Source organism: Uranotaenia lowii, chromosome 3 (assembly GCF_029784155.1).
Source record: "Uranotaenia lowii strain MFRU-FL chromosome 3, ASM2978415v1, whole genome shotgun sequence".
Classification (NCBI taxonomy): Eukaryota; Metazoa; Arthropoda; class Insecta; order Diptera; family Culicidae; genus Uranotaenia; species Uranotaenia lowii.
This window is the reverse complement of record NC_073693.1, coordinates 360,948,553-361,020,641: the sequence shown is the minus strand read 5'-3', so window position 1 is coordinate 361,020,641 and position 72,089 is coordinate 360,948,553. Positions and strand designations below refer to the sequence as shown.

Below are 72,089 nucleotides of genomic sequence, written 5' to 3'. Positions count from 1 at the left end.
TGAGAGTTTTGCGGTGATATTAAAATATTGTAGATACCTAACTTGAGATTTTATTCACATGTGTGTATTTTTTCATTTGTAAAATTACATTTATATCGGAAGGTTCTTTAAAGAGTTCTTAAATTGATAATTTTCAAACTGCTGAATATACAAATGACGAAAATTATCTTTTTGTCAACAATTGTTCGCAGTGAATATTAAAGATTCGCAGATTGTTTTATAAAAGGATGTATATGCTGTTTAAAAGGATATCAAAATAACCCAGTGAACATTTTGGTCTGTATATTTCAGTTGTTTCTGAGATATACGCACTTTTGTACAATCTGAAAAAGTTGTATAGAATATTCTATATGAGCCTGTACGTACCAAAGTGGAGGCAATATACGGACCAAATTTTGCTCACCTTGAAAATATAAAACTTTGTATTGCATTTTCAACAATTTGATAGCAACTTTGCTTAGCACAAAATCTTAGGATTGTACAACTTACAACTTTCTCTTGCCTGTCTTACAATTTGATTACAATTTCCTTTTGCAGGTAGCCTGAGGTTTGTACAACTTCCTTCGCCATTTAATACAATTTATTGTTACTGTATTCCAAAGCAATTATATTTTTCCCTTATAACGATTCTACTATGAAACGCCGCGAACATAAATACAATAGAATTTAATGTTTACTGCGAAAAAAAATTTAACCATATACAACTTTTTGTGTCTTTGATTAAATTGATGAACACCGTGTTAAAAAAAAAACTGAATGCCAATTTTCAAATACTGCGTTTGCATATTGTCATCCTGTGAACGTCCTTAACATTAACTGTTGGTTTGATAATGCATATGTTTTTGATCAATCTTCCCTCAGTCTCGAACTCACAACGTTCCGATCCCTATCCTTCGATGCTTCCTCGGTGCCATTTCATGTTGATACCAACAAGCAAATTTGTTCATGTACAGTCGAGAGCTCCGTTTAAAAATCAGTTGATCGTATAAAATACCACTGACTGCATCATTTCGGAATCCAAATCTATTTATAGATGCCGTTTTTTTAAATATAACTTTATCTTATCTCATTGACGATTCTATTACAATCAATAATAGTATTCAGCGCTGTGCGATCTTAGCTTGCTATTTACTGTACGGTTAAACAATTCGACAATCTGCAAAACATAGATGATGTCAGTGTTGTCAGTATATCTGCAAGACGTGCCGTCTTTTGCAATTCATTTCTTTTAAATATATTAATCCAATATTTCTGACAAAGCTGCGTGCAAATTTTTTTATTATTTTATCTGCGTACACCTATATTTTTTAAGCGCGGTGGTTACATAAGTTGTTGAACATGTAATTGATTCAACTTTGTTTAAGAAAATTCACTGAAAAACGCTACATTGAAAGTCCAAGTAAGAAAACCGCGATAAAACCAGTAATAAAAAGAGACCACAGCACCAGTAACGTCGAGTAAAAGATTGCACCCTGGTGCGGAAGTCGACCAATCTGCACTCCGTAAAGCAGGCCACTCTGCACCCCAAGGATCAGTAAAAAATCCACGTTGGAAAAATAAGTGTAAAATTTAATAAGCAAATAAAAGAAGTCTATGTATATGCAATTCAAAAAATTTAACACACATATAGCAAAAACTTTAATCGCAGAAACCATGCAATCAAAGCATATCTGGCAGCACTGCATAAATGTAAACAATCATTGCCAAAACAAGAAATCTAGTGTTCAACTTTTAAGTTGTCTCCGTGATCTTTGCTGTTTTAACCGTAAGTATTTGATACAATTCAACTGTTTTATGTAAATTATAAATAATACTTGCATTTCAGATGTTCAGTGTCGTACAATTTGTTGAAAACAACAAATTCAAGGTACTGGCGGTCCCATCATCATGGGTGAAGCAAAACAAATTGCTCTGGCCGAAACATTTGTCTTGTGAAAAGATAGAGCAGATGCGTGAAAGTGGAACCGAGTACCATGGATCGACAAAACGCATTCCAGCTATTTTGTTCAAAAAGTTTCGCAGTTTTGCTGCAGCGGAAGCAGCTGTAACGACGATGGAGAACAAAGAGGTTTCGGACATAGAGGGAAAGAAAAAGCTTCTCAAATCTGCTGCTAAGCGACAAAAAGTGCATCCTCAGACCAATTACGATGCTATGTGTCAAGGTACAGTTAAAAGTAATTCAAACGGATTTAAATAATTGAATTTATGACCTTTTTTAATTTTCAGTTCTGACCCAGCAAGCTTCGTCATCAGCATCATCCTATCCGGCTCCTCCAAAGACCCAGCCAGCTTCCTCATCTACATCAGCGTCTTATCCGGCTCATCCAAAGACCCAGCAAGCATCGTCATCCCAGCCATCTCAACCGGCTCCTCCAAACTTCCAAAATACACAGCAAGTAGTGACAGGTTTTGCATCACATCAATCCCAGATGAATGCTCCGAAAGGCCCTAAGATGGAAATTCCTACTGTACCTGAAGATTTTTTGTACTCCACTGAGCTGGTCCAGTATCCTGACGCAGTTGGTAATCTTTCGCTACATTCCAGTAACAACGTATACTACATTGAAACACCTCCCATTGCGAATGAAGAAATTATCGAGACAGCTAACATCACAGGTGAGTTTTACAAGACGTGAAAAGACAAGACACTCTTATCATAGTTTCACTATTAACTTCTAGATAATTCTAATGTTCATACTCAAGCATCGTTGAATGAGGAATTAAAGCGGTTTATTGCGACAACCGTGAAGGGAACGGTTTCTGAATCCATTCACAAAGCTGTTCAGACTACTATTCCAGCAATTGTTCAGGCTACTGTGGATCGTTGCATGAAAGAGGGCTTTCAGGAAGGATTTTCCCGGATGGCAGTTCTGATGGAAATGCAAAAGCCAACGTCAAGTGTCAATTCCGTCCAGAACAGTGTGCTTGATTGTGCGGAAAAACATGTTCTGATTAAAGATGAGGAGGACCTCGCCGAGTGGAACATCAGACTGGCGAATAGAGAGGTCTTCACATGTTACGTAAGTTTAATTTGAATATTCTCTCTATTTCTACACCCCTCCCCCACTCCTCTCACTCTGTCTCTCTCTCTTTCTCCCTCTCATTTATCCAAGTTCTTTCTTAATAATTGAATGAGCCGATTCAAATTTGCTACAAATTCCGTGAAAAGCTATGCCACAGACAAACGAACTCAACTCCTAGAACATTTTTTTAAGTTTTAAGTAATGATTGCTTACAACTATCCTTACACATTTTATCATTGCAGGTTGATTATTTTGCAAAAATCGTTATTCCCAATGCTTATTACGGTCGAGGTGACAATGCATTCTACGCTTTAGTGGACTGTCTTTTTACACGCGATTTTTGGAAGCAATTTACATGGACGGGAATAAGTCGCGGTGATAAATGCAAGCGAGGATTTCGCGAATACGGGAACGTAACACAGTTACTGTTACACATCATCCAAGTTGGCGATCCAACTTACAATGCTAACATGATCGAAGCTTTCTGTAAAACTAAACTCTTCCGACATTGTAAGCAACGGTCCGAGAGCCGTCTGCTTCGAAAGTCTACGGTTCGTCCGGGACGGATTCGCAAAGACGTTAACGAGAGTAACGGAAAAGCTCGTGTAGTCAAAGAGCAGACTACCATGAAAGAAGGAACTGAAGAAGAACAGTCGGAAGAAGAGACGGAGATAGAGATTGACGATGGTGGTATTCTTGAAGAGGAGAATTACAATGAACCACAGATTGATAATGATTAGTTTGAATTTTCGCGTTAATTTTGATTTTTTCGTAAGTTTAAAATTTAAAATAGAAAAACAAAGAAAGAGAAATTAATTTTGATTTTGTCCTAAGTTTGAGATTTAAAAAAGAAAAACAAAGAAAGAGAAAAATTAAATAAACACATACTGTATCAATTGTTTTATTTTCAGAACATGTGACAAGAATACAATCTGTTTAATTCAAAGTATGTATGAGTGGTATAAATACAGTTCCATCTGCACAAGAAATAGCTACAAGTTTACACATTATCGCACTGCATTCGTACAAATTATTTTTTGATCGGTTTTTAAGGTTTTGATTTGCAACATAAATATGTATAACAGATGATTTAAATGGTTTTGAGAAAAAATCTGCTTGGTTTAGCAGATGCTGCCCTTCAATCTTCCAGTCATTTTTACTTTCGATTATGTTTACGACGCAAACAATTTTCAATGATTTTGATAAAAACCATCTATCTTTACAGGCAGTGCTCAATATAAAACTTGGGAAAGTGATTTTACAAATCTTTTTGGTTTTCTCAACTGATATTGGAGATTTACTTATGATCTGCTCTTCAAAGGAAAATGACTCTCCTGCATTCATATTCTCTGAAATACGATTCGCCACCTGCGCTAGTGGATTTGGCCCTGCTTTAAGCAATTTTTTTAATGTGTGCAAATAATTTTCGAATGGATATGCGCTGAGTGTTGACAAATCCCCGAACCTTTCGACCTCATCAACAACATGACACAGATTATGGATGTTACTGGTAACATATTCTACACCATATAAAGACTTAAAACTATTTATAAAATCATTGAATAGGCATCGCGCTACTGGGAGTAGATGTTTATACTTATTAGCTGAACAAATTCTAATGGCACAGTACAAATAAACGAAATTGTCATAGTATTTCTCTGGTAAATAACTTTTCAATATGACTATTCCAACATAGTTCAAAAAACTGCGGTATTCTAATCCTTTCCATAACGATACAAATTCAAGAGACCGCATGCGACGATGGATTTCAGAAGGAAACCTGACATTCACGAGAAATTCGGAAATTTTAGCTTTTTCAAAAGTACTCCATTTAGCTTTGTTGGTCATTTTTCCAGTACGCCAGCTGGTTAGTAATTTTTTCATTACTCCCAATTCCAACAGGTGAAGAGAATCGCTTACAATGACGTCTTCAATCAGATCTATTGGGAGTTTAGTTAGAGGAGTATCCCGTCGTTGATGATCTAAATATTTCTTTTCACGGAAGTCTTCATCGGTACGCTTTGTAGCATTTATATCGGGGTACACCATAGTATTTGTGATATGCAAATATTGCCCTTTCGTAGTACATTTTAGGCAACCAAATTTACCATTAAAGCTTGTTACGCCTTTTATGAAAGCACGCGCCGGGCTATCGCAGATGAAGCAACGTATTTTAACAGTAATCAAATAACCGTTTACTGTCATCCCAGCTTCCAATATAGGCAGCAGCTCGTCGATGAAAGGTGTAAGAAACTCTGATGCATCTTTCGGCTTAGCGGTCCCGTAGTAAATACCTACAGCGAATGGAGGCATTTCCGGAAACTCCTGAACAGAGCAAAGAATTGGCCAAAAATTTTTGAGAGAGCTTTTAAAAATCGGCAAGCCGTCAACATTGATGTTAATAGAAATAGATATGGATCTATCGAGCTTATCGAATAAATTTCGAAGGCAAAACTCGAACCCATGATGCCAATATTGTCCATTGTCGGCCATACTGATGAACGTCGTGTTTCTTGGAGTTTTCATTAGTGTTCTTGGGTCAGCAGGAAGATTCACATCCAGATTCTGGTTCAATATCGCGAGTAATGATTTCAGTGCTAACTGCGAAACATGAAACTCTGAAGCCCATTTTTGAAGTTCAGTTTTAAGAGGACTTGGGTCTAAAAATAATTTGATAAGTATTAAGTTAAAGCTATTTTATTTTTAAAAGGTACCAGAATTATCGAGTTTTATGGATTCACTATAATCAAGCTGATTTTCACTGGTTCGGAATTCTTCAGTGTCAAGCGAAGGATTTGCTGCTAAAATTAAATTAGGATGTATTATTTATCATTCATACACAGCTTTCACATCAAACATTACCCGGAATATTAAATTCGCTGGATTCTAAAGAATCGAACATTTCTTGACTTCCATGGGACACTTCGTGGGACAACACTGAATCTTTTTCTGTCGGAGATGTCTTAGAAGCAGCATCTGATTCTATGGAATCGTTTATCACAGAACCGGATTGTTTGAAGCGTCGCCTGTGTTTTTGCAAACCCCGACTGTATGTGCCACTTTTTTTCATTTTTATAATTTTTCTCTTAATTAAAACTGACTTCATTTTTGCAACAAAATTTGTAAAGGATTTCCAATTTTTGCAATTGTTGACATAAGATGATTACGATACTTCTTAGCATAGGAATTGCATTATTAATAATTATTAATGGATCAAGTTTATTTCAATAAGAAACTTTGAATGACAAGTACGAACAGATTGTTCAAATTCCATTATACGATGTTCTCACAATTACTGTACGACTTTTCATGGAAATAATACGTCATCAAAGATCGCAAGCAAGAAAGATTGCTTAATTGTACAGTGGGATTTAATATTGAGCTTTACACAATTCTACTGCGTTTCAAAACAACTTTATTGATCTTTCTATACGATTAACAAAATGTTATCGTAAATAATGAACTATACAAACCATAAACGATAAAATATAACTTGGTTAAGCCACAACATGATGTTTATACAATTCCAATCTAAACTGAATGCTTAAACAATCTACAATGAACACTTCTTTACGATTTCTGGTTATCTGGGAAGTAAGTAAGAAAGTTTGTTAAACTTCTCTAATTTCTAACTTTTTTTTAAATATCAACCTCTTATTAATTTAAATGAAATTAATAAGGGAAGAGGAGAAGCAGTGTGCATCATGGTCGTGAAATATGTTTTTTTAAGAAGTATATCTAATCAAATTCATCCATTACTTTGATGATTTATCACTTAAATCCAAAAAATTGTTTGAATCATTACAAATTGTATGCTGATATGAAATATTTTTTCAAGAACCCAATTTACGCCTGTATTTTTTATCTAAATGTTCAACTCCAATTCAAAAGGGTTTTTTTTTTATAAATTCACATGGCCACAGAATTAAAACTTTTTTAGATGAAAAGAATTTAAGAGCTAATTTTAATTTATGTTGGTGCCCTAAATTGTTTTCAAGTAGGTTAAAAATTATTCAAGAAAATTCTGCACTTTTCTGACAAAACTTTTAAACATTATAATAAAAATTCGAAAGAAGGGTTCATATCACATTTCTTTCCACAAAAACGCTAGTAATGTTGACTTCTGTGAAATTATAATAATTTAAGTTTTCTGTTTATTTACTGTTCCCAATTTTGTAAAATAATAGACTTTTAACGAATGTTTAAAGAAGTAATGACTACATAGGATTTAAGATATTTCTCAAAGCAGAAACCAATTCGTTTACCAGAATTTAGCATTTTTTTTTAAATTAAATAAAATCTTTGTTTTTAAAAACTTTCTTAAGTAATGTCAGAAATTCTTGTGTTTTAGAATTATTAAACACTGTAGATTTTTTCAAGATCATTCATCATCATGAAAGTAGTATTCCCTTATTGAATAAAATATAATAAACAAGTTCAGAATCGGCTTTTTTTTCATGTTAACTTGTAAGTTCATCAGTTATCGATGATTGATTTTACTCAAAACTGATTCTTTTTAAAACTCCATATAAACTCCATATCATCAAAACGAGAGGTGATAAACAAAATCTAGTTGAAGTACGAGTTATACTAAATCAATAATTAAAACATAGACACCAAAATGCTATCTCTTGCATTATTTTGGAAAGACGTTTTTATTAGAAAAAATCATTTTCAAATGTTAAAAACTATTTTTTTTTTCATCTTCATATTATATTTAAATTTATGAAGAGTTAATCACCGTGATTTTGTTGTTAATTTTATTTATCGACGTTATCGATGAAAATTAAAAGAACATAATTAAGAACATTTCAACATTATGAAGATTCTTGTCAAATAGAAAGTTAGAAATGTATGGATATTGAAAATGAGAAAGTAGAATTTTATAAGAAGCATTTTAATCACATGTCATCAATTCATTCCTCATAGATAAAAATATAAACAAATGAATAAATGAATGAATAAAAGGGATCAGTTTCGTGTTTGAACATTCAAGAACTCCTCCAATTCCCGAATTGCACTTTGTCAGTGATGATGAATTGTTGTTGTATTTTAAATACACAAAGTTATAAACTTGAGAACTTGATAGAATTACTTATTTTCATTTTTAAATTAATCATTTACTAATTTCGAATAAATTCTCTGTAGTTCACAATGGATATAATTTCCTCATCGGTTATTCACAATTCAAATTGTGATTGAATAGTATTTCAAATGGATGACATATCAGAGGAATTCTTCAACCGAATCTAAAATTGAAATTGAAGAAAAGAAATGTATGTATGTATGTATGAGAACCCACCAGTGGCTGATAGGTCTTTCGACCCGAGGCGGTACGGGAAGTCTCGATCGCACATTCAAATATTGTTAATACTTAACTTACAACAATAATTGCAGCACAACCAAGGGGTCCGTTACCACTGGCTTGGGACAGGTTTGACTCATCTCACTCCCTTCCAACTGTTCGAAACAAATAAAGAATCCTGAAAAGGTACCTATTTAAGTAACCTACTCATGATTCCCAATTTGCCGAGATACTCCGGCTGGCTTGAACCCACAATCCATTGTATATCAGTCTTCCGATCGTTTGATGTCCTGTCCGATCCCCCCACTAAACCCCATAATAGAGTTAAGCTATTTTAATATACAATCAAAAAAAATATTTACATGTTTCAACTCAGGTTTTATCTCTTACCTTGTTACAATTTGCCATTCCCTTGCATCGTTGTACTTACCACTGTACCCCTATAATGGAAGCATTCTTATTATTATATCAAAAAACAGTGCTTCAAAACTACTTATCGCAGCATGCCGAGTTTTCTGACACTGATTTGAGATCAGAGAAATTCACTTTGCCACCCCAGCACACCATAACATTGCTTTAAAAAATCATTAATTGAAATTGAAGAAAAGAAATGTAAATTAATATGGTTGATAATTTACATTATTATCAATTATTCTGACCTGATCTGATTTTTTGTAAGAATTCGAGTTTAATTTCTTATCAAATATGGTGTTATATTTGATCTATTCTTCTTCTGTCCACTGATTTTTATGACCGAAGCTTCAAATTCTGGCTTTATTCCAATTTTCAATTCGCATTCCGTATGTTTTGAAAATACTTGCTTGATTTTTTTTTTGTTCAGAATAAGTATCAACATTTCAAATGATTTATTAATGACTAATCGTAAATAAAATTGATTTGAATTTTGATTCTGATTTATTCTGATTCGTATCAGTATCTTTTTTTCGAGTTTGTGTGATTATTATGGGTTTCAATATGGCTTTAAAAATCAATTTGCTTATTTATGGTCCTTTTTTTTTGGTATTTTTATAATTTCCAAAAAAATTTGAAATACGAAATCTCCCACCCATGGACGTGTCCATCGCACGGGTCTGGTGTGCAGCAAATATTAAAGTCTCATTTGAAACTGCACACAGACCCCTCACAGAATTCAGCTACAGTATTTGAAAGACCCAAATACTAGTATTTTACTAGCTACTTGCTAGCATCCTCAGTGGGTTATCGACTGAAGAAAGTGTATCATTTCCCTCCCTTAAATTGTCCAAGCTAGGTAGCTCTGAATTATTTGTAGGTAAAAAGAACCTTCGAATGCCCGGCAAATGTGCCGTTGTCAGTTTCTTGGGCCTACCTACCCTTTTCTGGGTGTTGTCAGGTAGATTATTATTGTTACCCGCCCTGTTTTGGGCGTTGTCAGGTAAATTATATTTTTTTTTACCTAAGAACTTGAACAGCCAACTATGACCTGGTCCGTTGTCTCCGTTCAACAGATTAGCTGAATTTTGATTGAAAATTTCAATACTTTCCGCTACATCTAACTTCAGCGAATTACTGTTCAACGATCGAAGTAAAGAAATATTTTCTTGATCGATCAAATGACCTGTTTCACAGATGTGTAATGCTACTGAAGATCTAGGATTCTGTGAAGGAAGAACTTTTTTCTTCGAATCTGATTCGGCAATTGCCAAATGTTCTTCGAATCTATCTATTAACTTCCTTTTTGTTTGTCCAATGTATACCTTATCACAGTCAGAACAACTGATCTTGTACACACCGGATCTATGCAGAAGTTCCACCGCATCTTTTGTTGATCCTAAAATGGATTTCAATTGATTATTGGAACTACTAAAAACAAATTCAATATCAAATTTTGTTAACTTGGATCGTAATTCAAGAGCATTGAAGCTATTAAATTCCATCGATCTCCGTTGAAACTCGTTTTGAATTGGAGTTAAAGTAGTGAAGGATTTTCTCTGAAGAATTTTTTGTTTTTTGTTGATGATGGCTTGAATAGAACTGGATTGATATCCATTCTTATTAGCCGTTTGGAAGATATATTGAAGCTCCTTTTCTTCCCCTTCTTTTGAGAGAGGAATCGAATTCATTCTGTGGATCATATGATGGAAAGCGGCCATCTTATGTCCGAATGAATTATTAGAGGTGTTCGGCATAACCCTCATAGTATTGGTTGGTTTCCTGTAAATCTCAAAATTGAAAAGATTTTCTTCTCTCTTTATAAGAACGTCCAGGAAAGGGATTTTCTTATCCTCTTCCACTTCACAAGTGAACTTGATATTCTTATGTAAACCATTTATGGCTGTCAGAAGTTCCTCAAGAAAATCTTTGTTTACTACACAGAAAACATCGTCGACGTATCTCCACCATTTTTCGGGTAATAAATCCTGCTTTTCAAGAGTTTTTTCCAAATGAGCCATAAACAGTTCACAAAGAAACGGAGACAACGGGTTTCCCATTGGAGCCCCTTTTGTCTGTCTGTAGAACAGATCCCTAAACTTGAAATATGTCTGTCCCATACACAAGTCAACAAGTTTCTTGTAGTTTCGCACTTTGAGTCTCCAAGCGCTGCCACTATGTTGTTGAAGCAACCAATCCTCTAACAGGTTAGAAGCTTCTTTAACTGGGACGGTTGGAAATAGTGCTGAAACATCAAATGAAACCATGATGTCATCCTCATCTATGTTGCCTGAGGCTTGAAGTCTCTTGACAAATTCCAGAGTGTTGGTTACCGATCTAGTTCTAAAAGGTTTTGGCATCCTTTTGAACTCTTCTAGTAACCATTTTGCCACTTTTTCTGTGGGTGCGTTTACACCTGAAATTATCTTCCTCATTTCATTCCCCGGTTTGTGAATCTTGGGTAAACCTTTGATTCTGGGGACGATAGGGGCTGATACTTTCAATGCGATCGGCGCAAACCCCAGGATAGGCCCACACTCTTTTAGTGTTTTTTCTACTTCCTTCACCATTTCTGGCAAAGGATCCTCTCTGCGAATTCGATAGGGGCCCTCATCGATCTTACTTTGAATTAACTGATTGTAATTAGTTTTATTCAGGTCTAGCAAGTTGTCCTCAACCCAAAAGGACTGTGCGAGGACAGAAGTAGCAGAAGTCCTGAGGAAAGGTATCAAAGGACACTCGAATAAGGATGAGCTTGATGTGGTTAAAGAGCTCAAAAAGAAACCGGTGTTTTTTGTGAAAGCAAATAAGGGTAACTCAGTAGTTATTATTAACTTCTCGGATCACGTCTAAACTGCTTAACTACGCGCTTGTGATCTTTTTCACTGACGGAGCATCCATTTTTGCCGTTCTTCACTTTCCGGTCGATGGTGGGGGTTGTATGGTCAGTTGCAATTGAGTCTACAACAGTGTTCTAAAATTCACTCATTTTCAATGAATGTTCCTGATTGCACTTCGCAACTGAACGTACAGCGATCGAGTTTTGTTATTGATTGCTACTGGACCTATCCGATCATCGTTCGTTCTATTCATCACTAAAATATAGATCACCTCGAACGATGCTTGCTGTCAAAACAATGCAGCACCATCATCAAATTGGAATCTTACCAATGAGCGATGCATACGGCGAATCGTGTTTGTCTAGGATCAGGAGTGAATGGTTCAGGCAGTGAGTGAGTGATACATGAAACCGATCATAAGTAAATGTTGTTTGATTTTTAACATAGCCAATCAATAAATTTATTTGATTTTACAGTATTTTTTTACACCAGTAAAAATAAAATCAAATTGAGGTTGTGTTTGTGAGCGAAGGACGTTCACTTCCACCGTTTTTTCAATTTCAAATAAACCAGGCGGATATTGAGTGAGGGACATTCAAAATGGATCAGTTTGTATCTCACTCATCTCCGATATGCGATAGTTGCAAAACCAATGATTCTGAATCATGCGACTCGGTTGGCATTGCTGAGTGGAGCACTGGTCGCGATTGCATACCAGTCGGGCGAAGCAGTTGCGAGAGGCGCTTTCCCATTATACAGTCAGAATGTTTCAAATAAGAATCGTATCCTGAGTGTTTATTTTGAATGATTTTCGGAACCCTGGTCTACAATATAAGCTGCACACTGTTCCTCCGTCCCCCAGGAATTTCACTGAACAACATGTATTTAAAAAAAGTATGAAACAAGAGATGAATAATGAAAACTTAATCAAAATTTCTTTATAAAGGAGAGAATGAAGATACTTGATCCCCTTTTCTTATTTTCATCATATCTTCTTGAGAAAATTTAGCAACTCACCGTCTGACAGCGTGTAATTTCAAATTAATATGCTCCAAAAGTTAGAACGATACATGAACTCGTAATGAACTAGAAGCATTTTCGCGGGACTAAAAAAATTGTGATATTTTTTTAAGTTACAGGAAATTTGATCCTTTGTTAAAAGAGACTTGATCCCTAATTCAGGGTGCCCTGATCCTAAGTGAAAATCTAGTGAAATCCGAAGATATAAGTCCCGTTCTAAAGAGTTCTTAAAGTTCTAGAAAGAGATCTAAAAGTTTGTCTACAACCCTACACTGTAAATTTTTGCCTCGATTTCCAGCAAAAAAAAAAAATTGCTGGAAAAGTTCAGCAATCCAAATTTTTGCTGGAAACCAGCAATAAGTTTTCGAATTGCTGGATTTTTCAGCATTCGGTTGTGTTCTTGTCATTTTTGCTGAAAAATCCAGCAATCGGTTTGCAAATTGCTGGACTTTCCAGCAATTGATCTAGTTTGCTGGAAAATCAGCAATCGAGTTGTCAATTTGGAATTTGTTTTTGTTTCGTACGCTGAAGCAAGGTGAGATTCTATTTTACGAACTTTGGTTAAATTGATATAATTATTTTATTTTCCTCTATATTCTAGCAACCAGATAAAAAGTCAAGGGTGACTTTATCTTGGACAGATAGATATTCTCTAAAATATTCTAATCAAAGCTATTTTTACAGGTGGCGGATGATCAACACTTTGGCACAAAGCTGCCAGCCCAGAGCCGGTGTTTAGAATATTGAAAAAAAAATATCGGTTTCTGGAAATAAATATATCCCTTTATTGAAAAAGGGAGGAAATAATTGTTTTATTGCTTATTATATGCACAGCCAAATCAAAATTTAATTTTGAATTAAAATATAAATTTGATACTAAATACAGCCGGTTGTGTAGAAAGAAATAGCTGGTTTCCAGCAATCTGGATTGCTGATTTTCCAGCAATTTGAATTGCTGGAAACCAGCATTAACGCTTGCTGTTCAAATTGCTGGAAAATTTAATTTTAAATTGCTGGAAAGTCAGCGGGAAAAAAACCAGCAAAATTTTACTGATATCCAGCAAAAAAAAATTGCTCTGTAGAGTCATTGCATACTTTAAGGAGCAATTTTCTAGTTTTTAGATAAATACAGTATTTTTTGTACTTTTTAACAGATAATTACTAGATAAACATAAGTTATTGGACAGATATTAGTAATTTCATGATAACCAATGATCACTATCCATTTAGAGGAAAAATATATCTTTTTTGACTCTAGGGATCAATTTAACCCATAACATACATTTTAGAAAACTTCTTCTCAAAAAAATTGAGAATTCACTATTGCTTTGAAAATATAGCAGCGTGAAGTTAATATTATGCTCTAACGATAGACATATTGTAATAAATATTTTTATTATGATTTTTTTCATGTGAGAATCATTTTAATGTGATATAAAGAGATCTTAAAATCACATTTTGTTAAATTTTTCAAACAAAGTTCAATAACTCGAAAAATAAAATTTAATAAATTTTTTGAGATAACAGCATTGTTGTTTTGTGCTATTTGGCACATTTTTCTAGAACATTTGATATTTGTAAGACATTCCTGTTGTTCCAGATATGACGAAGGAATCAAGTATCCCCAAAGAACAAGTATCCTCTCTCCCCAACTCATTTCAATAGCCTTCTACACAACTTACACATCCTTTTATAAAACAACCAGCGAATCTATAATATCCACTGCGAAGTAATATTGATAATTTTTCGGAAGTATTTTACTTTTCACCGATAAGGCCGATAAACTAATTAACATCGGGCATTAAACTGTTCATTGGGGTATTTTACTGAATCGTGATTTGGAAATATAGTATTATTATTTTCAAATTTGGATACACAATATATAAAATCAACACTTTAAATATAAATTAAATAGAAAATACGATTATCAAAATCAGTTTCTGAATATGAAGCTTCTGGAACCTAATTTCATTTGATTGGCTCTTGAATTTAAAGTTACCATTCAAAATTTTCAATTTTAATTGTACTACAACAAATAAATTATATAAAAGTGATTATCTTTTTTATTGTGCTTCTGGAATCCATACAGAAATGACAATTTAAGGATATAACTTTAAGGGCTATGAATGTACAATGGGAAATTTTATGTCATGTAGACAAAGTATCTCCAACTGTAACAATTTTTAACTAGTCACGTTTAAAATCGCTGAACACCACACTGAATCTTAAGCTGTTTTCCTTTAAGACAGAAGGTTGAAGGTTAGAGAAATCATAATTTATTTATTCTGAATGTCAGTGGAAACTACAATCGTCTTTCTCCGAACATATTGTTGTGGAATTTGTTATTCAAATGAGCATTTTTTTAAAGGTTTCCATGATTCTATTGCTTGCAATAATCTACTGCAAATTTATTTTCGTATTCTCATAGTTCATAGTCCTCAAAAGAGAAAAATTCGCCGCCTGGTCACCTGGTATTCAGTGATTCCTATTTTTGCGTATCGCAGAAGGAGGCGCCACGCGTTCAAATCCGGTAGTGATCTCGTAGACTGATCGATGGAAGATTAGCGAATCAATGTGTGGGGAAAAATTTATTCAAATGCCCGAAAGAAGGGGAGAGATGATACCGAAATCAAAACTGATGATCTGTGAAATATCTCTTACCAGTTTAGCAGATGACAAATGGTGCATAAAAAAAGACATCCGATACTCAAGAGCTGTCGCAACACGCTACTTGATGATCGACCGTTAAAAATAACGAAGAGAAATGTGAAGAGCATCGATTCCACTTGGGAGGGGAACCTCCTCATTGAGAGTTGGTTTTTGAGGCTTTTTTTTTATTGTCAGTAGAAGATTCAGCTTTGGAAAGAATCTTTATTAGGTGGCGCCGAAAGAATTTGGCTATCCGCCAGAGTCCGAGATATAAATGGAATATGATGGGTAACATGGGGTAAGACTCCCTGGCTGAATGTTGAGTTATATGTGTCAATATGACACTATTAGAAGTTTGGCGGCTTGTAACTTTTTTCGGGTGCATCCAAATATAAAACAGTGGTGTCATTTTCCGAAGAATATTTTTCGATTTTTTTTCTTAGACTTTTAATAACGGAAACATCAACAGTTGTAGCTGAATATTGTCTGAGAAACATATTCTGAGATTTTCAAAACTATAAATTTTGTTCAAATCGGTTGAGAAGCAAGAGAGATAAGACGATTTTAAGCGAGGAGTGTCAAATTGACACTCAAGTTCTGAGTAGGGAGTTTTTTGCCTTGGAATTCCAGGGAACTACCTTTGAAAATATTAAAAAAAAATTTATGTTTCGTATTTCGAAAATCTAAAAATTCGAAAATGTGTCAAATTTCATCACTTTTCCAATACACTTTTAAAAAATTTTATACTGTGACTGAAACAATATTGACGGTTCACTGATGGAAAAGGCTGATCTTTTTGGCAGTACGATTGATTTTGAATGTCAAAGCTTCATACCCATGAGAGGGTGTTTTACACTGTGCCACCCTGTAGCAGTAGTGGAAGCTGGCTGTGATGCGGCGCACGCCACCCTGATTCAAAATTGATGTTTCGATTGATTAATTTTTATTTAATGCGTTTTTTCTAAACTGAATGAAATATAGAATGTCATCCTGGGGAGGAATGCGGAGAGCGGAGAATGATGGTGATCGAGAAAGAACCAAAAAAAAAAACTACTCAGGGACGATCATTAACGATGATTGAAGAATTCCAAAGCTGCGATTTTACTTTTCTTGAACTTCTTGACTTCAGATGATTCTGTGCTGAGACACAGTGTCCACCGCAAATCCTGTTTTCTAAAAGGCATCCTCGAAAGTGCTCCGTCACCGGCTCATTTTTCAATATTTTTCTACGAAAAAATTACTAAATGTTCTTTTAACAATGCTTTGTATAATGCAAAAAAAATTGAATTCATTTGTTTGAACGTTAGCTCTAAAAAAAAATCGTGAAAATGGTGTTTTTTTTTACCCGTTAGACCCTACCCCCCCCCCCCCCCCCCCCCCCCCTTAAGCAATTATTTTGAAAATTCTGAAAAGCTATTTTAGGTTAAACGAAGAGAGCATTAATTGAAATAAAAAAAAACATTGATAGTCACTTTAGCGAATAGTATCTTTTTAGATAAATGACATTATGACATAATGACATAATGAAAAATTTTGCAGTGTTGTACAACATGACGTATTCAATAGGTGGAAGGCCTGATTCATCCATAATACTTTTGATTGGGCTAGATCAAAAGGCTCCTATAGCAAGTCTAACAACTTTATTGTAGATTACTTCGAGCTTTTTTAAAAGAGTTTTGTTACAGAAAATTAATACAGGAATAGCAAAGAAAAGTCTGCTAAAAACAATACTTTTCCCTATGTAAAGAATTACATTAGATTGACCTCCAGATTTTATATTTGATATTGCTTTCAGTATATTGCATCATTTAGAACATGTCATTACAGTTTGTTTTATAAATGGTAAAAAGCTCAAATTGGGTACTAAAACCACTCCGAGCCATTTAACTTCTTCTACATTGTTCAGTAGGGATCCGTTCAATTCTAAGATTTTTGGAATGACAGTAGTTCTTTTCTTTGTGAAACGCATAACAACCGTTTTTTCTGGAGAAATCCTAAAACCTGAGCGATAAGACCAGTTTCCTATTTTTGTAAGAGCTTTTTGCAATTTATTCCGCAATAAATTTCCATTTTTTTCCGGATACATACAAAACGATATCGTCTGCAAAAACTGGAACCTTAACATCACGTGGAATGTAACTAAATACAGAATTGATTGCTATCAAAAACAGATAAACACTTAAAACCGACCCTTGAGGAACACCATTTTCTAATGATTTGGTATCCGACGTGCAATTACCAACAACAACTTTAAAAGTACGCTCTTGAAGGAAATTTTTAATGAATCGAAACATTTCCACCAATTCTCCAATCTTTTAATTGCTTGAGTATCAGGAAAACAGCATCGGTAAAATGTTTTTTTCCTAAACGACTCTTTGATATCACCTGTCAATGTTATTACATGCTCGTCCATTGATCTTCCCTTCTGGAAAGCTATTTGTCGTGGATCTATCAAAATTCTTTTGTGTAACTCTGATGCAAGTCGGGAAGAAACCATCCTTTCCATTACTTTGGAAGGGCAGGCAATCAAAGAAATCGGACGTATATTTCTAGGATCAGTATTAGTCTTGTTTGGTTTCGGGATAGGTACAACGAGTGACTCTCTCCATATTTGAGGAAAAATATTTTCTGTCCAAAGACGGTAGTATTCTTTAAGGAGTGTATGTTTTGCATGAAAAGGAAGATGTTGCAGCATGGAGTAATTTATGTTGTCAGGCCCACAACTTTTACCTTTTCCCTTGTCAAGAGCTATCATTAATTCTTCGATAGAGAAAGGATTGTTATATAATTCTTTTTCAGAAAAATTGCAAGAAATTGGTTGCTCTTTACTATTTTTGTAAACTAAAAATTCGGATCCATAAGAAGTACTGCTAGAGTTCTCAGCAAAACATTCAGCAAGCGATTGGCTATTTTTAAAGGATCATCAGTTAGTCCTTCAGTGGTTTCTATGAACGTTATTTTGGATGTTTTATTGATTCTCCGAAGCGCTCGAATACGCCCCCACATTTCGCAAGGCGATGTGTCAGAAAGATGGAAAGATGAAGTATAAGTATCCCATGATTCTTTTTTTGCGTTCCAAACTATTTTCCGGGACTCGGATCTAGCTTTTTTAAATTCTTCGAGAAAACTAGCATATTCAGGATGATCTTTTCCAATATTCCTAAGAGCCCGAAGAGCTTTTCTTCTTCGTTTAATAGCGGAGTAAACTGTTTCTGACCACCAAGGAACCCTTTTCTTAAGAGGGATTTCTGAAGTTCGAGGAATAGACTGTTGGGCTGCATCAAAAATAATACTAATTATTTCCTCTATTCTCGCTGAGCCCCCTGCTGGAAGATTTTCGTCAACTATTCTTTCAAAAGTATTCCAATCTGCTGCTTTTGTAATTTAATGAGTACGTCTATTTTTACTGTTTATATTTTCATTATCAATCGAGATTATTATAGGAAAATGATCACTTTCATATAGATCGTCTAAAACTTTCCATGAAAAATCACTTATTTTTTCTCCTTTGCCTGTTGACAAGTCTATATTAGAAATATTTCCTGAGTTTATACAGAAGTGAGTTCCAGAGCCATTATTTAATAAAATCAGATCGTTTTCGCCAATTATTTCTGAAATAATATTTCCAGATCTGTTTGCTTCAGAGCTTCCCCCATCAGGATGACAAGCATTGAAATCTCCCAATATCAAAAAAGGTGGTGATAAAGATTTAACTAGATTCGAAATTTCAGATTTGTTCCAATGTCAATTTCGGAGGTAGAGGGATACTATATTTAATTTACAAGGATACAAAATTTGGATTGCAACAGCTTGTAGTTGTGTATCTAAGGGCAATTGAGTATGCGGGATATTTTCTAAAATTGCAATAGAGACTCCACCCCAAGTTGAGTTGTAGTCAACACCTTTTTTGTCGTAAACGAAAAAGTTTTTTAATTCGAAGGATTTCTTATGATGAGTTTCTTGTAGGGCTATGATATTTGGGTTATGATTAGAGTGTCCATTTCCCGGCCATTTTTCCATTCCCGGGAATCGGGAAATCTGTTGGCTTATTTCCCGGGAATTCCCGGGAACCCGGGAAATATTCAAAAACATGTAAAATATATGCACTTCGATTCAAACCTGTAGTGCACACAAGCCCATAATTTTTTAAAAATGAAGAGTACACTTTGTAACCATGTGTAGTTTACTAGTCAACATTATTAGAATTCGTCGCGTCAGATTAAATGCCGAAGGAGTGCTGTTGGCTCAGTGGAGAGTGAAACGGACTGACCTTTAAACCCCAAAGTAAAGGAAACAACCCGGACGCAGCCAGTCAACTTAAGTTAGGATGAATGTTGGCAGAAAACAACAGATGGCAGCACTTGACATGATCCTTGAAGTCAGGGTTGTACACAGCGAATGTCTGGGAAAACTGGGTTGCTGAAGGGAAAGAAGACGAAAGGGATATAGGGGGAGGGAAGGTCAATGGTCGGGTACGAGAATTGGAAAATTGTAAATGAAACGGCCATTGGATGTTTAGTCGTCAAGCGAGTACTATACGTAGCCACAAAATCACCGCGCAATTGGGCTAACATTCGTATTCTTTAATCCTGAGTATTATTCCGTACGTAGAGACCCGTGATAGTACGGTGAATTGCGTCTCAAACAACCGAGTTTGTGTATAGAGAACTACCAGGTAACAAAACACCCTAAATCAAGGCCGAGTACCCGACTAGATACCATATCGCTATTTTGTTCCCTCTATTGTAACCAGGACCCCGAGATTTGGTTATGAACTTCCGGTGAGAATCTCTGAAGACGGAAGATTCATGTATGCTCGAATTTCCGTATTTCCAATCCCCTGAATATCCCGATTCGACCAGAATACCGGAGTACGCATTCCGCCGATCCGCAGCAGCCACGTGTCTACATCGTGCATCCAGCACAAAAGAGGTCAGCAGGTAAGCCGAGGGCCTGAGTAAACTTTTCAAATAAGGTACACCGGGGTAAGTGTGGACGGGTTTTCGTATAGTTCAACTTTAAAAATTCATTAAAAAATCAGCATTGGAGCAATTTGAATAAAATTACGTTCAATGTAATGCAGAACATGTTCTTTACAAAAGCTGAAGAGATGAGCTCGATAGAAGCAAAGCGAAAAAAATTATCACGTAAATTGTTAAGGACTGCTGGTGTCTTCACTTACCCCGCTTTATGGGGTAAGTGTGGACGGTAGATTTTCCCTTTGATTTCTCAGGAAATTTTCAAAAAATTTGTGTTTTCTTGGTAGCATACGTTACTTTATTGCTCGAACCGTCCAAAATTTTGAAAAAAGTTCATGATACTAAATTATTGTGTAATTTATGTTACAACACACAAGATCCAATTTTATCAAAAGCACAGAACAAACAAGTACTTTAACCAAATTTTCATGATCCGAATGCTAAATATAGCTAAATAATACAACTCATGAAGGATGAAGGACAGAAAATTGAAAAAATGTGTAAACATCATAAAGCCGTCCACACTTACCCCAGGTAGGGATTGGAGACAAAATTTTAGTTTTTTGTAAATAAACTCTTTTTTCTTAATTTTTAACCGCCGTTTCTTTTCCCAACTGGTTGTTTGGAATTTAAGGATTGTTTCAATGTAGAGTTTTTCATCGAGAGCCAGCTAGTTTAGGAGAAATTTGCAATTGAGAAAGATGCACATCAACTCGACATCGTAGTTGAAAATAGAAAATTCCGAAAAAGTCGCTGTAAACATTCGTTATTGTCTGAATCGTATCTTTTTCACAGTTATTGGATAGATTACAAGTAAATTGAACATTCTGCATCTAAAGTTTGAAAAAATAGTGCACAGTATTGTTTTAATAGCCATCGTCCACACTTACCCAGCGTCCACACTTACCCCGGTGTACCTTACCTACTTTTTTTTGGTGAAAAGACAAGTTAGTAAATGTGTTGTAAACAACTAATTCGATGTTTTCAGGTTTTAAACCAATTCAGTAATTATAAATAACGCTTTTGTTTTCAGGTGATTAACGCCAGAAAACACCTTTGAACAGAACAAACATGGCAGACATGAATTGCTTAGTATTTCCGAAGATCCGTCATCCTGCAGCTCTCGAATACAGCTTCGAATTTTTGTAGTTTTTTAACTAAGCTTTTATCATTGGATAATGTGAATTCTTTTGGAGCTGCCGGATAACGGATCAGAGAAAAATTTATTCGTTGAGGAAATCGCCTTTCTGCCCAGCAAACATGAAATTGTATCAGAAATGATAACTCAAGTCGTTTACGAATCGCTATTGCAACTGCATCGTGAAAAGTTCATATAAAATGTCGTCTGAAGACAGTTTCAGTCAGATATTATAGAAAGTCCACCATTTTTTGTAAATTTTGAAATGGTTTTGCTCTTCCGCAGACCTCAAGTGAGGAAATCATCATCATGTTCTCTCTGCAACCAGCAGTGCATTCAGATAGCTAAGATAGGAGTTGAGTAATATTGATCAATGAGAAAACTGGAAAATATTGTCGCTGGCAACGATTTGAAGGCCGCTCCAATGAGAGCAATATCTTCTCTTTTGCATTCTTGCGATAGGTACGAATAAGGTGTCGGATAACGCCCAATTGGTGTAGTCTTCGTCGTTTTAGAAATAAACGGAATTTATGTAGGTATGTATGTATATTGCCACCATTTTGGTTGGTAAATGCTGTTTTCTCAACTTTCATACGATCATTCTATAATGTATTTGGAACATATATAAAAAGAGCATAAAAATATAGCTACAAAAATGTTTGCTGGGCGGAAGCTCAGACAATAGCTAATGAAATAAATCACGAAAATCAACAAAAATTTTATTAGCGACAATCATGAGGAAACCAGACAAAAATGAGAATTATTCCAAAAATTGTTTAAAAAAATGGTGAAAAGAGAAATGAAATTAAATAGTACATTGATTAAATTTTTTTCCACTAAAATCATCTTAATTAAAAAAAAAATGAATCTCTCACCTTTTTTTAAACGACTCAATTATAATTTTTTTAAAAATTATAATAATGACAAAAATACAAACGGGTGTTATCTAAAAAAAACAAATTTGGCCAAAAGTCGACTTTCTGGGACTAGGTCATTTCGAGAACGTAGAATCTCAATTTTTCCTATTTACTTTGGTCCCCCCACCATAGGAGATTTTCAAAATGTATATGGTCGGTTTTCAAAACTGGGTTCATGAAATTTTCCCCATACATCCATTGCCACCCTATTATTTTGTGATATTAAATTTTTGCTATTTTATTCTCTGTGTTAAATATTATTTCAAAATTGTAATTGGTCATCGCGTTATGGAATCTCCTACTTAGAATGAATTTGTTATTTTTTTCTGTTTTAATTCTTTTAAAGAAGACCGTAGACACCTCTCAATCCAATTTACTTAATTCAAAATTAAGTTTCCCGATAAAATGTTCCAACTTTGATGTTAATTTTGAATATTGTTTGTGAATTTTGTTTTCTGGAATCTGTTTAAAAATTACAAAAAAAATCGGATGACTTAATTTAATCCTGCTAGGGGAACGAGCCGCTGCCGATTGCAAATGTTTGCTAAAATTACGCAGGCGCCAGACGGATTTGTCTTGTACCGCGTTCCGATGGGACATATTTTTTCGCAATTCTACACTAAATACCACAGTCTGCCTGCGATAAGTAACTCGATATCTCCCGACGACGACAACATTGGTTTCGTTTATCGAAATCGTTTTTATTGTCACATTTTCGTGCCTCATCACAACAAAAAAGAAGGAAAAAAAATTTGTCGGAGAAAAATGGGCGATGAGTGTCGTCGCCGTCTAAATGGCCAGCCAATCGCGATACTTGGCCACATCCGTGTAGACAGCATAGTTTCGGGTGTCACATTTGCCCGTATCCGGGTCAAGGAGCGCGTGCGAAACGATCCCTCGCAGCACCCAACGGTTGCCGGATCGCTTCAGGAATAGGCCACTTCCGGAATCGCCCTGGCATGGTCCCACGTCTTGACCCCCGGCGCAGAATGTCCTGTTGGAAGTGGTCAGCTGGAGCCCGATGTCGGATCGAATGCAGTCCACTTCCGATACTATGGGTACCTGGACACTCCGGGGAATCTCCGAAATGGCACCATGCTCGGAAAATCCCCACCCGGTGACGAATCCTAGTTGTCCGACTACCACGGATTCTTCCAGCGACTCGTCCCACAAACAAATGGGCAGAATGGCTGCCGTGAAGGAAACCGATTTGGCGAGTAAAATTTTTCCAATGTCATAGTCAAAGTTATCGCTCTTGAATTGGGGATGAACCGTTATAGATTCCGGGGAAAAGTTCATTGCTTCAGTTTCAGTCCAGTCCATGATGTTGTATCGACCAAGGGACACGACAAAATCCTGTGCTTGAATTTGACTGGTTACTTCCGCTTTCAGTAAGAGGCAGTGAGCGGCTGTCAGTAGTAGCTTGTCCGTAATCAAGGTAGCAGCACATCGGAACTCCACGGATCCAGTTTCACGGTTTTTGAGATACAAAACACCCAGCCATGGCCATTCGTGGCGCTTTGTTGGCTTTCCTCGGAACAGGAGACCTATGGCAGGTTTAACTGGCTTACCGCAAACCGCGCTGTAATGAAGCCGTTTGTCGAATTCTCTTGTATTTTCTTTTTCCTGCATTTGTTTAAGAAAATGGTGGCTCCTATCAAGGGAAACGCTCGGAAAGGTTTCTTCACTGCTCTCTGAGCTGCTGTCAGCAATTAACTCGTTGGGAAGTTCGACAAAATATTTCAATTTGACTGTCGTTACCCGTGATCCTTGGACAGGTTGACCGCGGCAAAGCGTATGTCCGTTGAAGCTGATGGAGTTTAAATTCGGAATCATTTTTCCGTTGGATGGAAAATGAACGATGAAGCGGGCTGGATTTTGGGGCAGTTCGTTGATATTCAGCAGCTCCAGCGAACCAATAGAGGGCTGTAAAATGGGGAACCGTTAGAAATACTATTTTTTTTTTACATAGCCGTAGAAAAGGGTTGTTAAACCTCCTAAAGAATACTGTGGCCAAACATCACAAACTTTGGAAAAACGGATTAAAAACCACAAAACAAGCCTCAAACAAAGCGCCAGAGCCACAGGACTAACATGCCCTAGAACAAAATCACAAGTTTAACTTCGAGAAAGCTTATATATTAGAGAGCGTAAATCAGGAAGGAAAAAGGAAAACAGCTGAAACATTACACATTAAACTTAAGAAAGGAAATGCAGTAAATATCAAACAAGACTCCATTGAAATCTCTAAAATATATAGCTCAATAATAAAAAAAAACTAAGAGAGACGCCTCAACTCAAAATCCAAACTAATTCAAACACGACGACCTCAAACACGAGGACACCAGCCGACATCACGACGACGCCGACACCGACGCCGACACCGACGCCGAGAATGCTGGACACCAGCGGTTAGAAGCAGTTAAGAGTTTGGATTCAAATTAAATAAGACAGCCGTAACGGAAGCACGCGGCGACACAATTTGTAAGTGCGAAAAAGTAAAATAATTTCAAGTCATAAAGTGTGTTAATTTAAAGTTTTCATATTTTTATCTAAATACAGTTTTTCTGAAGATGGCTGAAATTATTCAGTAGGCCGAAACGTTAAAGAATTGTTATTATTTGATTCGACAATCACCGAAAAATATCAACTTAAAAAGATAACAACAACTGGCGGTGATCAAAACCCGTAAACATCAAATTAATTGATCAAGAAAAGAACATCCAATAAATATGTTCATAATCAACGAAATCGTAAACCTCCCCATGTGGGTAGATAAGTCAGATAATTTCCAGTAGATCGCCGATATATGAATATAAAGAATTTTGAGTTTGATCAGATTCCTGATTTAATCTGGATAATCAGCTTTCAATATTCATGAGTAGGCGTTGTCTTTATGGCAATGTTTGTGTTTTTTCGAATCTGTATTTTTTTTATTTATTTGGTTAAATTTAATAGTAATTTTGTGATTAATTATTCGAAAATATGTTCAAGGAGCGACCGGAAGTTTTTCGAACAAACTTGTGGATGGTTCGTGCGTTCAAAAAGTTTGCTTTGGCAAGTGTTTTTTTTTTTTGAGCAACTGATGGTGACTATCACTGGTTCGTGACTATCGTGGTTTGAAATAGTTTTCACCCCAAAAACTAAACCAAGCTTACGAAAAAGTTGTCTCATAATGCCGATGAGGTGTAACCACTTCAAGATCTCGCAAGCTCTAACGTGATAGTTGAGGTTATGTGTACCGAAAATGGTCCGTTTCAACAGTAACCTTTTGGTGTAAACATGGGTTGCGGCTGCAGTTCTTGGATATTTAGTAAAGTGTTTGTTGTTTTAAGTCCTCGGACGCTTCTTACTGAAGGGACATAATAATCAAGTTTGAAAAAAAGGCACCAATTTCCAATTACCAACTCCAAGGAATTTGAAAGTTATTTTCAAAAACTGGTGATCAGATTGTGATCAGTAGTCATATCATGCTGGTGTGAAAAAACAATTTTTTTTGGTTCGAGCGATCGCTATTAGGATATATTGACAGTTCTTTATGAACAATTCCTTACAGAAAGGCCTCAGTCCAAACCTCTAAACAAGAATGAAACGATTACTTTTATCAAAAGGACGTACCCAAAATACGATTTTCATAAGACATAATTGCCGTTTTCGCCCCTTCGAGAAACCGTTTTGAATACTACCCAGTGGAGTCAGGTCAAATAATTTTTCAATATTCGCACTGATTTTTTTTAAAGCTCATCTGAAAATCATAAGTTAAAGCAATTTTAGCAATGTTTTGAAAAGTGCTTTTCATATCTCAGTTGAAGTAATAAATGTAACGCAAAATTCATAACGTATTCAATTTGTTTAGGTTTATAATTGTACTTGTTTGAAAACAACCTGCAGTAATTAAATTAAAATAAGCACATACTTCTTGTAATGTCTAGTGATTGAAACGTATTAAGAAACATTTTCAGCAAGTGGGGAAAGCTACATTGCCGGGCGTAGCCAACGACGAAGAAGAGCCACCCCCAACGATGAATGTCAGCTGAACAGCAACAAATCGGCTGGGGAGGACGGCATCGCAGCTGAACTTATCAAAATGGGTCCGGACAAGTTGGCCGATTGCCTATACCGGTTGATGGTCCGGAACAGCTACCGGAGGAGTGAAAGGATTGGGTAATATGTCCCATCTATAAGAAGGGTGACAAATCCGACTGTGAGAACTACCGAGCGATCACTGTCTTCAATGCCGCCTACAAAGTGTTGTCCCGAATACTACTCTGCCGCCGAACGCCACAAGCAAACATATTCGTGGGAAGTCATCAGGCTGGCTTCATGGTCTACGACGAACCAGATCTTCACACTACGGCAAAATGTCGTGAATACCAAGTCCCTACGCACCATTTATTCATCGACTTCAAAGCCGCACACGACACGATCGACCGTGACGAGCTATGGAAAATCATAGACGAGAACGGCTTTTCCGGGAAGCTGACCAGACTGTTCAAGGCGACCGTGGGCGGAATGCAGTGCTGTGTGCGGATTTCGAGTGAATTGGTGAGTTCATTTGAATCGCGCAGATGGCTGCGACAATGCGATGGTCTATCCTGCATGACGTTTAACGTGGCACTAGAAGGTGTTATTCGATGAGCGGTGGACGAAATGCGGGACACGATTTTCAGGAGATCCAGTCAACTTATCTGCTTTGCCGAAGACATTGATATAGTTGGCGGATCATCTGCGGCGGTGGAGGAGATCTACCGCAAACTGAAACGCGAAGCAGAAAGGATTAGGTTAACGATTAATACGTTCGAGACGGAGCCTTCGGTTCCAACACCAACCGAATCCGCTTGTCCAGTAATTATTATGGTTATGGTCACGATCGACGGCGACGAGCTGCCAATCCTCGGCTCACTGGTGATCGCAGACAATGACACTAGCCATGAGATCCGGCGGCAAATGATCAGCGGAAATCGTGCCTATTATGGACTCCACAAGCAACTGGGGTCGAGAAGACTTAGCTCCCGCACAAAGTGTTACCTGTACACAACGCTCATTAGACCGGTTGTTCTCTACGGGCACTAGAGAATATTTCGAGGAAAACCTGCGAACGCGACGAATGTCAAGAACCATCTTTGGCGGCGGCGTGCGAAGAACGGAGTGTGGAGGCGAAGGATGAACAACGAGCTCGTGCGACTCTACGACGAACTCAGTATCCAGAAGGTGACGAAGACTGGACGGATACGCTGGCCAGGACCAAGGTTTCCGAAATCACAGAAAAATCTTTAATTTCACAGAATTTTGAGCAAATTTTCATCACAGTATCTGCCACAGAACACAGTCGAAATTCAAAACCGACCATATAAATTCGGTAGACTGACCTGTGCAAAATTTTAGCTCAATTGGACTTGATTTAGGGTCGCCTCGGGTGAATTGTCGAGTTCATTCGAATCACGCAGGGGGCTTCGACAAGGTGATGGTCTATCCTGCATGATGTTTAACGTGGCGCTAGAAGGTGTTATTCGACGAGCGGTGGGCGAAATGCGGGGCACGATTTTCAACAGATCCAGTCAACTTATCTGCTTTGCCGATGACATTGATATAGTCGGCAGATCATCTGCGGCGGTGGAGGAGATCTACCGCAAACTGAAACGCGAAGCAGGAAGGATTGGGTTGATGATTAATTCGTCCAAGACGAAGTACATGCTGGCCTGCGGATCCGAGACCGACCGAACCCGCTTGTCCAGTAATAACAAGGTCACGATCGACGGCGACGAGCTGGAGATAGTCGAAGACTTTGTCTATCTCGGCTCCCTGGTGACCGCAGACAATGACACCAGCCGTGAGATCCGGAGGCGAATTATCAGCGGAAGTCGTGCCTACTATGGACTCCACAAGCAACTGCGGTCGAGAAGACTTAGCCCTCGCACGAAGTGTAACCTGTATATGACGCTCATTAGGTTGTTCTCTACGGGCACGAGACATGGATATTGTTCGAGGAGGACCTGCGTACACTCGGGGTATTCGAGCGACGAGTGTTAAGAACCATCTTTGGCGGCGTACAGGAGAACGGAGTGTGGAGGCGAAGGATGAACCACGAGCTCGCGCGACTCTACGGCGAACCCAGTATCCAGAAGGTGGTGAAAGCTGGCCGGATACGCTGGGCGGGACATGTTGCGAGAATGCCGGATGACTGTCCTGCAAAACAGGTGTTCGCTACGAATCCGGTAGGAACAAGACGAGCGGGGGCGCAATGAGCGAGGTGGTTAGACCAAGTGGAGCGTGATCTGGCGAACGTGGGGTGCCCGAGGAATTGGAGAACGGTTGCCATGGACCGAGTGAATTATAGGAATTATGTTCGTCAAGTTATGTATGTCGTGAGACGGTATACTATGTAAATAAAAAAATAAAAAATTAAAGTCGCCTCAAAGCACTCAAAGTTTCGGTTTTTGTTGGCCCTCAACAATCATTAAAGATGGGACCAAAGGAAATCGGGAAGGTCAAAGTTTTAATTTTGATGCCAAATGACTTAGAAATGCAAATTTTTTGTCAAAAATCAACTTAAAAATTTGAATTATCATCAAAGGGGAACCAAAAGGATTTTGTTCTTTAACGTAATGGAATAAAGAGATTTTTTTTAAGTTAGCTACGCAGTGTTATAATATATGAGGTCCTTGGAGCCAAAGGGGTATAAGTGCATAAAAGCTTATTTCGAGAAAACACGCTTTTAAATTGGTGTGTTTGGCCTTTTTCCATATATTTTTCGAGAATTTTTATTTTTTCTATCGAATGTAAAAGAGCGTAAAATAAACTCAAAAAATCCGAAAAAATCATAAAATATAGTTTTAAATGTGAAGAATCGTTTTGCATCATTAACTCAAAATCGACCATTTTGTCACTTATACCCCTTTGGTTCTGAGAGCCTCATATTAAAATGGAAATTCAAACTTTTGAAGCCTCGTTCACTGCTTTTTACGGAATTAAAATTGGGTAGAATAAAGAAATTGCATCATGCTGAAAAGTCGCATGATGTGACGCAACGAAAGAAATACCCTTTATCTTGAAAAACAAACCCTTAGAATAAACTTTTGTTGGTTGAAAACTGTAGGTTTCCTTGTTACGTGTACGGCGATGTATAGTGTGTGTAGTAAAATTCTAAAACCCAAAACTACATGTAATTAATATTAATTCAAATTTTTAAGTTCAAATCTTAGGATTAAGAATTCAAAATTCAAACTCAAAGTGTGAATTGGCAATTAAAATTCGAAAATAATATCGACATTTATGGATCAGAATTTCAATACCAGAACTTGAGTTCAACTTTTCAAGTCCGAGTTTAAAAGTAATCACTAATCACTAATCGTACTTCCGCAGCCAGAACTTATGTCCCAAAGAATAATAAGAGTACGTTATTATTCTTTTTTTCTATGTTTATGCTCTCGATTATGTTAACATAAAAATATTAAAATAATCAAAAACATAAAATGGTTGGGCCTTCCATGGAACTGAGAACGCAGAGACATCTGGAACACAGGAACAGGAAGAAACGTGGACCATCAGTACCATACGTTTTAAATGAGCAGTATCGTTGGAAGCATGCTAAGAAAAATGCTCCTTGATGAAGAAACCATGCGCAACGTGAAACAATTTCGCCAATCACTAGGACCTTTCTTCAGCGGCTGAAAATGATTTATTTTGGTCACAGAAATCACAAAACTTACGAATAGAAGCATTTTGAAGAATATGATGTGATAAATTAAAACATTTTGCAATTCTAAGATTTAGTTTCCTTCGTTATTTTGTTTTGGATTTCAGTTAACAATCATTTTTGGTCATTGACCAAGGATAAAGCGCCTTTGCTCGCTCTTGAAAATAAATAAGAACGAAAAGAACATTAGTAGAACACAGAACCTTTCGAGGTCTTTAAGAGTCCTCGGGTCATCTTTTGTATAAAACATAAACTACTAAATTTTTATATGAATTTGAATAATTCTAGAGTCAGCCCAATTGAAACGTTGAGAAAGGATACTTATCGTAGAGCCATCGGAAGGCTACAGCAATCTTTCAGCGGTCCATCAGCAGAGAGCGAAAAACTTTTATGATCGTAGCATGCATTGAAATAATTGTTTTCGATGATCCGGAAAGTTTTTTTTTCCCACAGTGGCACTATGAGTTTTTCTCAAGTCCGAGTTTAAAAGTAAACACATTAACAGTACAAAATAAGCTGGTTTATTTATCTGAGTATGCTGATTTATAAGGTCAGTATTTAAATTTTTTAAATTTGATTCATTCTTATTTGATTCATGTTTATAATTTTTTTTTTTTTAAGATTTTTGAGATTGATGAACTGTTAGCATTGCAATTTTACTAGATTTTGAAATATAAAATAGTAAACTTCTACATGATAAATCTAAAAAATATCATCACCTGTATCATCAAATATTCGGCAAAATATATCATTTTTCAGCCCTTTTAACGTTGCACCTTCCATTTTGAGACACTTTCGTTCCTTTTAGAGTTATGTCAGAAGTAATGACAATAAATTTCTATTTTGCGTCCAATTATAACAAATATAACAAGATTTTCCGAAGAATTCATAATTTTTTTTTAATAAAATACCTTAATCTGCTTACCCTCAGTTTAAAAATGACAAATCATTTGCATTTCATGTACTGTTTAATTATTTTCACGAAAAAATCTATCCTTAAATGTTTCGGAAAACATATTTGCCTCACAATCGTTTTAAAGATTTAAGAAACCTCTGAACCCCAAAATTGTTTTATTGACAAATGGAAGTTTCGAACGAACTTTGAAATCTTCCAGAGAATTTTAGATCCAGAACTTCAACTTAGATGTACCACATAATATCATAATTTGGTTTTAAAATTATGCAATACGGTGCTTCAAGATTCCAAGATGACGCCCAAAAAATTTAAATTATAAAAATAAAGAAGTTTTATCAAAGTTTTAAAAAGTTGAAGGTGAACAATTTTCGTTAAACAAATTGAATACAGGAATTATTTTCTCACCCTTTTACATTTCAACATTTAAATACTTTATTATCGGTAGGAAATCCATCAAGTCTCACCGCGATTTTTGCAGATGTGAATAACTTTCGAGTTGCAAAATTGATTTACTGAAAAGTTTTCACACATTTTCACTTACAAATATTATAAAATGCCCATTTGTTCGGTCAATAAATCTTGCAAAAGGTATTCTAAACCCGTGAAAAACATAAAATCTCACAAAGGAAACCGGGAAATCGAAATTTTTTAAATGGAAACTTGCTGGCAACCCTGGGTATAGCGAGACTCAATTGCTTGCATCCTTTTGTTCGACGTAATGTCTTAGTTACTTGAGATGAAAAGGAAGGTTTCTGGTAGAAAATTTCTCCGAATCGGTTATTTGAAAGTTATTTTTAGATGATTTAATTTTTTTAGTTCAGGTCAACTATTCAACTTGATGTGAAAATTATACTCTCAAAGTCTTAAAAATGTTGAATGAAAAGCAGTTTTTCAAAGCTTCATTTCAGAACCAAGACCTTTTTATATTATTTTGGGATTTTTTGAAAACAATTTTTCTTTACTTACACCAAGATCACCGGCCACGGAGAGCACCACATTCAGTGTATTGTTCCATCCTGGAACCATCCCTTCCAACCGGAGCAACCCGATATTGGCCTCTCGCTGCCCACCACTACCAACAAATCGAGGATCCCGCACGTACTGGAACATTTCCGGACATGGCGAAACCTTCCGAATGCCTCCGTAATCCGTGGTTCCCGTTTCACCGGTAGATGTAAATAGATTAAAATTGGTCCAAAGTGATAACCACCAGGCGAGTTTCATCACATAACCGTACATTACAATAGAACCTTTTGATATCTAAGACGTTTCCCCCCAGTTACTACTCGCTAAAAACAAATAGATTTTATAGCAGCTTATCTATTATAGCGGCACCATTGTTTGTACTGATAGATTTTCGATATTTTTGAAGTTCTCTTAGATGATCGAACGATTCTTTACCGTAAAATAGTTTAAGTTGAAACCTTTGGCTCATGACATGTATTTACCAGCATTGAATAACAAAAACTGTCACACTTAAAGAATTCAGATTGTGGTTCATCACCAGCAAACAGGGATTTAGATTTTTCACTCCCGAAGAAATAGTATGTAATATTTGGGTTAAATAGAATCGGTCAAAAGGAATAGGCTGTTTTCAAGGAAGTTTGATGTTCCTAGAATTTTCCGATAAATATACGTTTGAAATACATGGTAAATTATTAAGTAAATTTGGTTATATTTGGGATTATTATCTCTTTGAAGACTTTTAGAATGCAAAAAATTGTAAATGTTTTAATGTTCTAATGAACTAAACAAAAACATTATAAACTCAAATTCAATAAGCAAATTTGAAAACTTGAAATTGTAGAAAAATATAAATGCAGTCCCCCCGCAATCTTGGGTTACAAACAATTATTAGTCACCGATCATTAGAACTGCTGGTATCTTCTGAACTAATAGAAATTATTTCATACTATTATTTTTAGTTAATCGACAGTATCAGCAAAAATCCACTAAAAATATTATTTGTGCGTTTGATAAGAGTAAAATTGTTGTTCCAATGTTATAAGGTTGACATCTTAAACCGTTAAGCCCCTTGCGGGTATTTCAAAGATTCCAACAAAATGATTTGGTCTCATATAAGCACAAAGGACGAGTTTACATTTTCCAAATAAAACTGAGCGAATAAAACGCGAAAATTCAGTAATATTTTGCAAGATAAAAGTAACCCATAATTGTTACAGCATCCATTAAATTTGTGACCCATTTTGGGTAACAATAATAATAAAAATTTAATTAGCTTTTGGAAACCCATCCCAAGTTTATTTAATCAAATTATAATAATTTTAAAAGGCTCTTTTCTTTTGCAAATATAAGCCAGCATTATGAAAAAAAGTTGTTTTGTCCGCTAGGATGAGAAATTAGGGTCATTCATCCGAGTATCGTACGGAAGACAACCTGTCCAGGGTGTTCTAGAGCGCGATGCCCTGGAACACACTCCACCTGGACCGGTTACGTGCTTCCGTGCTCGTGAGCGATGCTGAGATGAATGGCTGCGTCCGTTGTTATCCCTAAGTCCCATCTCATCCCTGTATCATCGATGAGTGCTGAACGATAAAACAACGCGTCAACAAGGTAAATACATGCGTTTACTGGTTGATTTCCGGAGCAGAGAAGAGCGAACTTCTGGAAGAGAGGGCGAAGCCGATGGAGTGACTCGAGCAAGAGGATACGGGACAGTGGAGTTTTGGCATCGAAAGTGAGCACATCGTTAAAAAGAGTGTTCGAGAACCGTGTGTGTTCCTTTTTAAAAAATTAATTGCTCAATCATCGCAATTGGAGCATTTATTCGTCAGTCCCAAAGAAACGGACAAAACGAAACGGTCATAAAAGTGAAATATCGAATATCATCCTTCCCCTGAAGTTATCAGCAGGTGATCGCCATTTTGCCATCTCCACGAGGCGACGAAATCTAGCGGTTCTATCCGTTTGTTGAGCTACGTTGAAGGTTTACTGTTCACCGTGATCGAAGGCCAATCCGAGATCCGGTGATTTCGAACTAAACAATTGAAGAAACCCGCCGAGCATCGGAAGCATAATCCGAAACTCGGTGCTGCGTCCCATACAAATCATTTTAATAAGCCCACCGGTTATCGGGAGCCTATCTGGTATCCGGTGCCGTATCTCGTCCAAGAAAACCGCCGGGGACCGGAAGCTTGTTCCAAAACCTGGTGCTGTGCTACCCAAAACCATCGTCCAAGAAACCCACCGTGGTATCGGCCACGAAGTCCGAGACCCGGTGCTGTGCCCCAGAAAAGTAATCGCGGAAGCCCACCGGATATTGGTAGCTCAATCCAAGTTCCGGTGCCGTGCTCTTCCAGAACCTACGCCCAAGAAAACCACCAGGGGATTGGAAGCCGAATCCGAGACCCGGTGCTCTGCCCTAAATCAGTCGCCCAAGAAACCCACCGTAAACCGGTGCTGTGCCAATTATCTACAGCAATCGCCCAAGAAAACCACCAGGGTTGCGGAAGCCGGATCCGAGACCCGGTGCTCTGCCGCAGGCCAAGGTCGAGAAAGGCTGGTGTTCGAACGAGCAGATGCCACGTGGCTCGCCGAACACCGCCTCCACGGCTGTAAACTATCGGTAGGCCTGCCGACGACAGGTAAAACCATGAACCCCGAATTAAAACCATCTCAAGCCGATCCAGCTGTCCAGAACGGCCGCAACATATCCCCTCCTTAAATGTTGTCTGTTTGATGATAAAAAAATTATAAAAAGTTAAAAATGTAACTTCTGCTTCTAACTAAATTTATTGAACGAGCCGATATTCTTCGGACGGGTAAGGTACATTTGGTGATTTGGTCCTCCTCTTTGTACTCCGCATTCGTGATTTTACCCTAAAGCATAGCCGACCCTGAGGTTACGGTACCTCTGAGCTAGCCGTTCGTAACAAATTCTACACAATCATGGGTCACTTTTTGCAAGCAAAACAAAACATTTCTTAGTTGATAGCTGAACCCAATCGCCCCTTGAATGTATACATACTAGCAAAGAATGCCCCCAAAAGTTTGCTAGAAACTTGTTGATTTCTGTGTCGATATTCGAGTGTTGCCATGGACTTCTACGTGACTTATGATTGTGGGCAATTTGACTAATAATTGTTACGGGCTACAATTTTGACCCATAATGGTTTTGACAAACGTCGATTGTTTCGGTAAATTATGATATTTTTTAACAAAATTGAACATATTTGAACTCAAATTGGAAGTTTTTATTGACAGAAATTCATGCAAAGATTGATATTTGGTAAACTAACACCCGAATAAACGAACATTTGTGGTGAAAGGATATGTTAATTGACTAATGATTGTGATGGAAAGTGTAACAGCTTTTAGAAGGAATTTGATGTTATTAGTATCATGTTAACTAGACTAGGGAAAGTGATACAGGTTGAATTCTATACATTTTGGAAAATATTTTACACATTAATATGATCATTAATCTAACCAAACTTTACATTTACAGCAAGTTCAACAGGTAATTGATTTAATCTTTGTAATCATTAACCTAAAATGTGATCTGGAGTATGGGGGCGGGGATTCCATTCGGGCACCCAATTGAAACAATTCTTGGGCTTCCTCACCAGCAAGGGATCGTGGATAGAGGGCGGGTCCGTCTTCCCACCCAGTGGAGCGCTCTGCTTTTTAACGGCTTGAATCAAACGCTAAATAAATTTACGATGTTCTTTTGATGGAAACAATTTCTTCCTATCTCTACTTAGAATAAGGTTGCCAGAATTTTTTCAGCACGTATCCGGGCCGGACAAACCAGGCATTTTTTATATAAAAATCTGGCAAAATCCGGGCATTCGATTTCAAGTTGACAGCCATAAATCCGGGCAATATCCGGGCAAATTTTGTCAAAACTCAGAAATTCCTCAACAAAAATCAAGAAAAAAAAATTTGTTTTCATCAAAACTCATCGATCGATTTTAAACCGTATTTTAGGCTTCCAAAAAACCCTTCATGATTATTTTTATAAAACTTGCTAAAAAAATGCTGTTTTTATTTTGTTTAATTTGCCAAATAAAGTGAAAAAATCCGGGCAAAACCCGGGCAGTTTTCAATTAAATCCGGGCAACCGGGTTGGGCCGGACTGTTCCTAAATTTAGTATTAAATATCCGGGCAAACCCGGATAAAACCGGGCAATCTGGCAACCTTAACTTAGAAATGTATGTGTCTGCTTACTTTTCTTGTCCCTTATAATAAAGTCTGCTTCATTTAATATTGGAACAAATTCTTTTGCTCATTGTGGCGCACCTAGTGGACGGATTTGGAAACTTTTTTCACCCACGTGTCGGGAAATTCATTACCTTTCACCATGTATTTATGTCATAACACCAAACGATAGCATTTTGTAAACAACCGCCATGGAAGCCGAACGGAGAGATCAAATTGTCGAAACCGACCGAATCTTTTTCCTTCTCGCTACGCACAAATCGAACCTCTCTTCATGAAATTCGTCTTTAAACTGACTCGTTTTATTTTTCATTCCACTCGTGTTCGTTACTTTTACGCAAGCATTCCTTGCCGTATAACGCCTATTAACAACGGGTCCTGTCAATCGAAGGGTTGATCAATTTGCTATAGGCAATATCAAATAGGGATGCCTATAATTGTATTCATTCAAGTATTTTATTCAGATTATTTACTCATCCTCATCTTATTTCCTACACACAGTTTTCTTGAAAATCCATTGTTGTCGGCATCGAAGCTAGCTAAACAGCTTAAAGTGCCCAGAAATACCGTATGGCGTGTTATCAAGCAGTACAAGGAAACATTGACGACGGCTCGGAAGCCGCATTCGAAGCGTCGGAGTGGAACTGTCGACCGGAAACTACGTGGGAAAGTCATCAAGGCCGTCAAGAGGAATCCCAATCTTTCAGACCGCGATTTGGCCAATAAGTTCCAGGCCGCTCACAGTACGGTGCGACGAATTCGTCTCCGGGAAGGAATAAGGTCATTCCGAGCCAGCAAACAGCAAAATCGGACGCTGAAGCAGAACAATGTGGCCAGAATCCGTGCTCGAAAGCTGTACGACCAAGTGCTGACCAAGTTCGACGGATGTATTCTGATGGACGATGAGACCTACGTGAAGGCGGACTTTGGGCAAATCCCAGGTCAAAAATTTTATTTGGCGACGGCTCGGGGGGATGTACCTGCAAAATTTAAGTTCGTGTTTGCGGATAAATTCGCCCGCAAGTACATGATTTGGCAGGGGATATGCAGTTGTGGACAGAAAACCAAAGTCTTTCTCACTGACAAGACAATGACATCAGAAGTCTACAAAAAAGACTGCCTACAGAAACGGATTCTGCCGTTTATTCGTGCCCACGACCGTCCAGTAATGTTTTGGCCGGACCTCGCAAGCTGCCATTACAGCAAAACGGTTATGGAATGGTACGCAACGAACGGGGTCAGCGTAATACCGAAGGACCTCAACCCCCCAAACTGCCCCCAGTTCCGGCCGATAGAGAAATACTGGGCAATCACGAAGCGGAGGCTTTAGGCAAAGGGAAAACTTGTTAGGAACATGACTCAAATGAAGAACTGGTGGAATCAAATCGCCAAAACGGTGGACGAAAAGGGTGTGCGCCGCCTAATGTGCCGTATTACGGGAAAAGTACAAGAATTTCTTCGAAACAGCAATGAATAATTTTTTTATTTTTTTTTATGAAAGAGTAAAGAAAATGCTACATTTGTATGAAAAACAAATTATGAATTCGTTAATAAACGACTGAACTACACGCAATTGTTTGTGTTCCAATATTAAATGAAGCAGACTTTACTTACTTACTTACTTAATGATCCCGCGCCGATCCTCCGGTGCATAGGGCCGTGGTAAAAGACCTCCACTGTTGACGATCCGGAGCCAGCGTCTTCACCTGGTCCCAGTCAAGATTTTCGTCGACAGTGGAAAAATGAAGTATTTCACTCTGCTATTGAATATTCCTTTTTCATTCATGACAACGCCACAATGTCGGATGACAATTTATCTGAACCTTATTTTGACTTCAAACATGCAAACTACGAACTAATTAAAAACAAATTAAACTCGATTGATTGGCAAAGTAGTATTCGTAGTTTATCAACACATCAGGCTGTAACTTTTTTCTACCAAAACATATTCGATATATTAGAGTCTGCAGTACCCAAAAAACGTAGAAAAAAGCCGAATAGAAATCCGAAGTGGTATAGTAAGAAGATACTTAATCTTAAAAATAGAAAGCAGAAAGCCCATAAAAACTATAAAAAAGATGCAAATGATATGAACCTCACAATATATTTGACTATCTGTGATCAACTAAATATGGAAATGAAAATCGCACACGAGGAGTATAATAGAGGAATAGAAAGTAATATCAAATCAGACCCAAAATCATTTTTCAGCCTAGTTAAAGATATACAGAAGTCTAGCAATTTTCCGACAAAAATGCAGTTCAACGACAAAATCGGTAAAAATCCTGCGGAAATCAGTAACTTATTTGCTAATTTTTTTCAAGATGTTTACACAACCCGTAACGAAGAGGATCGAGATTATGATTATTTCTCGTATCTTCCTGAATCTTCATTAAATATCACTGTTGATAATGTATCACCCAACGAAATTTTGAATGCTTTAAACACCTTAGACGCCTCTAAAGGGGCAGGTCCTGATGGATTGTCGCCAGTATTTTTGAAATCATTATCAAATGAGTTAGTGAAACCCTTGTTCTGGTTGTTCAATTCATCTTTAAAAAGCGGCATACTACCCCCCATTTGGAAAGAATCGTATTTGGTTCCGATTTTCAAAACCGGCAAAAAGTCAGATGTTAAAAATTATCGTGGAATTGCTATATTATCTTGCATCCCTAAGTTATTTGAATCAATAATTAATCAACACATTTTTTCTCAAGTTAAAAATGCAATCACTACTAAACAACATGGTTTTATTAGAGGACGTTCTACTTCCACCAATTTACTAAATTTTGTAAATTTCTCGATAAATGCCATAGATGAAGGGAATTATGTTGAAACATTATATACTGATTTTAGCAAAGCATTTGATAGAGTTGATATTCCTTTATTGCTTTTCAAATTATCTAAAATAGGTTTCAATCATAAATTATTAAAGTGGGTTCAGTCATACCTGCACGGAAGAACGCAACAAGTAAGATTTGAAGGAAATTTGTCGTCTGTTGTGCATGTTACATCAGGAGTGCCACAGGGATCCCATCTGGGTCCTTTACTATTTATTTTATTTGTCAATGATGTTGAACACATTTGAAATCATTTAAATGTTTTAATATATGCAGACGACATGAAACTTTTCATGGAAATACGTAAACCATCTGATATTGAATCCTTCCAAAGAGAAGTTGATAATTTTTATGTATGGTGTACAAAAAGCTTGCTAGAGATAAACGTAAAAAAATGCATCTCAATCTCATTTACCAAAAAGCGAAATGTAAGACAGGACACCATCACCATTGGTCAAAAATCTGTAGAAACATGCAATCAAGTCAGAGACTTAGGAGTCATACTAGATTCTGAACTGACCTTTGTAGAACACTACAATAACATAATTTACAAGGCAAGTAATATGCTCGGGTTTATAAAAAGGTTTAGTTTTCAATTCAATGATCCCTATACCATCAAAACACTGTATGTAACATATGTTAGGCCCCTTCTTGAGTACTGCAGTGTTGTCTGGGCTCCATATCAAGGTACACATAAAGACCGCATTGAGTCAGTACAAAAACAGTTTTTATTATATGCTTTACGCAGGTTAGGTTGGAGCTCGTATCAGCTACCTTCGTATGAATCTCGATGTATGTTAATTAAAATAGATAGTCTTGATAAACGACGTGAGTTTGCAATGTTAGCTTTTATAAATGATGTTATTGGGCAAAGAGTAAATGATGCAAACATTTTAGAAAAACTTAACTTTTATTCTCCCACTCGGTATTTAAGAAACAGGAATCTTTTCTACATAAATAAACAAAGAACAAACTATGCCCAAAATGGACCTATAAATAAGATCATGATCTGCTATAACAAATACTGCACCATAATTGATATAACAATGAACAAAAATGAACTGAAGAGAGTGCTTCTATCATAACATTATACTTATATAGATTTAAGGCAAACATGTAAAACGGTCTACGCAAATGATTGACGTCAAATAAATAAGTTCGGATTTCAGCGGCTAGGCTTCGCCGCCACGAGTTTCTGGGCCTGCCTCTTCTTCGATGACCTTCTGGATTCCAATCTAGCGCCTCTCTGCAAATCTCGTTTTCATCTTTTCGCAGCGTGTGCCCAATCCATCTCCACTTACGTTCCCGAATCTCGATTTCTAGCGCCCTTTGATGACACCGGCGATGTAGTTCCTCATTCGAGATCCAGTTGCCAGGCCACCAAGCGCGGATGATAATCCGCAGGCAGCGGTTTACAAATACTTGCAGTTTTCGCGTCGTCACCGCATATGTGCACCAAGTTTCGCACCCGTACAGCAATACGGATTTGACGTTTGAGTTGAAGATTCGGATTTTTGTTCGTAGAGAGATCTGGCGTGACCGCCAGATGTTTCGGAGACTCGCAAACGCAAATCGGGCCTTTCTGATCCGGGTTTCGATGTCTTTCCTGGTACCACCATCAGGCGTTATCTGGCTACCAAGATACTGGAAGCACTCCACTGTCTCAACTTGTTGCCCAGCTACCATGAAACTAGAGGGATTTCCTGTGTTGATCTCCATCGACTTGGTCTTTCCGACATTGACTTTGAGACCTGCTGCCTTGGAACTTTCGGTGAGGTCGTCGAGTTTGCTCTGCATATCCGGTTGCATTTGGGCGAGCAAAACAATATCGTCAGCCAGGTCAAGGTCGTTCAGATGCTCCATACTGAAGCAGACTTTAGTCCACTCAAAGGCATTTGGTTTCACTTAGATGATGAATCTTGGACAAGTTACAAAGTAAAAGTTGCTCGCAGCTAGCTGGGTGGTAGCAATACATACAAACATACATACATACATACGTACATACATATTGGGACAGTCGATGGAATTGAGGGAATGATTATCTGCACAATTTGCACACTTAAAGAATTCAGATTGTGGTTAATCGCCACCAAAAAGGCATTTAGATTTTTCATGATCTTCATCATTTAACTTGACAATGAAACATGAGACGAGCCTTTTCAAGAATTTGAAAATTATTAACCTGATCTTTTTTTAAATGGATTGATTAAAGCTCAGGAGCAAAACCAACACTACTGGTATTATTCGTGTTGGTCCTTTTCCTCATTTGAATTACTGAAAAATAAATAAATAAAATTCTCATTTTGAGGAGTATAAGAAGAAGAAGATTTCTTATTACTCTTATCAGAATTCAATATGAATATTTTCTTATCACCGATGGTATGAAGGACATCGAAAGAATTGTAAATTTCAACTCTTTTGGCGGATGGACCTGAATTAGGTTCGGCAATTCTTTTTCTTCCGGCTTTCGCGCCGGCCGATGACTTCACCATGCCGTGCAAAGGAAAAGGAAAAATATGAATATAAGCAAATGGAAATAATTGAAAAACATGTAAGAAAAAAATAAATAATGTAAAAAGTTCCTGCAGGTACACAGCAACGACCTTCAAATTTGGTATCTTCTTATACACTCTAAATCTCAGGAGCTCAACCCACATTAGAAACTTAGGGATGCCACAGAAACTAATTGAAAAAAATATTGAGCATTTTGTAGCTGATCTACAATTTTTTTCCGAGGCATGTTTTTCGGATTTATTTTTTCTAAGACTTTGAATAACGTGAAACTGAAGTGTAGTAGCTGAATGTTATAAATTTTGTACAAATCGGTTGAAAAACAAGAGAGATATAAGGTATAAGAGGGAAAAGGGGTGGTGTACAGGAAGTTTTTTTTGTCTGGGCTTTCAAGGTGCCTTTATTAAAAAAAAACATGATGTAAAATCAAGATATCATAAATTTATTGGGGGCCCCAAAAGAATTTTTTTCTCGATGCGCCTGAATAAAGATACAAGCCGCCGGACTTCCAATAGTGTCATATTGACACTCAAGAGCGGACTAAGGTTTAAGTCAAAATGATGATTTTGATCAATTCGCTACCACAAATCGAGTTAAATTCCCATAGGCAACTCCTAAGAGGTTATCTAGGTTATTCTTGTGTTACTTTTTTAAATTCGGATTTTCTGTTCTCATTTTTTATCTAGAAAAGCTCTTGAAGAGGCCTTTTTCACACATTTAAGTGATTTATAGATGTTTTCGAAACACATCGTTTTAGACAATGCTTCAAGCGTCCATTTTCATAAAAATATCTCTGCAATGTGCTTTAACAATAATCCTATCGGTTGAAACACAAACGGCAAATGGAGCTAACTGGTTTTTATTGATCTTTCCATCATGCTTATCTTACGTAGACATGCCTAGTTAAATAACGTTTAAAAATTGTCTTTGTCACAAGTATTTTTGTTTTCGGTACTATTTATTTGTGCTGCATCCGCTACGCTGCCTCCTGGGTTTAAGCTATCAATAGCTAACGATAAGTCTTGTTTGGATTGAATTCTCCGAGTCCAGGGATTATTCTAAGAGGTGACACTTTTGATCCAAAACCGGAAGAACGCAATGTCGGTGTAAATTGCGAACTTGGTGGCATCGCACTTGAGCGTGTTGTGATCGACTTGTCCCTTCGAAACTACTCCCCGGAGATAGTATTGGTTGCCTCGCTTGATGACCAGCCCACTGCCCGAATCTCCATGACATGGCGTTGATCCTCGCCCGTCTGCACAGAATATCCGGGAATTGCTGGGATACATCCGCAGAAGGTTCTCGTTACACTGCCTCCGGTCGACGATGGTCGACTTGAAGAACGTTGGAACTGACGTCGGGCCGCTCTCGGTTATACCCCAACCCGCTACGATGGCCTCTTCGCCGACAATTTTCGAAAGATCGTTCTCGCTTTGCCAGAAGCAAACCGGAATGATGTAATCGGAGAAGACCAGCTCTCTCTTGAGTCGTAACACGGCAACGTCCGCATCGTTCAGGTCGTCATCCTGGATGTAGTCACTGTTCGGAATGATTTCGTCCACCGGTGAGTAGACGGCGTTCTCATCAAAGTAGTTGTCTATGTTGTACATACCGGGCATAGCTATCAGACGACTGGACGGTATGAAATCGTCTATCTCGTACACGCAATGAGCAGCCGTGATGAGATGCTTCTTGGTGATGATCGTGCTGCCGCAAATGTATTTCGGGCTGTTCTTGTTCGCCAGATCGAAAAGTGGCGCAATCCAAGGATACTGACCTTTGGCAAATCGTTCTCCATTGATCGATAGCCGGTTCAACAAATTGCCGGAGGCCTTACCGCAAACCCTGCAATTGGAGTGAGAATATTATTAGCATGGTGATCAATTCGAAAATATTTGTTTTAATCATTGGCTGCCGAATAAAATAGCAATTTTCAAGAATAAATATTGACCGTAGCCGAAGAGCATCTAAGCCGAAATGCCCAAAGAAAGCTGACAAGAATTCTTTTAAGCTTCAATTTGAAACAAAAATCCTAGAAAAGAGATCCTCAGTTGGAAAGCATGTTATACGCATCCTTTGAAGTAGACTTTCAAAAGCCGGCTTTATAGATAATTTGTTGACGTTGTTTAAAGGGTGATACGGTCAAAATTTGGTTAAGGGAAAACGCGTGTAGATCGGTGAAATCGTTTATTTAAAAAATCAAATTAAATCCGCTTCCGCTTTTCCAAATCCAAATTGCCGAGCCTTACGCTTAACCCCTGCCATCAGATTTTGTACAGCCACCTTATCCACCTTCTTCGCGGCAGAAAGCCAGTTTGCCTTGAACTGCTGCTCGTCCTTAGCAGTTTTTTTGGTCTTCTTTAGGTTCCGCTTGACAATAGCCCAGTATTTCTCAACTGGGCGGAGCTCTGGCGAGTTGGGAGGGTTCTTGTCCTTGGGAACCACCTGCACGTTGTTGGCGGCGTACCACTCCATGGCCTTTTTACCGTAATGGCAAGATGCCAAATCCGGCCAAAACAGTACGGAACAACCGTGTTTCTTAAGGAAAGGCAGCAGACGTTTATTCAAACAATCTTTCACGTAAATTTCTTGGTTGACAGTCCCGGAAGCTATGAAAATGCTGCTTTTCAAGCCACAGGTACAGATGGCTTGCCAAACCAGATATTTCTACGCGAACTTTGACAGTTTCATGTGCTTGAAAATATCTGCTACCTTTCCCCTTCCTTTTGCCGTATAAAACTCCTGTCCCGGAAGCTGCTTGTAGTCGGCTTTGACGTAGGTTTCGTCGTCCATTACCACGCAGTCAAACTTCGTCAGCATCGTCGTGTACAGCCTCCGGGATCGCGCTTTGGCCGTCGTATTTTGTTTATCATCGCGATTTGGAGTCACTACCTTCTTTTAAGTCGATAGTTCGGTTCGTTTTTTTGGCACGATGCACGGTTGTAGACGATACACCCAGCTTATTTGCGGCATTTCGGAGAGCGAGGTTAGGGTTTCGCTTGAAACTACCGGCAACTCTCTTTGTCGTCTCAGCGGCTTTCGGTTTTCGATTTCCCCCCAATCCAGACTTCCTGGCTGTCGACAAACGTTCCCAAACACTTTAATTAAATTTGTAACGGTTGATTTGGCAATTTTTAGCGGTTTTGCCAGCTTTGCGTGCGAGTAGCTCGGATTTTCGCGATGCGCGAGCAAAATTTTGATATGCTGCTCTTCTTCCTTGGACGGCATTTTGACAACTGAAGAGTGAATTCCAAAATCAAAATAGGAGCAACATTCTACACACACACACACCTTCAAAATAAGGTGTGATCAGTTTTTTTTAAATGCAAAATTGAAAGAAATACGTCAAGTTGATATTGACCAAATTTTGACCGTATCACCCTTTATAACGGAATCGAGTATCTACTAACGCCGAGTTTCGAAAAAGATTCGAGAAAGACGAAGTTAAACTCCAGGAAACCTGCCCATATACTCCGCAATAAAATGGGTCGGTTGAAATGTCTGCAAAATGCTTGTGTGGTGTTGAACGACTCTGAATTTACGAAGCATTTTCTGGATGGATGCACAATTGTGTATGTACCTAATGGCGATGGCACAAGCAGTTGAAATCGTAATCCCTAGCATGTATGTTTGTTGGGTTTGCTGAAGATTCCAAGACATACAGGCTATTTGATCCGAGTTTAAGATGGCACACTCGTCGAATTCTAGATATATTTTCCGATATTCGACGAATCGAATTCTGTTGGCGCTTGCAGTGAAGCACGCCTTGGAAATCGTTTAAATGAATTCTTCGAGTGCGTACCTAAAGGGGGTTTCAATATGTCTAAAAATGATTTAGATACAACTCTGTTGATTCTGGAGGACGTTTAAACAGCTGATTTCATCTGTGTTTTGTTGTTTACAATTCTTAACACTCTGTGCATCGTGAGTTCCAGATTTCATAGTTTTTCTTTGAATGAGAAGCATTTTCCCGGTAAGGCGCTAAAATATAGTACACAAATGGTGTACTCTCTCCAACATTTCGTTAAGTCAGTTTGTAGAAGAAGTAAGCATTAGAGCGGTCCGAAATGCTACTCGGATGTATGGAGGGGAAAGCAGCATCGTGAACATGAAAAAATGGACAGAAACCGGGTGCGGTGGACAAAATTTTGGACCAGAAACTTTCACTTTAACAGTGATTTTCTTGAAACATGCCAAACAGTTCATACTACCTGTTCAAAACTGACAAAATTTTTTTTTCTCAGTTTGGTTTTGACAGCTCTCTCTGGTGTGTTTGGAGACATCTGGTGGCCCATCCAAAAAACAAAAAACGGTCCAAAACGGTCGATGAAAATTTTACACAAGTTTCGTGGGCTAGCTTGTACGTCTGTTCTCTGTGGGTATAGGACGAAATCATCACCCGCAATGCTGGCCTAGCATCTCCCAGGGTTTACCTTCTCCATATAGTCCGCAGGCTTTGGCCAGGGCACCTTGAACATTCTGTGAGGGCTGGTTTTTTAGTTGAGGAGATTTTTCATCTGAGGCAACGAATTGAAAGACTTCAGCTTCTTTTGAAACTATAGCTAAGAAAGTGTAACATAATCTCCAAAGAGAAGGTGATTCAATTTTATAAAACTGTTATCTCATAAAACGGAGAGTTGCTGAGTAGCGCCAAACGAAGTTTTAGGCGACTATTCAATGCGAATGCGAATGCGAAATAAAACTATTTTTAAAGGCCTGAATTAAGTTGTCTCAACCTTCTTTTTTTCGGCTCAGTTAGATGAAATCTGCAACAAAATCGATGATCGGAGGAAGGTCGTACTGAATAAGACAGTTGAATTATCTTGCAGACAAGACAACTCCCTAGCAGAAAAAGAAGACGCTACCATTTGTTGTTTGACATTTCTCGTCACTTTCCTGGTGCTAGGTGATGCTAGAATTCTGCTACAAGACCCAGCAGACCAGCTATTGACAGATCGAAGAGACTAGCTCGAACATTGGACTGATCGTTCCGAACAGCGATGGTCGTCAACAGGTCCCACATCAAGAATCATCCAGAAGTGCCCTCGTTAGCTGAGGTAGAATTGGTAATTACTGATCCTGCCGAGTCAGCAGAAACTTGGTTCGGCCTTCTTTATGATCTCTGGGATACTGCGACATTCTTGTAGAATGTCGAACGAAGCGAACCTAACAGAATGTGGAAACTGCCGCGGACCTAGGAGAAACCTGACGCCCCATTGGCACTGTGACGACTACAAGCGGGATTCGATGGTGGAAAAACTATTTTCACCTGGCAAAACACCATGAACTTGACAACCTTAACGAAAATTTGAATACGCAGGTTCAGTTGTTTTTAGATTAGCTAGAATTTGATCAAAGTGCATTGTGAACAAACGAACATGACCAGAGAATTGTTGGTTGCAAACGCACTGATTTCCTGCTTTACCTGATTGCAGTCAATACTTACACATTAGAAGAAGAGACTGGCGGAGCAACCGTTGTCCGGATTGCCTGCGGTCGCGCCACAGTGACTGTTGTCTGCTGCGGCGGTCTAGTCGGAGTATTCTGGAACTGCACTTGCGTCGGCGGCCGTTGAGGTTGCGGTTGTGGCTGCGGCTGCGGCTGAAATTGAATCGGATATTGCGGTGCTGTCTCTATCGTCGGTCCGGAGGGCCGAATGTAGTTCTGCTGGGATAGCGTGTTCTGCACGGGCTGGATGACCACCGGTGTCATGCCGTACAAGTTGTTGCCCGCAACATTGCCGGACTGTAGCTGAGTGTACAACGTGTGCTCGAGATTGATGGTCGTCACAATACGACCCTGGGCCCGATTTCCGGTGCAAATGGTTTGTCCATTCAGGGCTATCGACAGCACGGTCGGTATCAGATTCTGGAGAGGAAAGTTTACACGATATTGGGCCGGCTGCCCGTGCAGGATGTCATTGAAGGTAGCCTCGCGAGATTTCACCAGTGTCACGGATCCAACGTTACCCTGAAAATAGACAGTATGTATTTAATGCTGTATTTTGAAAATTAAATCATTAACCAATTACAATTGACACTGGTGCTTGTCAAAATTAAAAATATCTATCAATTGAAAATACAGAACCTGAATTCAGAATCAGAATTTCAAATGATACTCTGTGTTACATTTAATATTTTTCATTATTATTCGGATACGATATTTGAGCAAATTTGCAAATATTTAAATTTAACCCATTCCCTCGTAATTATCTAGCAGTGTGTAGAATTAAAATGAAAACGAATCACCCCTCGGTGAACAAAAACAAACAAATTCCTACACAAAAGTGGTTAACATCCGAAAAGTTGGCAGCAGTGGCGCTAACAAAGAACGCAGTTTCGGAAAGAAAAACATCAGGCAAGGAAGTGGAAAGAGCTACTGGTGGCGAAGTCGCCGAGAAACGGCATTCAAATGTCGCGTTGACGCAGGTAAGCGGATTAAACATCATCGCCATCCAGAGCGCGATTGTAAACTCCCTCGCACAGTTTTTCTCCACCACAGAGTCCTGAAAATTCTGCGTCGCCAACAAAAGCCAGCAACTCTTCCGCTAGCAAGCGAAGCTTGGATTCCTTCCGACAAAATCATTCTCGGAGCCACAGGTAATCGGAAATTAAATCCCCGCTGAAGCAGCGCGCTTATCGTAGCACTTATTTCGCCGATTTCGCTCGAAGGCAAAGTCAAATGAAAATAAAAATCGGCCACTACCAAAAGCGGACACGAGGTGATCGCTGAGGAGAATTTCTACCAGCAAAAGGGTCTCAAGAGTGAGTAGACCATCATTTTTTCACTATTCCCGTTACTGATCGGAACTTTTCATACGACAGGGCCCGTTTTTTATATACGGCTTTTCTATCGACTGGCTCGTGTATCGACCCTTTCGTCGTACATTTCGCTTCCCCTTTCGGGAACAGTGGATCGAAGCAGAGCGTGGAGAATCCGGAAACCACTTGCTTCCAGTGCTGAACAGCCTGCTTGGCCTATCATCAAGGTCGGAAACACCACCAATTTTCCCCTTTTTAGGCACCGAACGGCCAGGCGTAGCAGCCCCTTTCTTTTCGAGGATCTGAGGCATAACATTTACCGATCTTGGAACAGCTGATGACAGAGCGGTCCGACCCTTCATCGATGACCCACTGGGTCGAAGGAACCGCTGCATTCAAACACAGTCGAAGGTGGAAGAGTTTTTGCCAGGAAAGGACGACAATTTTCGGGCACCATATACTGGAGCGAAATTGTGCGCTTGGAGGAATCGTTGCGCAAAGATCCACAACCGGGTGACGCGGTGGAGGGTCGCGTAAAGCGCAAACAAACCGTGCGGCGCTTTCAAGCAAGGAACGAGGAAAGGAAGTTGGGTACGAATTTACGGTGCAGTGCAGTTGTTTGCAAGAATCTTCCTGGTGTGGAGCCTGGTGCAAGGTCATCCGAAGCGTGTCGCACAAGCGACAAAGGTCGACGAGATCTGTTTGTAAAAGGAGTAACAAGTTGGTGAATTGGATCAACAAACACAGGTCAGTGCAAAAACCGCACTGAGTCGTGCAAACTCATCGAGCAGCCCCAAAGAGGTCCGTGGCGTCGTCAATGGTGATGCAGAATAAATACACGTAAGTCACTAGATTATACAGTTATGGGGGGACAATAAAATGGGTTTAAACCAATTTGCAACAATACCTAAAGTTGCTCCAAATATGTTTGTTCTGTATTCTTTACACAAGTCTCATCAACCGAAATCACAATTCACGTTGACGAGTGTGGATTAGGCTTAACACCTCCTATATATACACACCTTGAGTTTAACATCTTTTGCAGAGTTGCTATATCGTTGACATTACCAAACAAAAGTTGCCTATGAAAATTTGACATAAAAATACCGTGTCAGCAAAAAATGCAACTTCCTTCCTATTTATTAGGTCCAGTAATACGTCCGAACTGTCAGATTTTTATCCAATTTCAACTGTCTGTAGTTTTCCAACTGCGATAAGATTTCTTCAACAGCGATCGATACGCACTCTATAGACTTTAGTATCTTCATTGTGTTCCACTTAAAAACCAAATTCGAATGCCCGTTCTACGTAATGTGCTGTGACCTTGGATTTTTTTTTCGTCGACAAATATTCTTCCGTCAGTAAATTGATAATTTCGAATAACCGAAGCGCACCGCGATTGTTTTGGAATGAAAACGTCGATAAGGAGCAGCGTCTTCGGTTACCGGAATCCCGTTCCAGTGGTTTTTTTTAAATGTTTTATATTTTGCTTGCCTTTTATTCCAGCTGATTGGTCCTTATGACGCGGTATGGGTTTTTCAAGACAAAACGCGCAATGACAACAAAGAGAATCGTCATCGGAAGGTGTTTAGCAAATATAATTCAACATCATCGTCTGGACACATAAGCGTTGACCGTACGTTTAAATTACTTATATGTACTTTGGTTTGTTATTTTGGCATTTTTTTTTAAATACGGCATGATAAGATTGCGACCCAACATAACTTTATTTTTTTTGTTCTTAAGCTTCACATTCGTTATTGCGTATTTAAAAAATCAAATCAAACCATCCGTTTCAAGGACCACCTTTGAATGATGGTTAGATTTAAGCTGCCCCAAAATTATGGAACAGCCATAAATGCAACACGAAAAAGGCAACAATCTCATCCACTAGACAAACCACTAGACTTCGTCTTTGTGTTGAATCAAAATATTGAATGACGCCGGATGCCTACAGGGGTTTTTCACACATCGAGATTCGCGCAGAACCTGCTGGATGGTTGCGGTTGTTTGGTGAATGAGTGATCGTTCCCAGTAGGAGATCGATTTCGCAAGCTTCCCCACTTAATCACGGAATCTATTTCCAGAAACCGGGTGGTGATATTTTTTTATTTTCAGCAGGTCGAATAAACAACAATTATTATGGTAAAGATGAATTCTTTTTAATTAGATCCCAGTACCAAGTACTAATATTTCGTTAGTTACTTGTTATTTATCGTGCTTAGAAAAGAATCAACGCCTGATTGATCAACCTAAAAATTAGGTTGAAATGGTTGACTTTGCAACGTTAAATCAGCTATGCATTTTTGGATCAAACAATACCTTCCTGTCTGATTAAACTTTAAGTGTAAGGGTCAGTACAAACAACCATATTTATGACTGAATTGGAGCTTTTTTTTACCGATGATATCACATATCGTTCTCCACGTTGACAACGAATGAAAAAAAAAAAACTTCATAATACGTGTCTACTTACAGCTTTGAACTCAAATCAGTATAACAAATTTGAATTTCATACATCGAAATGGTTTTTTGATACCTTAATTGAACAATGTTTTTATTGAGGAAGGTTCATTTTGGTTCTCGAAAGTCTTACGAATTCTTTTAAAATATTTACTAAGCCTGTTTAGGCGGATAAAATATTCAATTTTTATAGATTCTATGAGAAGCTGGCGACATTTCATATTGACTAGTGTCGGAACCCAACAAAAGAAAGGGTTGCTGATTGTCGAGGTGTTTACTGAATTGATTTGACATTTTGCATCGTCGCTTGTTGGCAAGATTACCAATTACCAGTGCCAAAACTTCGGATGCATTGAACGTTCTTTTTGACGGTCAGACAAAACCTTTTGAATTTTAAAAATACGTCCACAGATAAGATTAGAAAAAGTTTTTCTTTAACTTAGATACTTAGAATTTTTCAGCAGTGAAAAAAAAATAACTACACGGTGACTTAATACAGTTTTATTTGTTTCCTTATTTTTTTTTAAATTAACATTTGTTTATCGGCTTCTACTATTTCCAGTTGCGTACACAGTTTCAAAACTCAGCAAATGATTTTTTCTTTATAAAATATGCAATAATAAATACCGAAAACTCAGGCGGGGCTCTAAGTGAGTCTAAAATAATTTGAATGTGAAGTTCATTCGCCAAAACAAGCTAGGTAGGCAGTTGCGGAAACCAGTTTTGGCTCGCAGATAATCCACGCAAGTATTCGAATAGGTAGCTTATGGAAACCGAAATCAACCTGTCCCAATAAAAATACGTTGCGAAATGGTTTGCGACTGGTTGGTCCCAATTATGGACCGAGATCAGCAGACAGAAATGAAAAAAATAAAATAAATTAAAATAAGGGCTTTGAATTTTGACTTAATCTCAAGTTTTAAAGCATTCGGTGTTTGTTGGGAACTCAGCTTGTAACAAAAAGGAATCAACTGAATCATTGGTTGTTAAGCATTAAGTTCAGTTTTCATCTTCGGAATTTTGAAATTATGTGAGCCACAAAAAAGCACAAAATTGGTTGATACTTTGAAGGTTTTCAATTTTCTTAACTAATTAAAAATAAAACTAAAATTTTATTTTTTTCAACTAAAAAGATACTGAATTTGATTGCACTTCTGTTCTAGCTTTTAACTCAAGTTTTAACAACGGTGATGCCTTTCTAGCAAGTTTATCAGAACGCGAGGTCACTAAATCTCGAATGTACGATAACCTGACAACTAAGAGCACCTGTATCCGTGGTCCAAACAGCCGGTTTAGACCCAAATTCCGACCCGAGCAACCGCACTGATGATCTATTATACCAGTTTCAACCCAACTTTTTTTAGAGCTGGTATAAGGATTGATCCAAAACTGATGAGATTTGGATCTAATTTGACGCAGTTCTAAACCGTTTGACAGTTAATGGATCACGAGTGCAGTTGCCAGTATTTTCATTGGATCGGATCTAATTTCTTTGGTTCAATTCTTGTATAAATTAGACCCAAGAATAGACCACGAATACAGATGCCCTAACATCCACTTATTACCAAGCAATGTTGGTTCTACTCAATTGTTGGTTGACGAAATAATTTGCACAAATTGTGAGTATCATTTTTTGAGTGAACTTTGACGCAAATTACATTGTTCAACCCACAGTTTTATGGAAACGCTTTTTGGCCCAAGCGCCGAAGTATTCTACCTCATGAAACTTTAAATCCAATTTATAGATCTTTTCTTTTTTTTTTTTTTTTTTTTTTTCCAGGATTTTCATCCTTTAGGATGATTCATCCTTTTTCCATCCGTGTCTTGTGTTGTTTTTTTTTTTTTTTTTTTTTTTTTTTTTTTTTTTTTTTTTTTTTTTTTTTTTTTTTTTCTAGTAACAAACATTTATGGAGTTAAAGAAAGATAAAGGATAGTGTCGAAAGAGAAGATAATGCAGTTTAAATGTTTTTCATATTTATGATAGGAAAGGGAAAGATAGCCACAAACAGGAAGTTAGATTTTATGCATAAGGCCAGTTTCCTTAAGGAATTTGATCATTTTATCCTCTTCTTGCGGACAGTTAGACAAAACTTCTCGGAGGCTTATGCTTAGATCACACATTTGTCTTTGGTTCGAGTATATGGGGCAATTTAGGAGAATATGTTTGATTGTTAGGAGGCAGTTACAAGAAGGGCAGATGGGAGGATCCTCTCGATCCATCAGATAGCTTTGGGTTAGTAGGGTGTGTCCAATCCGTAGCCGTGTGAGGGCTCGACGTTCATTAGGATTGGGTCGATCCACCCATTTGAGGGTGGAGTTTTTTACTTCACGGAGTTTGTTGTCCTGTACTGATCTCCATTTAGCTTCCCAAGCATAGGAAAGGTTGGTTTTTGTTGCTTTATAGGCATCTTGTTGGGGGATGGGAAGGGGGGGAGGGGAGATTTTGGCACCTTCAGCGGCAAGCCTGTCTGCTGCCTCGTTGCCTGGTATTCCAGCATGGCCGGGGATCCATACGAGACTTATCTTTTTCATCAGGGCTTCATCAGAGATACTTGATATCCAAGGGTGTTTAAGGTTGCCGGCGAGGACTGCCTTGAGGACACTGGCAGAATCGGAGAACACAACGTGGGATCCGGCCTCACCATTGGAACCTCTTATAGCGTTTAATAGTGCGTAGGCCTCAGCACTAAAGACGGAACATTCGGCCGGTAGTGCGAGACTTCTATTGTTATGTCCGTCGAAAATACCACATCCCACACGGTTTTCATCCGTTTTGGAGCCATCTGTGAATATATGGATAAAAGAAGAGTATTTTTGTTCTACCAATGAGCGGAAATTAGGAAGAACCACATGTGTAGGTTGGCCAGCTTTCAGTTTGTCGAGTAGACTAAGGTCAACTTTAGGGCTATTATCGGACCAATATCGGAATTTAACTGTTTTTCTTGGACAAATGCTCGGTAAACAGCTACCTGTTAGTTCTTGAAGCAAGAGATTTGTACGCGACACTATGCAAGCGTTTTCGGCGCCACCCATCGCTAACCAGCGTATTGACTTGGATGCAAGTTGTTGGGTGACCAGGTATTTAAAGGGCATTTGGCCACTTTCAGCCATTAAGGAGAGTATGGGACTGGTTTTAAAGGTGTAACCTACAGTTCTTATGCACTCATTGTATAGAGGTTCGAGTTTTTTAAAGAGTGCATTATCAGCTCTACTGATAAAACCTAGACCGTACAGCATGGCAGGTAGTACCCATCCATGAACGAATCGGAAGAGAGGTTGACGATGGGCTAGGCTAGTTTTGTTGCTGAGGATGCGTAGGATATTTATTTTATTGAGGGTATTTTTACGGATTTGGTTTAAGTGGAGGTTGAAGGAGAGGCGGTCATCCAGCCAGATTCCAAGTAATCTAAACGAATGGACCAGTGGAATCGGTTGGTTGTTCAGAGTTAGTGGGGGTATCTTCTTTAGTTTTTTTCGATTGGGGCCTAGGTGGATAAGTTTGGACTTGTGGGGGGAAAAGTGAAAGCCTGCGGAAGGGGACCAAGCTTCAATACTGTTCAGTGCAGTTTGGAGAATTTTGCGGGCCATACGAGCAAAGGGAGAGATGGAAATTAGAAGGATGTCGTCGGCATAGATGAGAATTTTTATGTTGTTAGGGATGAATTGGAAGATTGAGTTGATGGCTATGAGGAAGAGCGTGGGTGCGATCACTGATCCTTGAGGGACCCCGTTGTGTACGGGTTTGGGACTGGAGCGATGGCCGTTTATTTGAACCTGTATCGATCGGTTAGAAAGGAAGCTTCGGATATATTGTGTCATATTTCCTGTTACACCCCAGGTAATTAGGTTGCTCATAATTGTGTTCCGATCAACTTTGTCGAACGCTTTGGCAAGATCTAGAGAGAGGACTTCTATATGCCGGTGTTCATTCAGGGATGTGTCCAGGAGTGTTTCCAGAGAACCAAAATAATCGTCCGTGGACATGCCAGGTAGAAAGGCGTATTGCCTAGGATCTAGTCGACCCTCTTGATCAAGAAAGGCTTGTAGACGACGATTCACTAATCTTTCCATAATTTTGCCGGAGCAGTTTAGCAATGTAATGGGACGATAATTATCCACCAGGTGTGAGTTTAGCTTGGGTTTTGGAATGGGGATAACAAGGCCTAGTTTCCATTCGTCGGGGATAGATCCATGTTTCCAGATTTTGTTTATTAACGTGAGAAAAGTTAGTTTGGCAGAAGGGGAAAGATTTTTGTAGAACGGGTATCCCAGATCGTCTGGTCCAGCGGATTTGCCTTTAACTTTGCGAAGGACAAATTCAAGTTCATCCGGCTTAAAGTCTGTATTATAGGCAGGTGTGTTGTTGTGGGAATCAGGGAGGTGAGAAGGGGGAGAAGGTTCGAAGTTATTTGGAGGTGAAGAGCATATTGAGGAAAAGTGATTGCTAAAGGTTTCAGCTATAACAGCGGGATCGCTTACATATTGTTGGTTGAGGAGTAGGTTGTATTGATTTTTGCGAGTTTGCCCATTGAGGATGCGAATTTTGTCCCAAACAACTTTAGACGGTGTATCTGGGTGTATCTCTTCGGTGAATTTTTCCCAGCTTTTAAGTTTAGCCGTACGAACAGCTGATCGGCAAGCAGATCTGGCAACTTTGTACAGTTCGAGGGCAGGAGACTTTCTAGGATCGTCATTAGGGATTCTCCTTAGTGATCTCAATCTTTTTCTTCGCAGTTTCACAGCGTCGCGAACGTCTGAATTCCACCATGGGACAGCGGTTTTACCGGGAATTCCTCTGGTCTGAGGTATCCAATTTTTGGCAGCTGTATGTAAAATGTTAGTAAAGACTGGGAGGGTTGAGGGGTTGTCGTGTAGGATTAGGTCGTCAACTTCTGCTTGGTAGCTATACCAATCAGCCTCTTCGAACTTCCAACGGGGGCGAGCAGTGATTTCAGGGGTGGAGTGTACAGCTTTTATTAACAATGGAAAATGGTCACTACCAAATGAGTCATCCAGGACTTGCCAATTAAACTTGGAACAAAGTTCCAGAGAGACAATTGTCACATCAAGGGCAGACATATTACCAGTAACTGGGTCCATTCGGGTTGGTAAGGTGTTGTTAAGTATGGTTAGATTGTGGGAGAAAACAAGCTCTTCGAGATAGGATCCTTTGTTTGTGGTATGTGTGCTTCCCCAACTAGTGCTATGAGCATTGAGATCGCCCATTATCAGAAAGGGAGGGGGAATCTGGGGGAGCAGTTCATCAAGTTTACTTTTAAAATCAATGAAAGTCATATGGGGTGGAATGTATAGAGATACTACCGTTATTTTGAAAGGGTGATAGAGCTTGGCACAGATAACATACAAAGGTGAGTCGACTCTCACGAGGTCATAAGATACGCTATTTTTTATCGCAATTCCGGCACCTTGTTTTGTGATGGAGTCAGAAATAGTGTGGAGATGATAGTTTTTGAATAAATTCTGGGGAGGGGTGGAATTTGTTAGGATATCTTGGATGGCGAAGACCGATGGAGAAAATTGAGACAGAATGCTTTGGATTTCTGGGAGTCTCACTTGTAGACCTCTGGTATTCCACTGAATTGCAAAGTTGAGTGGTTTTTTACGAGTAGGTGAAGGGTAGGAGGGGCTGTTTTGTGTCATCATTGGGTTTGAATTATTTATTGTGTCCATTATTGTAAAAAGGTTGGTTTGACTTACCGGGTGTGTTAGGTGGAGTTAGCCGGGGGGTGGTTACCTGTTGTTGTACCTTTTCGGAAATTGGGTTGGGACACTCGTTTCTTTTTGGGGCCAGTTGTCGATGCGTTTTCGGTTGGGGATTGGTCACCAGATGATTCGCCGTTGCGGTTGCGTTTCGGTGTTGATTGGGCTGAAGATTGGCTGGATACACTGACCATCGTGCTGTCAGAATCGACTTCGGAGCTTGATTCTTGTTTTCCCTCCAATTTCTGGATCTTGCTGTTTAATCTGGTAATTTGGGCTTGCAGTTGTTTGATGATAGCGTCTTTGTCGTCTAATGGCTTTTGGCTGCGAGAGGATTCAAGTCGTTGCTGGATCTTGCTGATGGGGTTTTGGGACGATGCACATCGGGATCGGTATTCTTTCACGGCAGCGGCTTGGGAAATCCCCATATCCACACGGATATGAACTATTTCCTGCTCTTCTTTCTGTTTGGGACAGATTCGGTTGTTTGCAGCGTGGGGACCATCACAATTGATGCATCGTGGTGGTTTGGAACACTCTTTGTGGACACCGGATTCACCGCAAGTAAGGCATACAGGGTTGTGTTGGCAGCGCAGCTTGGTATGCCCGAATACGCCGCATTTTAGGCACATAAGCGGGCGAGGGTAGTAAGGACGAGTTGAGGCGCGGATGTATCCAAAAAAGATGTGAGGTGGTGGAACGGAACCTTTTATGGTCAGCACCATGGTGTTGGTCGATTCTTCCTTCCCGTTTACTTTGCGAACAAAGCGATAAACCTTCGTTACACCTTGATCGCACAAATACTCCTGAAGTTCCTCGTTTGTGAGACCAGAGACATCTCGGCAGGTAACAACGCACTGGCAAAGGTTGAGTGATGGATGATCGGTGACGGTGACGGGGGTTTCATCAATAAGCTTTGATAGCTTCTTCAGACTGTTTGCTTGGCTTGGGTTCCGCACTTTCAGAAGATAGGAGCTGCCGCCATCGATAGGGTTGGCTCCATCAATTTTTCCCACGGCCTGGTCGATCGTTTTAGCGATGATAAATGGATTCGGTAACTTGGCGTCGGGGTTTGGCTTGAGAACCAGGAACTGGATCTCCCCATATAATCCTTTGGGGTCCATCCAAACAGGAACCGTCCTTCTGTTGGATGAACCCGGTGGTCCGGTTTGACCTCCCCAAGGAGGATTTGAATCCATCGTAAGATGGAGCGGTGGTAGCTAATCTCTCAGAACTGTCACTATGATGTTGTACTTTTCACACTACAAGATTAGAAGCACTGAATCAGCCGTTCTGAAAAGAACAGCTGCTCTTTCGATTCAGCCCTCTACGCCAGAAACAATCAAAACACTCTCGAACAATCGAATGGAAAACTTTCTATTAGCGTACAACACGTCTAATCACGTCGACGGTTCGCAACTGAATGATCATAGATCTTTTCAAAAACTTGCTGTTTTTAAATATGTTCGAAAATCGCTCTGTTAACTTCAACTAACGAAAAAAGTTGCGTAGTTTCTGAGATATGGCAGCTTGAATGCTTAAAGTGCAAAGAGATCGAGAGTTTTTGTAGAATCAGTAGAGAGTAGGCGATGACTTAATGTAATCGCATGCGTTTTTTGACGTAGAATTACGTCTTACGGCAACACTATAGGGGGCAAATTGAAATTCGCGAACGGATCTCGCGTCACGAAAAACGCCTCTTTCAAAGACATCTTTTCCGAACAACATTTAGAGTCGGCTATGTGTTGGTACACCAATACTAATAACGCGCTAATACAAATTGGTGCGCAAAACACCCGAGCGAAAAAACCCCGATCGTCGACCCAAACTGCACTAGATGCGAAGTTATAAAAGAGCAAGGATTTCCCCGACCCGGTTTCATTTGCTTTTTGGGCCTTCTCCGGTGCGGTGCAAACGGGCCGCTGTTGCTGTCAAGCCTATGCTGCTGCTGCTTAGCCCGTTGCTGTAGTCCAGTACCTGCTGCTACTGCTGAAGCTGCCCCGCCTTGCTACAACCCCCGCGTGAGCTACAGCTGCTGCATCGTTCCTTTCAGCTTCGATTGCCGCCTTTGTCGTATACAAACACCCTACTGTCCTCTGTCCATGCCCCTGTTTCTTAAATTTTATTTTTATTCATTGGATCTTGTAAAAGCACATCAGCAGCGTTCAAATAGCGTTAAAAGCATCCAACATATTTTTGTGAATTTTGATAAAACTTGAAAGAATCCGTTTTTGGAAGCAGCTTTCAATAACAAAAAAAATTTTTTTTCATTTTCCAAATAATGTGAAAAAAACCGAGCAAATTTCTAAAATATCCGCATCCGGGCTGTACAGGGTGCGTCTCAAAATTTTCATCAAAATACCAAATTTTACTCCTAAAATCAATTTCCCCTGCTGTTAAACTCTCATGTGCAAATTTTCAGTTTAGTTTTAGGAGGGTTGTCGCATTTGCTTACGATCTCTTACTAGCGGGCCGGAGTTGTTTTCAAAAATCTTACGTAAGAAATGTTACATTGATAATTCATCACAGCCATACGAAACCATATTACTCAGTTTTTTTTTAATTTTTATTGACGTAGAATTACACAAATACAAATTGATGCGCAGAACACCCGAGCGATAAAACCGCGAACGTCGACTCAAACTCCTTACTGCACTAGATCCGAAGTTATAAAAAGCCAACGATTGCACCGATCTAATTTCATTTGGTTTTCGGGCATTCTTCTGTGCGGTCTGTTGTTACGATCAATGCTGTTGATGCTGCGAGCGTGCGTACGAACAATCCAACTTATCTTTGAACAAAGTACAACACAATTATTTTAAAAACATCTAAAATTCTTAAAAACGACAATATTTCATGTCGTCTGATTCAAAATTTGAATCCAGGAACCGAATGTCCGTTTTGTAAAACCCTCGTGCATTAGTTTTTATTTAGATTACACGCATAATAAAGTAATAATTGCAAAAACCTAAAATAGTTAAAATGAATGATCCCTTTTCCGTCGTTTAATACAAAGTTTGTTATAAGCAATCGATTTCCCGTCCTGTAAAATTTTCTTGTTTAAATTTTCGTATCGATCCGTAGCATTATAACGTTATTGTTGCCAAAACATTGAATAATTAATATTGGTGACCCCTTTTACTGATCTCTTGCCCAAAATTTTACTGCTGAAATCAATTGCCCGTGCTGTAAAACTTTTTTGACGTAGAATTGTCTTACGGCAACACCATAGGGTGGCAAATTGAAATTTGCAAGTCACGAAAATAACTTCATTAACGGACCATCATATCTAAAGGATTATGACGTCATGGGCAGAGCTTGCTTTGATGGTTTTTGTTTTTCCCTGCCCACGGAAGGTATAAAACAAAGGGCTCGTCAGTCGTCTCGGTTTCAGTGTCGGTTTCGTTGTCTAGCTCAACAGAGTTCGCCAGCTGCTCTTCGATCGGTGTTTGGACCCCACCAGTGGTAATCCTACACCGATATCGACTAGCAGTTCTGTTCAGTATCTAGTGCAGCAGCATGGACCAACCAGAGGCAGCGAGCAGCGGAGACAACTAGTGGAGAAAACTTGCAGCGGCTGAAACGACCAGCTGCGGGGGAATCAAGAGAAGCAAGCTTCATGGAGCGTAATGTGGAAATGAGTGGTGATGCGTGAGTGTTGCTAGATTTGCGTTGTATAAATAATGTGCGTGCGTTTATTGTGTGTTTTGTGTATGATGTAGTACAACACTCTCATACACCACATTCACACACAGACCATCCATACTTTTTCTAAGTATTTCGATTCAAAGACCGAATTGACTCTTTCTTAAAATCATCGGTCCTAAAAGGGCCTTTGTTGAAATGTTGCTTAATTTTGGACAGTTTTTAAAATCCCACTTTAAAGCATCGTGTTATGGTAGCGATTGTTGTGCGGAAAAAAATGATTTAAAGAGCATGGAAAGAAAATTCGTTAACGATTTTTCAAAAGAGTGTATGAATCAAATGTAACGATCACCTATATTAAACCGACTAATTTAATTCAGAAAATACAAATTTAATAAAAAAAAAACGATGGCACAAGTTTGGCTGTCGTAATTCTACGTTAACTTCGCGGCCGTGTCTTATAAACAACCTCTTCAACTTTTTTTCGCTTTGATTATAATTCAAATAATATTCGTGTTTTGATTGAGTGAGTGTTAATAAATTGAAATTAAGTGGTATCAACGTGTGGTCGTATTTTCACAGCATGAATGGCCACCGAAAGAAGTGCTCCAAACTTAAGGAAAAGGGTCTTTCAGGAAAATTTGCCTCATTGAGTTGAAAGAACTTTGCTTGATAGCCGTTTGTTTTTCGTGTCGGTGATTGGAATCAGTCCATGTGGCTGATCCAATTTTTCATGGAAAGATATAGGATGATCGAAGAATCTATTTGAAACATCTGTGAGTTGAGGAACTCAGCAATTTTGCTGATTGGAAAGCAAGCATTCAAGTGTAAACGAAACTTTCAGCAGCCAATTTTTTTACGATGAAGTTATTGGGATTCATAATCAAAATAACGGAAATGAGCCATAAGCAGCGGTCATGGATTCCTACCCTAAACAATTCTTGCTCCAAAATATTTTTTTTTATCTGAATTCTTGATCAATTTGGTAGACCGCTACAAAAAATGTCTTTTTGCTCCCATATGTTTTTTGGGTCACCAAGCATCAGTTTTAAAATTGGAGATGATTTAGCTGATTCCTAAATTAGCGTAACGCGTTTCAATTTAGCATGGAAATTTGTATGGAAGGAAAAAATTTTGCGTAGTAAATCATCCAGAAAATTCAAATAAGCTCGAAATGAAGTTTGTCTTCAATTATTAGTTATGCCCATTCTTAAGCTTCACTTTTTGGTAACATCAGAAGAAGCCAAGTTTTTCATGGAAAAAGTTATAACCATTTCAAAATAAAAAACTTAAATAAGTCAACAAATTCATGCGAAGCAGTTGTTTAAGATTTTTTATTTTCAGCCAAAATTTTTTTTTTAAATTTCAGTACATCTCTGGCAATTTTTGAACGACACATTTTGTTTTACCATACAAATTCCCACATAAAATTAAAATTCGTTGCGATAATTGAATTTTTTTTTGTTATTTGTGGCAGAAATAAACAACCAAAACAAGTTATGGGAGGTGCAAAAATGTATGAACTTGAAATTTTCAATTCAATACCTTTTTAAATGTTTCTTTAAACAACATACATTTGGAACATTTTTCTAAAACATTAAATCTTTAAGAGATATTGTGCATTTTATTAAAAAATTTAAAAACATCGTTGGTGAACTGACAGCTGAACAGCGACTTCAAGCAAACTAGTACTTAATTTTCCTTTGTCGGAAGTCAGTCGGATGTCCGGACTAAAATTAAGTAAGTAAAATTAAGTGCTAGCGCGATAATACCGGTCACCATGTAAGCCTGAAAAACACAAGTAAAAAATTTAAAGAAAAACGCTCAAATGTCTAATTGGTTTGATTAATTCACCGACCAGTTAACAGTTATGAAACTTTGTTTCTTTAGAATGATCATTATTAAAACTTTTTTCAAAGCTTTAAGAAAGTTTTGCATTGAACAGGTTTACAAATTTCATGAAACTGAGCATGTCTTAGCTATAAAACAATAGTTTTTGTTGATTTCGTTTGCATGCGGAATAAATACGAGATAACTCATTTTTTTTCGTTTGCCGCTAATGTACTTCTCTAAGAGACATCAATCAAATGTTATGAATGTTATAATCATCATTCAACAAAATTCAAACCAACAATTTAAGTAACTCAATGATACTTAATTTGTAGAAATTGGTCCACTTGATTCTGAGATGAAGAATGCCCACCCAATTTAAGTGTTTCCCGGCTTAGATTTCTTCGCGATCCCTAATATGTCAAACGATTACAACTCTTGAGCTTGAGCTTGAAAATATTAACATTGCACATTGAATCAAATGAAAGATTGCTGGGAACAACCAATACAATCTCACTGTACAATTTTGAAGATTTCCTACTTTTAAATGAACCAATAACGGCGCCGGCCAAGTCCATGTAGTCAACAGAGGGAAAGGAATTGCAGCAAGTGTGATGATTTGTTTTGCGCCTACCGGCTGTACGTTATCCCCCCCAAATCTCACGCTGAGTGTTAGGAGGAAGGGGTAATGTGGCTTGGAAATCACCTTGGTAAGCGATGTGTCCATGAAAAGCCTATGCTCCTGAGCTCCTGAAATTTTCTTAATAAAATTTATATAGTGTACCCCTAGCATCCCCTTGTATCCTCGTAAAGGTCCCGAAGAAAGGAGACCTAACAGAGTGCGGTAACTGGCGTGGCATAAGGTGGCATGATCTGTACAACCCTCAAAGTACACTGCAAAGTGATCCTGAACAGGATCCAGGAGAAAATCGACGCTACACTCCGACGGCAACAAGCTGGATTCCGATCCGGACGATCATGTGTGGACCACATCACAACGCTACGAATAATACTGGAACAAATCAACGAATTCCAGGACTCTCTTCTGCTGGTGTTCGTTGGTTTCGAAAAAGCATTTGACCGACTGAACCTCGGGAACATCTGGGCTGCTCTTAGACGACGAGGGGTCCCAGAGAAACTAGTCCATCTCATCGAAGCACAGTACGAGGCATTTTCGTGCAAGGTCTTACACGACGGACAAGGATATATTTTGTCACCGCTGCTTTTTCTCATCGTAATGGATGAGATCTTGACTGGATCGATTGACTGTAGACCAAACCGAGGATTGCCGTGGAATCCTTCAGCGATTGAGCCACTGAACGATCTTGACCTGGCAGACGATATTGTTTTGCTCGCCCAAACACAACAAGACATGCAGAGCAAACTCGACGACCTCACCGAAAGCTCCAAGGCAGCAGGTCTCAAAACCAATGTCGGAAAGACCAAGTCGATGGAAACCAACACAGAAAATCGTTCCAATTTCGTGGTAGCTGGACAACAGGTTGAGACAGTGGAGTGCTTCCAGTATCTTGGTAGCCAGATTACGCCTGATGGTGGTACCAAGAAGGACGTTGAAACCCGGATCAGAAAAGCCCGAATCACTGCCTACGGAACATCATCCGCGCTTGGTGGCCTGGCAACTGGATCTCAAACGTTGAACTTCATCGCCGGTGTCATCAAAAGGCGCTAAAAATCGAGATTCGGGAACGTAAGTGGAGATGGATTGGGCACACGCTGCGAAGAGATGAAAATGAGATTTGCAGAGAGGCGCTTGATTGGAATCCAGATGGGCATCGAAGAAGAGGCAGGCCCAAAAGCTCGTGGCGGTGAAGTCTAGCCGCTGAAATCCGCACAGTTGACGAGAACCTTGGCTGGCAGCAAGTGAAGACGCTGGCTCCGGATCGCCAGCAGTGGAGATCTTTTATCTCAGCCCTATGCGTCGGTCAATCGGCGCCGGACCCTTAGGTAGGTAGGTACCCCTAGCTATAGCTCTTATTTAAACTTTGAATATTCGGTATAATGTCTCTGAAATATATCAGACAAATTGAATTTACGGTTTCTATTTTTTATGAAAAATTGTGATAAATATTTACAAAATCACACTACTTTGTAATAGATCTTAGCATTATGTCTTAGCGAGATTACGGGCCCTTTTACATAAGACGAGTCGAGTAACTCGACTCGACTCCAGTCACTGTCGAGTCTAGTGAAGTGTCGTATTACGGTAGTCGAGTGAAACAGCTGAGTCACGAACCTTCAAGCAGTCGACTAAGTCGAGCTATTCGACTGAAATTCGACTCGACTCGACTACTGTAACACTAAAATGGCTCACGAGTAAAATGAGTAAAATGACTCGTGACTCGTCTTATGTAATAGGGCCCTACTTCAACGTAGTTATTTCATACTTTTGCGCTGTATCGCCTTATTTTTATCTACAATAATTTTATCTCAGTAGATACAAGATGCAAAAGGAGAGAGGAATCAATGAAAAAAAAAACATATTTTAATCATGTTTTGTTGGCAAATAATCCATTCGTCTATCATTATCAATTCTAACATTCCTACTACAAGAACAACTTTCATTGGTCAAGCAGAAATTAAATTCATTCAACTATAATATCGATAAACAATCATGCAAGGTGTGATTTCGAATGATAGATTCTAAGTATGGAATATTATTAATATTCAACTAAAAATTAAATCTTTTTAAAACGATTCTTGGTAAAACAACTAAAAAAACTAAAAAAAAACACCGCATCGTGTCTACATGAATAAGATGGTAATTCATGCAATTTTTGCACATTGCAGCCGGAAAATATGAGCTTTTTCACTTCGTGAAACCTTAAAGCTTTTTTTCTTATCAAAATGAATCGGAACGGACTCACCAAAGCAGGATACCAAAGTATTACAAGCATTACATCGCTTCCTGGCATGCTCAATTTTTGAAACCAGCACGTTAAATCAAACCGATTGATTATAGTCGGAGCCGGAAGCCAAAAGCGGGAAGTGTAGAAGCGCCATTCATCAAATTCACCTTTCTTAAAGGCTTTAATTCAAATTTTCTTATCTCATCTTATCTCATCGTTTATAATAAACGATTACCACTCTTTGTAAAAAGTGCTAATTTTTTTAAATTGTAAAAAAATGCTGCAGTGAATTTCTATTTTCCACATTCGGGTTACAATATATAACTGGGGAATCAAGTCACCCTGGGATAAATTTTCCTTACTCCCACAACAGCATCCTTCGGATAGGATGTCTCTTAATGAGGAATTTTTCATGACGCGAGATTGGATCGCAACAGGGAGGTGGCAATCTAGTTCTTCTTTCGAACAAGAATCTTCTTTTTTTTTTCTATCCATCGGGAGAGACGTTTATGGTGTTTTCCTCTCAAAGCAGTACAAAGTCTCAAAAGTCAAAATTTCAACCAATGAGGATTCAGAATGATTGATGTGTTAGTGTGCTATCAACTATACTTCTTTAGCATTTGACATTTAGTTCGGGTCCTTGACAGCAAAATGTCAGGTTTGTTATGGGCCCACAAAATCGTGGGCCCGTAATTTTGATGGTTGTCAAATTCAATGACAAAGGATAGGGATGTCATCTCCCTGGATCGCAAGTTTCAATTTGCATCTCTATATTGGGGCCCGCTAGATGTAATTCTACGTCAAAAAAAAAACTTACGGATGTTTAAAGCGACGTTCATGATAAATAAGTTGAATACATGCTTAGCTTGATTACGCATGAGATCGAATTCGTTAAAAATTGGCTTCGACAACCACAGTTTGTTTATGTTGGCTATTGAATTATTAAAAATGTAAACACGTGTAAAAATAACCCCTCCATGTGATCATCAAACATGTTTCGAGAGGCTTCCAACCTCGTGTCGTAAGCATTTCATCAGCTGTGGTTTGGCAGCAGGCAGCGAAATTCTCTAAACACTATCATCCGTCATCCATCTTACTTACCGGTGCTAATTCGGTGCCAATCGACAGATCGACGTTGAGTTTGGCCGCTTGGCCAATTTGAAGATTGTTGATCTCCACATAGCCGAAGATCGCCCTGGTACTGGGATCCGTCTGGTATGTGAAGATGTCCGGACAGGGCGACTGCAGATATTGGGTCCTTATTCGCTCGACTAGATGGCAAAGCAGCCCAGCTGCCAGGAGGTACCGGAAAATCATTACTCTCTAGGACTAGATGGAGACACTATGGGACAGGTGAACGTAACCGTAACTGATAGGGAGGTATCTATTCTAATCGACTGACGTCAACGACTACACCTCTATGTCATCACAGTCAGTCGCAGGCCGTCCAAGGAGGATCGGTTGAATCCTCCTCACTCTTCTTGATGCGGATGCCACTTAGAAGTAAGCGGCCGTCAAACAGGTTTGTTTTACGATTCGGTTTGAATCCGAAACCGCGAACCGCTATCTGTTTATCGAAATAATTCACGAATCTTCTTCACCCACACGAGAACTCGGATGCTGGGAGACGCGTTCTAAGGCTATTAGACACAAGTTATTTACCGAACGCTAGTAGTTAATTGATAGCAACATGTGAAACAGATTCCAATCAGCGTATATAATTACGATCGTTCCCTCGTATCACGCCAAGTAACATTTTTCTGAGGGATGCTGGAGAGCGAGACGTTTTCGTTCATATGTGTTCAAATTACTTAGGGCGCTGCCGGAGCTGAATGTGGCCGGACGAAAGTTGCTGCCATTCACTAACTAGTCGGTAACAACGCGATCCTCACGCTAGCGAATCTACACGCACACTGATCGTGAGGCGGAACGTTGTTTACCAATCAACCAACTAACTTGACCAGACCTGGGGATCACCGCACCGTTTGGTTGTTGTTGAACTAACTGTGCACAATCTCTGGAGAATTTCGATTGAGACTGGAAGAGAGTCCGGTAAACTACCCATATCGGATCAGCGTTATCAGTTGCTTGAGCTCGTCGTCATAGTTCAACGTGAATGATCTCTCTTTCGTTCTCTTGTTTTTTTTTTGTATGTTCTCTGAATCGATCGAACTGTGGAATGTCACAGCATTCATCTTCCCAAAGTCGACACTAAATATTAAAGGAATCGTTCATTGAGTATGCACATACTTGAATGAAGAAGCTATCGATGGCACTACCTGCCTAGACAAGGATAGAGAACCTGTTCCGATACGATGCGGGAAACCTGTGGGCGGTGGAAGATCCACGCCTTCCACTTCGAAGCCATGGTCGTCGTCGATCTTCAACTATGAATAGAACTACACAGTCATAGTACACTCAATTGACGCCGAGTGGATGAAGAAGCTGCAGCAGAGTGGTTGAATGAATTAGCGACCCTGGGAAAACCCCGGGCACCTGTTTGGGGAGGAACCACATTCTCATGGCATAAGTCTGTTGCGCTTCCCTATTGAAGGAGGCAGCCGAGTCGGCTTTAGAAGGGTTTTTTGCTTTTTTATGGTTTGAAATTTCCTTCGCAGACTACGGTGAAAAAGTTTCTTCCTGTCCTAAGGGGTGTTTGAAAATGTTTGGAGAACAAACACAAAAAAAATTGAACAATATGTTCAGTCCTTGCGAAGGTAAGGAATCCGTTCACAATTTAGGGGAGAATGAAGATACTTGATTCTTGAGGATACTTGATTCCTTTGCTCTATCTCGAACCTGGAATGTTTTACATAGATCAAATGTTCTAGAAAAATTTGCCAAATAGAACAAAACAACAAACCAAAAAAATTTTGTTCTGTCCTAAGTGAGAAAACAATTGATGAAAGAAATGTTCAATTTTTGCACGGTACGATTTTGGCAAAACAAAGTTTTCCAGCTTGTTCTAAAGAGGCGTGTATGTATTACAGCAAAAATAAAAAGTAATGACAAAAAAGACAAAAGTAAAAAGAATAAAAATTACAAAAATAAAAAAAATGAAAAACGTAACGAACCTGATATTATTGACAAAACAACAAAGGGAAAAAAACTGAAAACTGTAACAACAAAAATAACAGACTGACAACACTGACATGAGAATGACAAAAAATGTAAAAAAACAACACGAAACTAAAAAAAAAACAACAAAAAGACATGAAAATAACAATACTGTCAAACATAACAAAAAATGACAAAAAATTTAAAAAAAATACAAGAATGAGAAAATGAGCGAAAAAGACACAAATGACAAAAAGACACAAATGACATAATTATATATAAAATTATATATAATTATGAAACTTATCACCACTTCGAGTTGTCATTTCAGCTAGAACAACATCTAGGCGTGGACCTGTGGTAGTGCTTTCGATTATCTCTATGAAGGTCGGGGCTCGATTACGAAGCTGGACAGGGTTTGTTTTTCAATACGTTTGTGTATGATGGAGTAAAGCAGCAATCGATCAGCAAATTGAACAAACCTGGGCAAACCACAATTTGTCGAGTTTGGGATCTGAACATACTAAATAATCAAAAGATGGTGATTGAAGATAGGGTGAGGAAGCAGACAGGTGGAAGGTGGGAGAGAGTTTCTTGCGCATTTAACGATTTTTGGAAGCTGAATTAAAAGGCCACTGAAAGCTGGATACAAGATCGTTAATACATGTTATGGAACTTAAAAGTATCAAAAAGAACTTTAATTTTGAGCTGCATAGAATGAATTTCAGATCAATGATGGGGCTGAGTTGTTTGGGATGTATGACAAAAATAACAAAAAAAAAAGATAAAACTGAAAAAAGGCCAAAAATAAATTAAATGACAGAATTTAAGAAAAAGTGACAAAAATGATTAACATGACTAATTTTTAAAAATAAAACTCAATATGACAAAATGATGAAAAATTACAAAAACAACAAAAATATCCAAAATTTAGAAAATGAGAAAAAGGAAAAAAAATACTCATATGAGAAACCTGACAAAAATAAAAAAAAATACAAAAATGACAATAAAAGACAAAAATGTCTAATCTAACAAAATTTACAAACATTTACGAAAAATTTAAAAAATGAAGTGATACAAATTTTCAAAAACAGGCCCCTTTCGTTTTTGGCAACACGCTCGAGAATTTTGTGTTGCCGAAGGTTTTTTTTTCATCAACTCCCTATTAATAAAAATTTACCAAAGTTATTATTATTGTTAACTCAATTTTCATCATTTTTAGTTTTTAATCATGTTTTAGACATATTTAGATTTTTTTGTTTTGCTTAGAATTTTTGTTATTTTGATCATATTTGTAATATTTGTCAACTTTCATTTTTTTTTTGAATATTTCTTCAAGGATATTCATATTTCTATACTTTTGTTTGTATTTGTTTAAAGTATTTTGAAATTCTATCTTTGTCGTCATTTTTGAGTGCTTTATAATTTTTTGTTATTGTTCTATTTTATCAACATTCAAGAACGTAAAAACCTATGTATGGTGTTTGTCTAAATTATAATGGCACAGAGAACAGAGTTCGAGCTGGAGCTCAACACGTGTGTTTGAATACCAACCTAAGTTTCAAACCAAATGCGTAAGTGGACTAACATACATAAGATGTCGCTACCGGTACACCTATTTTTGTTTTCATGTTTTCGACACGCTTAGAAATTACTACTCGTCGCTTATCTCAAAGGAGGCCAATGCAATGTATGACAGTAACACAAATTTTGGTGTAATAAATTTTAAAACATCATGATTTAAAAAAATGCAAATCATATTTCAATCACAATTGAACGCTGTCATATGCCCCATATTGTTCAAACAATTTTGGCGCTGAATTGAAAGTTGAATTCCAAGTGTTAAAGTATGTTTTGGGATATTACTATCAGTTAACAGTTTTCTAGAACAGAAAATGTGAACATAAATGTTATAATTGTAAACTATGGCTCGATATTCTGGTTGATGTTACCTGAGATCGATAGATGAGGACTTCTAACTCAGGGTTAGTAATCAGTAGAAATGATTAAAGTTATTAATAAACATGAGTTACATAATAACATCAACCGGAATACCGACCCATAATTAACAATTATAACATTTATGTTCACATTCTCTGTTCTAGAAAATTATTTACTGACAGACATACTTTAAAACTTGGAATTCAACTTTCAATTCAGCGCCAATATTGATTGAACAATATGGGACATATGCTGGGACATATGACAGCGATTAAAGTATGATTGAAATATGATTTGCATTTTTTTAAAATCAAGATGTTTTTAAAATTTATTACACAAAAAGTTGTGTTACTCTCATACATTGCAATGGCCTCATTTGAGATAAGCTATGAATATTAATTTCTAAGCGTGTCGAAAAAATGGAAAAATATGTGTACTGGTAGCGACATCTTATGGATGTTAGTCCACTTACGAATTTGGTTTGAAACTTTGGTGGGTATTCTCACACACGATTTCAACAAATTTTTGTTCGGGGCCCGATGTCTGTTCTCTGTGATAATGGTCCTTTTATAGCGAAAACTATATGGTAATGTAGTTCGAAAAAACCGTTTGATTTTGGCACATGTGCCAAAATCGGATGTTGCCAAACGTGGAGGGGGCGTTCTTATTGCTGTTAAGCGGCTGTTAAATAGCACTCTAGTCGAACTAAGCGGTTCGGATCATATCGAGCAAATTGCAGTCCGAATTATCAACGACAGTTCTTCGATCTTCGTGTGTGCGCTATATTTGCCACCAAATTCTGCACTATGGACTTACGAACGACATGCTGCTTACCTGCAAGAATTAAGTTCGCTAGTAAATGTACAAGACAAACTAATTGTTGCCGGGGACTACAATTTACCGAATTTGAGTATCTGTGCTATCGGTAGGATTACAACAAATTAATCATATCACGAATAACAACATGAGAATGCTTAAACTGGTTTTAATGCATGATCCCGTCTACATAAAAATCTCCGTTCCTCCGAGGCCTCTACTTGATGTCGACTTACATCATCCTCCTGTTTTTATGATGTTTATGTTTGAAGATGAGTTGCCACCACCAATGCTGGACGAATTGGTTTTCGATTTCAAACGATGCGATTTCGACTCTCTGAATGAGTCTTTAGCTGCTGTTGATTGGCCAAGTGTTTTATATGGTTCAATCGATAATGTGGTAGAAGCTTTTTATGGAAAATTGAATGAATTATTAAGAGATATTGTTTCTGTTAAAAAAACGGTGTTCACGTATTGGAGTAAGTCAACCTTCGCTAAACCACGAACTTTGAAACCTTCGCAATCGTTTGAGGAAAGCGAGAAAAAGGTTCCGCAATTACCATGATATGACTGAGTATCTTGAGGTACGTAACTCTGAGAGCGCCTACAACACGTGACACGTGACAAGTTTCTGTGACTACATCAATCGCATTCAGGACAACGCTCGCACCGATCCCTTATCTCATACGTGCGACAAAGAAAGGGTACTCAGAGTATACCTCAAGTGACCACATACAACGATGAAACTGCCGAAACGTCAAATGCTGTTGCAATTTAATTCTCGACATTCTTCCAGAGTTTTCTTAGCACTAAGTCACCACCTTTATGCGAATCATACCTAAGTAGCTTGCCGAATCGTGACTTCAACCTTCCTCTGCTGAATTTCTCCTCGAACGACGTCTTCCGAAAGCTGTCTACGTTAGATGAAACAAAAGGACCTGGACCAGATGGCATTCCTCCATTTCTGTTTAAGAAATGTGCCGATCCGGTATCCAACTTCGATCATTTTTAACCAATCGTTAATGGAAGGTACTTTTCGCACCGCATGGAAAATCGCATCGATCACTTCAATCCTCAAATCCGGCGACTCGCATCGAGTGGAAAACTACCGAGGGATTTCGGTTCTAAGCTGTTTGCCTAAGGTATCCAAGAGCCTCGTTTATGACGTACTTTATCAATCAGTGCATCACTGTATTTCTGAAGATCAACATGGATTCATGAAACGTAGATCTACGACCACCAATCTTATGACGTACTTTTCGAAGTTGGTTACTAGGCTGGACAAACGTCAACAAGTCGATGCAGTTTATGTAGACTTGAGCAAGGCTTTTGACAGAGTACCGCACAAATTTGTCATCGAAAAAATGCGTCGGATAGGATTACATGATTGGCTTTGCAAATGGATCAACTCTTATCTCGTAGACCGGACAGCTTACGTACGACTAAACAACGTGCACTCGACGCATTTTCGAATCACTTCTGGAGTTCCACAAGGAAGTCATCTGGGACCTTTGATCTTCGTTCTTTTTATCAACGATCTATGCGCTATCATTGAATTGGA

General features: G+C 38.4%; 4 protein-coding genes across 4 annotated transcripts; 1 reads left to right on the top strand and 3 right to left on the bottom strand.

Annotated features, from left to right (window-relative positions):
• The first annotated feature begins 1,708 nt into the window (after window positions 1–1,708).
• LOC129754016 (uncharacterized) lies at window positions 1,709–3,763 on the top strand. The gene is made up of 5 exons (XM_055749871.1): window positions 1,709–1,765; window positions 1,826–2,162; window positions 2,227–2,616; window positions 2,680–3,020; window positions 3,266–3,763. The coding sequence occupies exons 2-5, from the start codon at window positions 1,826–1,828 to the stop codon at window positions 3,761–3,763; spliced, it is 1,566 nt and encodes a 521-aa protein (XP_055605846.1). The 5' UTR covers window positions 1,709–1,765.
• A 196-nt stretch (window positions 3,764–3,959) lies between these two features.
• On the bottom strand, window positions 3,960–6,187 carry LOC129754015 (uncharacterized). Its single transcript, XM_055749870.1, has one exon. The coding sequence runs from the start codon at window positions 5,547–5,549 to the stop codon at window positions 3,960–3,962; it is 1,590 nt and encodes a 529-aa protein (XP_055605845.1). The 5' UTR covers window positions 5,550–6,187.
• A 16,700-nt stretch (window positions 6,188–22,887) lies between these two features.
• On the bottom strand, window positions 22,888–32,289 carry LOC129757365 (chymotrypsin-C-like). Its single transcript, XM_055754568.1, has 2 exons — window positions 31,861–32,289; window positions 22,888–24,208 (listed from the first exon to the last, which is right to left on the bottom strand). The coding sequence occupies exons 1-2, from the start codon at window positions 32,131–32,133 to the stop codon at window positions 23,072–23,074; spliced, it is 1,410 nt and encodes a 469-aa protein (XP_055610543.1). The 5' UTR covers window positions 32,134–32,289; the 3' UTR covers window positions 22,888–23,071.
• Window positions 32,290–42,270: 9,981 nt separating this feature from the next.
• On the bottom strand, window positions 42,271–66,723 carry LOC129756102 (serine protease gd-like). The gene is made up of 3 exons (XM_055752859.1): window positions 65,816–66,723; window positions 46,874–47,397; window positions 42,271–43,272 (listed from the first exon to the last, which is right to left on the bottom strand). The coding sequence occupies exons 1-3, from the start codon at window positions 66,029–66,031 to the stop codon at window positions 42,486–42,488; spliced, it is 1,527 nt and encodes a 508-aa protein (XP_055608834.1). The 5' UTR covers window positions 66,032–66,723; the 3' UTR covers window positions 42,271–42,485.
• Window positions 66,724–72,089: the final 5,366 nt, after the last annotated feature.

Bases quoted from the DNA above. Each gene is read 5' to 3' on its own strand.
- LOC129754016 (XM_055749871.1), top strand. From the start codon at position 1,826: ATGTTCAGTGTCGTACAATTTGTTGAAAACAACAAATTCAAGGTACTG. The intron at 2,617-2,679 runs GTGAGTTTTACA...ATTAACTTCTAG, and splicing joins CGAGACAGCTAACATCACAG to ATAATTCTAATGTTCATACT. The intron at 3,021-3,265 runs GTAAGTTTAATT...TTATCATTGCAG, and splicing joins GAGAGGTCTTCACATGTTAC to GTTGATTATTTTGCAAAAAT.
- LOC129756102 (XM_055752859.1), bottom strand. From the start codon at position 66,031: ATGATTTTCCGGTACCTCCTGGCAGCTGGGCTGCTTTGCCATCTAGTC. The intron at 47,398-65,815 runs GTAAGTAAGATG...GTCTATTTTCAG, and splicing joins TTGGCACCGAATTAGCACCG to GGTAACGTTGGATCCGTGAC. The intron at 43,273-46,873 runs GTAAGTATTGAC...CTCCAATTGCAG, and splicing joins CCAGTCTCTTCTTCTAATGT to GGTTTGCGGTAAGGCCTCCG.
- LOC129754015 (XM_055749870.1), bottom strand. From the start codon at position 5,549: ATGAAAACTCCAAGAAACACGACGTTCATCAGTATGGCCGACAATGGA.
- LOC129757365 (XM_055754568.1), bottom strand. From the start codon at position 32,133: ATGTACGGTTATGTGATGAAACTCGCCTGGTGGTTATCACTTTGGACC. The intron at 24,209-31,860 runs GTAAGTAAAGAA...CCCATTTTACAG, and splicing joins CCGTGGCCGGTGATCTTGGT to CCCTCTATTGGTTCGCTGGA.